This window comes from Arachis ipaensis, chromosome B4 (genome assembly GCF_059453495.1).
Source record: "Arachis ipaensis isolate K30076 ecotype BB chromosome B4, ASM5945349v1, whole genome shotgun sequence".
In the NCBI taxonomy this organism is placed as follows: domain Eukaryota; kingdom Viridiplantae; phylum Streptophyta; class Magnoliopsida; order Fabales; family Fabaceae; genus Arachis; species Arachis ipaensis.
In genome coordinates this window covers 103,507,831-103,568,778 of record NC_142439.1, presented here as the reverse complement: position 1 = coordinate 103,568,778, position 60,948 = coordinate 103,507,831, and the positions used below count along the sequence as shown (strand labels likewise).

Sequence of the window (60,948 nt, the reverse complement as noted above, 5' to 3'; positions counted from 1 at the left end):
GGTGTTGCTTCTGCAAGAGTTTGATATAGAAATAAGAGACAGAAAAGGGACAGAGAACCAGGTAGCTGATCACCTGTCCCGGATAGAACCAGTAGCAGGGGCATCCCTCCCTCCTACTGAGATATCTGAGACCTTTCCGGATGAGCAACTCTTTGCCATTCAAGAAGCACCATGGTTTGCAGACATTACAAATTGTAAAGCTGTGAGGTTCATACCCAAGGAGTACAGCAGGCAGCAAACGAAAAAACTAATTTCTGATGTAAAGTACTACTTATGGGATGAACCATATCTCTTTAAGAGATGTGCAGATGGAATGATCCGCAGATGCATGCCCAGAGAAGAGGCACAGAAGATCCTATGGCATTCCCATGGATCACAATATGGAGGACATTTCGGAGGTGAGCGAACAGCCACTAAGGTCCTCCAATGTGGGTTCTACTGGCCTACTCTCCATAGAGATGCCCGAGAGTTTGTGCGTAACTGTGACAGTTACCAGAGAGCTAGTAACTTACCTCATGGTTATGCCATGCCTCAACAAGGGATCTTAGAGATTGAGTTATTTGATGTATGGGGTATTGACTTCATGGGTCCTTTCCCACCATCATACTCAAACACTTACATTCTGGTGGCAGTAGACTACGTATCTAAATGGGTAAAAGCAATTATCACACCTACTAATGATACTAAGACAGTCCTGAAGTTCCTCCAGAAACATATCTTCAGCAGATTTGGTGTTCTTAGAGTACTAATCAGTGATGGGGGCACTCATTTCTACAATAAACAGCTTTACTCTGCTATGGTCCAATATGGAATTAGCCACAAAGTAGCAACTCCATATCATCCACAGACAAATGGGCAGGCTAAAGTCTCTAATAGAGAACTAAAAAGAATCTTGGAACGGACTGTAATTACCTGTAGAAAAGATTGGGCAAAAAGCTTGGATGATGCTCTGTGGGCATACAGAACAGCATTCAAGACTCCTATAGGAACCTCTCCATACCAGCTTGTGTATGGCAAGGCCTGTCATCTGCCCGTGGAACTGGAACATAAAGCCTACTGGGCAACCAGATTCCTAAACCTGGATGCCAAGTTAGCTGGAGAGAAAAGATTGCTCCAGCTGAATGAGCTAGAGGAATTCAGACTCAATGCTTTTGAAAATGCAAAGATTTATAAGGAGAAAGCAAAAAGGTGGCATGACAAGAAACTGTCATCTAGAGTCTTTGAATCAGGACAGAAGGTTCTGCTGTTTAACTCTAGGCTCAGACTATTCCCCGGGAAATTGAAATCCCGGTGGAGGGGACCATACGTGATTACAAGTGTGTCACCATATGGATATGTTGAGCTTTAGGATATTGACTCTGACAAAAAGTTCATTGTTAATGGACAGAGAATCAAACATTATCTTGAAAGCAATTTTGAGCAAGAATACTCAAAATTGAGACTAGAATAAAGCTCAGTCAAGGTCCAGCTAAAGACAATAAAGAAGCGCTTGCTGGGAGGCAACCCAGCCATTAGCAAGTTATTTGCTTTTTAATTAATACTTATAGAAGTTTGATATAAATTGTCTTTAAGATTAATCATCAAATTGTAGGAATTCACAGAGTTAGAAAAGGATTTAGCGCAAAAAGCAGAGAAAAGGAGCTCACTGGCAAGAAAACGCCAGTAAGGGGCATTTTGGGTGTTAAACGCCAGAATGGATACCATTCTGGGCGTTTAACACCAGTAAAGATACCATTTTAGGCGTTCAGAAAAACGCCCAGTAACAAAAGATTTCTGGCGTTTAACGCCAGCCAGGGTACCTGGCTGGGCGTTAAACGCCCACAATGGCCAATATATGGGCGTTAAACGCCAGAATGGATACCATTCTGGGCGTTTAACGCCAGAAAGGCAGGGGGAGAGGATTTTGTTTTCCACTTCAAAATTTTTTAAACTTTCATGTTTTGATTCATAATTTTCTGCATAAACATGTTACAAATTTTCTTCATTCACCTTCAATTTTCGAAAATTCAATAATTTTCTAAATCCCTTTTCAATTTTCTTTCAAATCCTTCCCAAATCTTCTTCAAAAACTCAAGTATTTTCTCAATTTCTTTCCAAATCTTTTCCAACTCAGCATATCATCTCTTAATTCTTAGATGCATCAACAAATTTTCAGATTTAACCCCTTTATATCTTTTCCATATAAAAATCTCATCTTTTTGATATCATGATTCTATTTTTTTCAACAATCATATCTTTATGTCATATCTTTTTCAAATTTTCGAAATCCCTCCCCTCCACTTATATAAACACATTCGGCCATCCCCACCTCTCCACCATTCGAATTTGCCTTTCCTCCTATCTCTCTTCTTTCCTTTCTTTTACTTGAGGGCAAGCAAACCTCTAAGTTTGGTGTATTTTTCTGTGATCACCGAGCTAAGACTCATTAAGATCATGGCCCCTAAGGGAAATCAAACCAATTCAAGAGGCAAGAAAGAGAATACTCCAAAGAGTCTTTGGAATCAAGAGAGGTTCTTAACCAAAGAACATGCAGACCATTACCACAAAATAATGGGTCTAAGGTCAGTGATCCCGAAAGTTAAATTCGATCTGAAAGAAGATGAATATCCGGAGATCCAAGAGCAAATTCGAAACAGAGGATGGGAAATTCTAGCTAATCCTGAGACAAAGGTTGGAAGAAACATGGTTCAGGAATTCTACTCAAATCTGTGGCTAACAGATAAGCAGAGAATAACTGGAACCACCTTTCATACCTTCCGAACTATGGTCAGAGGGAGGATTATTTACTTCTACCTGGACAAAAAAAGAGAGGTCTTCAAACTGCCTCAACTACAAGATGATCCAGAATCCTTTAATAGGAGAATGGTGATAGTAGATAAGGGGTTGGACCAAGTTCTAGAGGACATATGCCTCCCTGGAACTAAGTGGATAACCAACTCAAAAGGTGTCCCAAATCAACTCAAGAGAGGAGATCTCAAACCAGTCGTAAGAGGCTGGTTGGACTTCATTGGGCGTTCTATACTGCCCACTAGCAACCGCTCTGAGGTCACTGTCAAAAGAGCAGTGATGATTCATTATATTATGCTGGGAAACGAAGTGGAGATTCATCATCTGATTTCTTGTGAGATTTACACAATTGCAAACAAGAACTCCACTGAAGCTAAACTGGCTTACCCAAGCTTAATTTCTCTACTATGTAAAGATGCTGGGGTAAGGATAGGAGTAGATGAATTAATCCCAATCGAACACCCAATCACCAAGAAGTCAATGGAAGGACAACAAGTGCAAGATAACTCCATCAAAAGGAGGGCGCAGAAGTTCCTCCCAGAAATCCCTGAAATTGACTACTGGACCCGCCTAGAAGCATCTGTCACCAAGCTACAAGAAGCTATGGATAAACTTAAGGAATAACAGCAGAATCAAAACTGCAAGCTCTGCAAGCTGCTTAAGGAACAGGAGAAGCAAGGGCATAAGCTACAGGAGCTTAAGCGCCAGAAGCTGAAGCGCCAGAAGCTCTCCCTTGAGGGACCAGACACCCCACAGATTGAAGGAGCATCCACTTCTAAAGATCAAGGTTGTTGAGTCCTAACTCTGTGGTAACCTTTATTATTAGGAATCTATTTTAAGAGTCATTTATTTTTCTGTTTTTTTTTTTAATTTTCTGTCTTCTATTATTATTGGTCTGCTCTTATATTTATTTTTTAGTCTTATTTTTATTCCATGATTAATAAAATTTAAAGTTTATGTCTTAAAGCTATGAATGTCCTATGAATCCATCACCTTTCTTAAATGAAAAATGTTTTTAATCAAAAAAGAACAAGAAGTACATGAATTTCCAATTATATATTGAAATTAGTCTAATTATTTTGATGTGGTGGTAATATTTCTTTTCTTCTGAATGAATGCTTGAACAGTGCATATTTTTGAATTTGTTGTTTATGAATGTTAAAATTGTTGGCTCTTGAAAGAATAATGGAAGAGGAGAAATGTTATTGATGATCTGAAAAATCATAAAAATGATTCTTGAAGCAAGAAAAAGCAGTGAATAGAGAAAGCTTGAAAAAAAGGGGGGGGGGGGAGTGGCAAAAATTAAAAGAAAAAGAAAGAAAAAGAAAAAGCAAGCAGAAAAATTCAATAACCCTTTAAACCAAAAGGCAAGGGTAAAAAGGATCCAAGGCTTTGAGCATTAATGGATAGGAGGGCCAAAGGGAATAAAATTCTGGCCTGAGCGGCTAAATCAAGCTGTCCCTAACCATGTGCTTGTGGCGTGAAGGTGTCAAGTGAAAAGCTTGAGACTGAGTGGTTAAAGTCGTGATCCAAAGCAAAAAGAGTGTGCTTAAGAACTCTGGACACCTCTAATTGGGGACTTTTAGCTAAGTCACAATCTGAAAAGGTTCACCCAGTTATGTGTCTGTGGCATTTATGTATCCGGTGGTAATAATGGAAAACAAAGTGCTTAGGGCCACGGCCAAGACTCATAAAGTAACTGTGTTCAAGAATCAATATACTGTACTAGGAGAATCAATAACACTATCTGAATTCTGAGTTCCTATAGATGCCAATCATTCTGAACTTCAAAGGAAAAAGTGAGATGCCAAAACTATTCAGAGGCAAAAAGCTACTAGCCCCGCTCATCTAATTTGAACTAAGCTTCATTGATATTATGGGATTTATAGTATATTCTCTTTTTTTTTATCTTATTTTGTTTTCAGTTGCTTGGGGACAAGCAACAATTTAAGTTTGGTGTTGTGATGAGCGGATAATTTATACGCTTTTTGGCATTATTTTTAGTATGTTTTTAGTATATTTTAGTTAGTTTTTATTATGTTTTTACTAGTTTTTATTCAAAAATCACATTTCTGGACTTTACTATGAGTTTGTGTGTTTTTCTATGATTTTAGGTATTTTCTGGCTGAAATTGAGGGACCTGAGCAAAAATCTGATTCAGAGGCTGAAGAAGGACTGCAGATGCTGTTGAATTCTGACCCTCCTGCACTCGAAATGGATTTTCTCAAGCTACAGAAGCCCAATTGGTACGCTCTCAATTGCGTTGGAAATTAGACATCCTAGACTTTCCAGCAATATATAATAGTTCATACTTTGCCCGAGTTTTGATGATGAAAACTGGCGTTTGAACGCCAACTTTCTACCATATACTGGCGTTAAACGCTAGAACTGGCATAAAAGTTGGAGTTAAACGCCCAAACTGGTACAAAAGCTGGCATTTAACTCCAAGAAAAGTCTCTACATGTGAAAGCTTCAATGCTCAGCCCAAGCACACACCAAGTGGGCCCCGAAAGTGGATTTCTACACTAACTATTCTAGCTTACTCATTTTCTGTAACCCTAGGTCACTAGTTCATTATAAAAATCACTTTTAGAGATTCATTTTGTACCTCATGACAATTTACATTCGAACTTGTATCTTCTACGGCATGAGTCTCTAAACCCCATGGTTGGGGGTAAGGAGCTCTGCTGTGTTTTGATGAATTAATGCAATTACTACTATTTTCCATTCAATCACGCTTGTTTCTCTTCTAAGATATTCACTCGCACTTCAACTTGATGAATGTGATGATCTATGACACTCATCACCATTCTCAACCTATGAACGCGTGCCTGACAACCACCTCCATTCTACCTTAGACTGAGTGTATATCTCTTAGCCTCCTGATTCAGATCAGAGTCTTCGTGGTATAGACTAGAATTATTGCCAGCCATTCTTGAGATCCGGAAAGTTTAAACCTTGTCTGTGATATTTCGAGTAGGATCTGGGAAGGGATGACTGTGACGAGCTTCAAACTCGCGAGTGTTGGTCATAGTGACAGACGCAAAAAGATCAATGGATCCTATTCCAACATGAGTGAGAACCGAGAGATGATTAGTTGTGCGGTGACAGCGCATTTGGACCATTTTCACTGAGAGGACGAATGGTAGCCATTGACAACGGTGATCCACCAACATATAGCTTGCCATGGAAGGAGCCTTGTGTGCATGAAGAAGAAGACAGTAAGAAAGCAGAGATTCAGAAGACAAAGCATCTCCAAAACCTCAACCTATTCTCCATTACTGAATCACAAGTACTCTTTATTTCATGTTGTTTATTTTTCATAAATACAATCACTCTCGTCATTAATCTCCTGACTAAGATTTACAAAATAGCCATAGCTTGCTTCAAGCCGACAATCTCCGTGGGATCGACCCTTACTCACGTAAGGTATTACTTGGACGACCCAGTGCACTTGCTGGTTAGTTGTGCGGAATTGTGAAAAGTGTGAATCACAATTTCGTGCACCAACAGACCACCCTCTCAACTTACCAAGACACCTCTGGCAAGCCATAGGACACGTCTAAATTGCGGTCAACCTACCCTTTTCCGCCTTCATTTCAGATCTAGTCTCAGCCGCTGGAGTCTCCTACAGAGCTGGGGACACCAAGGCCATGATTTCGTGGAATGATCAGAAAGTCCCCAATAGAAAGTACATCAAACCCTCAGCAGCCACTATCAGCCGGACTGTAGACCCGGCCGGAGATATTTCTTCTCCTTCCACATCACAAGCACCTTCAACAAATCAGCTACTCCTTCAGATACTTCAGAGGTTGGATTGGCTAGACCGGCAGGCAAAGCAAATGGAGCGCCATAACAAGCGCCGATTTACATACCTCGAGGAGCTGATTGTTGGCAACCACCCACCTGAAGAAGAACCATACACTCCGGACTCCACTTCACCTACCGGCCCCCCTTTGTTCCTGACTGATGGCACCGAGGACGGTGCCAAGCTTTAAGTGTGCGGAGGTCGGTCAGTACCTGAATTCCAAAGGTAATTGCTCTTTATTAACACCAATAGTTTTCTCTTCTTCTGTTATATAGAATAGATTGCATAGTAATAAGTGTTTGCATGCATGTTCTACTTGGTTGAAAAATAATAAGTTTCTTTTCAAGACCCTATTTTTGAAAATTTCACTAATTCAAATTAAAATTCTATGTTAAACTTGTCTGAAGATTGTAATTTAGAACATGGTTAGAGCTAGAACACACAACCCAGTGAGATTTTGAACCTAATTGTATGGTTACATTATTTAACCATTATTTTTATTCTTGTGTGTTTTTTCTCCTCTATGATTGTAATATATGGTTTATTCTATTCTATATATCCATTGTTTAATGTACTCATGCATATGTATGATTGAGGCCATCATTTGTTATTAGCTCACTATTCCAAATGGCCTACCATTCTAATTACCTTTGTTCACCACTTTGAGCCGTTTCTATTCCCTTTTGTTCTTTATGTTACCATATCACTAGCCTTAAGCGGAAAAATAATGAACTACCCCAATTGAATCTTTGGCTAGCTTAAGATAGGGATTTTATGTCAAATTAAGTTAGGGAAACTATGAAAACTATGGTTAATAAGAATGTGTGTTACTTAATTAATAAATATGCAGAATTTGAATGCTACTCATGTGAAATTATTAAGAACCAAATGCATTGATGCTATAATGCTTTCAAAAGAGAGAGAGAGAGAGAGAGAGAGAGAAAATCCAAATTCAGGGGAATGAAAGCACCCCAATGTTAAGTTCTATGAAAAGATCAATGCATGTGAGTTAAAATGAAAGAACATTTAAATACATGAGTAGGTGAAAAAAACAAAAGTGAGACTATGGGTAGTTAGGCATGATTTTAGAAGCATAGGGAGTGTGTGTGCGTTAGGTGAGAACTTAAGTTAATCAAGGATTCAATTCTTAGCTCACTTGGTCATACATGTATCCTCACCCTTACCTAAGCCCCACTACAACCTTGAAAAAGACCTCATGATGTTTGCATGTGTGCACTGAATATTTGTTGATTGGTTATATGAAAAACAAATTTTAGAACGCATGAGTAGAAGAGACTAGAGTGGATTACCCTATACAGTTGAGTGATTAGAGTGCATATACACTTCCAGTGAGGGTTCAATGCTTGACTTTATGTTCCCTGCTTTCATGAGCTATCATCTCACAAGTTTACTTATCTTTTATTATGTGATTTGAGCTAGTGGAATCTGAATTTTATTTGTCTTGGAGGACTTGTTCATTCCTTAACCAAGTAGGTATAGACATTTCACCATATAGTTACATTCATATATAGGTTGCATTACATGAGTCTTAATTTCCCCATTCATTCTTTCTATCTCCTTGAGTTTAGCATGAGGACACGCTAATATTTAAATGTGGGGAGATTTGATGCACCACTATTCCGTGGTACATCTTGTGCTTAATTGAGTGGATTTTATCCACTATTCTCACACTTATTCATACAATTTGCATGATTTTACAATTCCTTCCCAATTTTGTTCTAGGATCAAAAAATTGCTTCCTAAGCTTTTAAATTGTGTATTCTTAATGTCCTTCTATGCCATTCGATGCCGTGATCCGTGTGTTAAGTGTTTTCAGGCTGTATAGGATAGGAATGGCTTAGAGGATGGAGAGGAAGCTTGCATAAATGGAAGGAGCACAAGAATTAAAGGAGATAACCAGCGAAGAGCGACGCGTGCGCATACCTGACGCGTGTGCGTGAATTGGAGATCTGCACAGCGACGCGTGCGCGTACCTAACGCGTACGTGTGACACGCGAAGAAGACCATCGACGCGTACGCGTGACTAACGCGTACGCATGACATGCGCTACCTGCAGAAATCGCAGAAAATGCTGGGGGTGATTTTGGGCCGAGTTTCGACCCAGTTTTTGGCCCAGAAACACAGATTAGAGCCAGGGGATAGCAGGGACTCAGGGGACACTCACACATTATCTCATTCATTACTTTTTAGTTTAGTTTTTAGGGAATCTTAGAGAAAATTACTACTTCCTCTAGGGTTTTTCACGTTCGTAATTTGAGAAGTTTTATGCTTTTGATTTGGATATTAAAGAGTTACTACCTCCATTGAACTTTCCATTATTCTAGTTTGTTTCCTTATTACTTTACTCTTTTAATTGCCCATTTATCCTGTTCAGATATGTATATTTATGATTTTGGGATCTATTAATGCAAAGAACTATTTTTACCTTTAATCAATTTTTAGTTGTTATACAATTTATCATGTCTTCTCTTTATTCCCCTTTTATGCTTATGAACGTAGTATTCATGTCAATGGAGTAGGCTCCCAACTTGACTTGGGAGTTGATTAAGAGGAGAACCTTGAGTTAGAAATACTCAAGTGTTAATTCTAATTGGAAGTTGTTGGCTGACTCTCTAGTCTCTAACTCTAATACTTCCTTAGGAGAGGATTAGGACTTGAGGATAGGGTTGATCAGTTAGTTACTTGACTTTCCTTTATTCAGTAAGGGATAACTAAGTAGAACAACAACCTATTACTATTACACTTGAGAATATCCAACAAGGATAGAACTTTCGATTAATCTTCTCCCAGTCAAGGCTTTTTATCATAGTTAGTTGAATCTCTTATTAATTTTCCCTGCTTTAATTCTATTCTCCAACTCCAAATTTCTCAGAACCCTCCTGATCATTAAAATAGCACTCTCTCTGCAACTCGTTGGGAGATGACCTGGGATTCATACTCCCAGTATTTTTATTCTAAAATTGTGACAACCCTTTCTAAATTGATAAGCGGATTTTCGTCGGTTAAGAACTGTACTTGCAACGCTATTTTCACTATAAATTCTTAATCGGCAATTTTCACTATAAATTCTTTATAAAATGTATTTCCCCAACTTAGTCAGGACGGCTTAGGAGCTTGAATTTATACAGTTGAAGCAGGGTCCAATATCGGTAGCCGAATACACAAGTAAATTTGAGGAATTGTGTCGATTTTCCAGGATTTGTTAGGGTGCTCTGAAGGACTTTGAGGAGTGAAAGTGTATCAAGTATGAAGGTTGACTCCAAAACAATATTTTGAGAATAGTAGGACCAATGGAGATCAGGACCTTCTCTAAACTGGTAAATAAGAGCAGAGTTACTGAAGATTATGTGAGAAAAGCAGCATTAGATAAAGGAGGTCACAGAGTACCCTTTTAGCGGAGTTAAGGAAGGAATTTTGCACCTAGAGGTCAGACTTTCAAGTGAGGAGGCTATGTTCCTTAACAATCTCAGGCTCACAACAACTTTCAGAGATTTAATAACAGCAACCATTAGGGAAGAAAGTTTAGGAAACAACCTCAAAACGAGTTGACTTGCAAGAGGTGCGAAAGCTACCATCCGTAAACTCTGTATGCGGCTGAATTGGGTTTATGCTATTTCTGTGGTGGAGCTGAGTATATGTCTTGGAATTGTCTGGGAAAGAAGAAGCAAGATGCCGGGAGAGTTCAGCAGTGAGAACGGGTATTTACTATGTCAGCTAATGGTACTGAGAGGTCTGACACGCTGATCAAAGGTAATTGTGAAATTGATAATACAACTTTAGTTGCTTTGTTCGATATTGGGGAATCATATTTATTTATATTTTTTGAGAATGCCAGTGAGTTAGAATTGAAGATAACCATGTTGGCCTATGATTTGCAAGTCCATACTCTTGCCTCTGAGGCTGTCGTAACTAGATTAGGTTGTCAACAAGTCCCGTTTTGAATTAAACATTGAAATTTTGTCCATGATCTAATTTGCTTGTTGATGACTGGACTTGATCTGATTATGGGTTTGGATTGGCTGTCAAAGCATCATGTACTGCTCAATTGTTCTGAACGGTCAGTGCAATTCATGTCTGAAGGGTCTGAAGGACTGGTGGTGGCAATGCGATACTATCTGAATTCTGTAGTGGTGAGATGTAGTCGAAGTGAATGTCATGGTTTCATGATATTAGCTACAAGTATGTCGGGAAATGAACAAAGTTTAAATCAGATTTCGGTTGTGAATCAATTCCCAGAAGTATTCCCTGATGACATACCTGAATTTTTTCCTTCCCAAGAAATCGAGTTTTTAATTGAGTTGGTTCCTAGAGCAGACCAATTTCAATAATGCCCTACCAAATGTCACCTTTGGAGCTGGCTGAACTTAAGGCTTAGCTGGAGGAATTAACGAGTAAGCATGTCATTCATCCCAGCGTTTCTCCATGGGGAGCACCGGTGTTGTTGGTGAAAAAGAAGGATGGAAGCATGCGGCTCTGCGTAGATTACAGACAATTAAAATAAAGTAACTGTGAAGAATAAATACCAATTGTCGAGAATTGATGATCTGATGGACTAATTACAGGGAGCTTGTGTCTTTTCCAAGATTGGTTTGAGGTCTGGTTACCACCAGATAAGGCTGAAAGATGAAGATATCTGGAAAACTGCTTTCAGAACTTGTTACGGCCATTACGACTATATTGTAATGTCCTTTGGATTAACCAATCCCCCGGCAATGTTTATGGATTATATGAGCCAGATATTCCGTCCTTTCTTGGACAAATTTGTCATCGTCTTCATTGATGACATTCTAAACTACTCTAAGACTGAGGAGGAACACGCGGAACACTTACGGATCGTGCTGCAGATTCTAAAGGAAAGGAAGTTGTACGCTAAACTTTCTAAGAATAAATTCTGGAAGAATGAGATAACATTTCTGGGCACGTAGTGAGTCAGCAAGGAATAGTTGTAGATCCTTCTAAAGTTGAGGCAGTAATGTATTGGGGACAACCAACATCAGTAACAGAAATCAGAAGCTTCTTATGTTTGGCGAGATATTATCAGAGGTTTATCAAGGGCTTTTTACAAATTGCGTTGCCTTTGACAAAGTGAACCCGGAAGGATGCGCCATTTGTTTGGACATCAGAATATAAGGAGAGCTTTCAAGCTTTGAAGCAGAAACTGACTACAACGTCCGTGCTTGTGTTATCCGAACCTAATGAACTTTTTTAGGTGTATTGCGATGCTTCATTGAAGGGATTGGGATGTGTGCTAATGCAACACCGCAATGTCGTAGCGTATTCTTCTTGACAGTTAAGACCAAATGAAGTAAATTACCCAATTCACGACCAGAAACTCATTGCGGTTATGTTTGCACTAAAGGTCTAGAGACATTACCTATATGGGGTTAAATTCCAAGTTTTCTCTAATCACAAGAGCTTGAGATATCTCTTTGATCAGAAAGAACTTAATATGCACCCACAAAGGTGAATGGAGCTGTTGAAGGACTATGGTTTCGAACTAAATTACCACCCAGGAAAAGATAATGTCGTGGCAGATGCGTTGAGTCGAAAATCATTATACGTTGCTCGGATGATAGTTAAGGAAGAGGAGATATTAAGAGAATTTGAGAACCTCAACTTGGGCGTCAGAGAAGTAGCAAGCAACATGTGTTTGAACTAGTTGCATGTCTCTAGTGATTTCAAGGCTAAAATTCAGAAGGCTTAGCAAAATGATCAGGAGCTGCAGAAAATGCTACAAGTAACTGAATAGAAGAAACAAGGAGTGGTTATCCAGGAAAAATAGGGAGTTTGAAGGTGCAAGAGAAGGATCTGTGTACCGAATTTAGGAGACGTAAGGTGAGATGTGTTAGTAGAAGCTCACCGGAGAAAGTTTTCAATTTATCCAGGAAGTAGTAAAATGTATCATAACTTGAAGACAATGTTTTGGTGACCGAGAATGAAGAACGATATGGCATTGCACGTTTGAAAGTTTTTAACTTGCCAGAAAGTAAAAATTGAGCACCAGAGACCGTCCGGGACCCTACAACCTTTGGAAGTTCCGCAATGAAAGTGGAAAGGTATTGTGATGGATTTTGTGTCTGGGTTGCCCAGGACTAGGACAGGATTTGAAGCAGTATGGGTGATTGTGGATAGGATAACGAAATCTACTCATTTCATGCCTATCCGAATGAATTATACTTTGGAAGAATTAGCACACTTATACATTAAGGAGATTGTGAGGCTGCATGGTGTGCCTACCACCAAAGTTTCTAATAGAGATCCTCGTTTCACTTTAAGATTTTAGGGAGCTTTCCAGAGAGCATTCAAAACTCAATTAAGCTAAAGCACTACGTACCATCCTCAAACCGATGGTCAATCGGAGAGGACAATACAAACCTTGGAAGATATATTGAGGGCTTGTGTGCTGGATCAACCGGCAAGTTGGGATCAGTATATGCCGCTAGTGGAGTTTGCGTACAACAATAATTACCATGGGTGCATCAGAATGGCTTCGTATGAGGCTCTATATGGAAAAAATTGCCAATCTCCAATGTGTTGGTTTGAAGCTGGAAAATCAAGTTTATTGGGACCTGAGTTAGTAGCTGAAACCACATAATAGATTAAGAAAATCTGAAATAGGATGCTTACTGCTCAAAGCCACCAAAAAAGTTTCACCGATCAGAGACGGAAATTTTTAGAATTCGATGAAGGAGATCATGTATTCCTAAGAGTTACTCCAACAGGAGTGGATAGAGCGATCAAAACAAAGAAGCTGAATCCTCGTTATATCGGTCCGTTTCAAATTCTAAAGAGAATTGAGCTGGTGGCATATCGGATATCTCTAGCGCTTTCGAACTTGCACGACATATTTCACATTTTACAGCTTTGGAAGTACACTTCAGATGCCAACCATGTTTTAGAACTTGAATCAGTTTGGCTGAGAGAGGATTTAACGCTTCAAGTGACGCCGGTCAGAATTGATGATCCCAGTGTTAAGCGACTGCACGGAAAAAAGGTTTTATTGATTAAAGTTGCTTGGAATTGGGCTGGAATTAAGGAACACACCTAGGAACTTGAATCCAAAATGAGAAAGGACTATCCGCACTTGTTTTTAGGTAACTGAATTTGAATTTTGGGACGAAATATCTAATTAGGTGGTTAGGATATAAATCTGGCGAAATTAATAAATAATTAGCCAATAAATTAATCATTATTCAAATAAATTAGGAAATTAAATTTTTATAATTTAGAGAGATAGAAATATTTAAAATATGAATTTCGACACTAGTTTTAAATATTTTGGCCTAAAAATGGGCCAACGGACCAAACCGATTGGATTGGGCCCAAGGTCCAACATATAAAAGGTAAAGTTCAGCTACTTCCTTCCCCAAAATCACATAGAGCATGCTGAACCTGGGGAAAGAAAGCTCCAGGAACCCTAGCCCTTGTCCCAAATTCAAACTTCCATATCTTTCAATTCGGAGTTCAGATCACCACACCATCTGCGGCCACGTGACCACCGCGTCGAGCTCTACAAATCTATCTAAACAAAGTGGTAAGAAAATTTTATTTCTCACACAGTTCTTCACCCACTTCAAATTTTAAATTTTGAATAATTGGTATTGAGATATTATGTAATTTTGATGGTTTAGGTGAACTCTAGCAACGAGAAATTATTGGGTTTTGCCCAATTATCCATGGGAAATGGTAAGAAATTCAAAACCCTTGTGAATTCTTTAATTATATGAGATTAGGTATTAAATTTGTAAATGTGTATGTAATGATGCGAAATTAGGTGGTATATATGTGAATTGGAAGGTGCATTCTGTTGGGGGCATTTGCACGCCTTGTTTGAGCGAACAAAATTAGAAAATTTTACACTTGTGCGTACGCACACCTCTATGCGTACGCATACATCTTGAAAATCTCCTGGGCGTGCGCACGCACACCCCTATGCGTACGCACATGCCCTGTTTTTCTACTAAAATCTTGTTTTTAACTATTTCACCTTCTTGGCAAGCTTGTAAACTTCTGTGACACTTATCTAAGGCTTTTTGGCTTGTTTTTGGATGTCAAAATATAGAGAAGGTCCTAGGTGAATTTATTTTGGTATTTCCGGTAAAAGTTAGAGAACGGAGGCTTAGGTTTCTGGTGTACTGAGGATGGATTTAGTTAAGGGAGAAGGAAGAATAATATATTGGTGATTATTGATAAAGAATTGTAAAAGTGGTGAACTGATGAGTTTTGAATGAATTGTGAAAGTGATGAACTAATGAGTTCAGAATGGAAATTATGAATTGGCAGTGGTTTGAGATGAGTCTGGGACTCGGAATGGAATGATGGATCCATGATATATTGAAAAATGATTTTTGAAAACCACTGAATCACTGTTTTATACTGATATTGTTGAGACGCTATGCGCCTGGCAAGAACGGTTTGGTTGGATCCCGCCTGTCGAGGTAGCGGCGGCGGCGTACTTTGAGAGAGAAATATTGTATAACCTGTTTTACTTTCAAAACTCTGTATGTCAGTGTTTAACTAGTCGGCCTAAACTCCACAGGCTTAGACTAGTATCTTATGATTATCATACTCTTATATAACTATGTATATCTTGTTATCTTACATAGTGGATCTTGTCTTTTACGCTTGTAGCTTCATGTGAATGTTTGCGCTTTATAATTTCGTATTTGAGCTTATTTTCTTCATGGGGCTTCTAGAATTATTATTTCTTTCTATATATTTTTATGTATAAGCTTTAGGATTGTCGTAACCTCTGATTAACCTTTGCTTTACGGCTAGAGGTAAGGCTTAGGGTAATTAGGGTGTTACATGATGCATGTCTGCCCTATGGCTGATGAGTCTCATATGTCGGTTATACAGCCAAACCTGATATGTCTGATAGCGAACCCTGGACAGAACACGAGAACACGGAGCAAGTGGGACCAAATCGCAATCCTTGCATCTTACCCGCGTAACTCGGAGTAAGGGAGACAATCTCATCCCTTGCCTCTTACCCAAGTGGTGTCACAATTCTCAATCTGGAGCAAGCGTGACAAAACTCAACCCTTGCATCTTACCTGGTGTCTCAAATCTTTACCCGAGGCAAGTGGACGATACCACTGCATCTTACTCGGTGCCTCAAATATTTTTCTGGAACAAGTGGACGACGTCATTGCATCTTACCCGGTAATATATCACAAGCAGATTCAATCTCATTTTTAATATCATTTCAATTTATTCAAAAATCAAAATTAAAATCAATCTTCATCATCTTCAATATCTCAATTATTCAACATTATCCATGCATTGTTAATTCAATTATTCACTTCACAACTCTTCCTCATTATCAAACTAACTTCCCCAATGGGTTTTCTCTTCTTCTACAACCTAACACTAGCTATCAGGCCTTAAATAGGGATCACAGATGTTTGGAAAGCTAGAAAAATGGTTGAAACCTCAGAAATTATAATTTTCAATAAAACAGGGGTCATGAATGTTGAAATTTACACTGTCGCATACGCATGTACTGTTCGCGTACACGAGATTTCAAACGCAACAGTGCTGCATATGGGAGACATGGTCCACATACGCGAGAATGCTAGGCAGAGCCTAGTACTCTCGTCGCATGGAGCATTTCGCGTACGCATGCATATCAAAACTCCAAAAAGCTGATAAGTTCAAAAATTAAATTTTCACATCAAGCATCAAACGCGCATAACATTTTTGTTAAAAGTCATTTTTTAGTTCGTTCTTCAAATGATATAAACTTCATGGACCCAATTTTCATTCAAAACAAGTTTCACCAAATTTGGGGGTCCAGAAGCTAAGTTATGGCCCGCCGAAGTTAGTCAAAAATCATTTTTTACCAAAAGTTACAAAATCCTCTAGTTTTCCAAAATTTTCAAATCAAAACCAATCAAACCACAACCAAAACAATACCAATTACTCGTAACCCATCATCACATACTTCTCCATCACTCCACAAACATAGCAACACTTAAATTCATTAATTCATTTAACCGATTCCACTCTTAATTTCCACCAATACCAACATTTAACATCAATAATTCACATCATATGCACATACCATATCTAACCAATTAAACCAACCAAATTCACATCATTCACACCTATCTTATGGCAATTAGCGTAAGGTTCACACAACATTATATATTAACTACAGAAAACCGAAACCATACCTTAGTCGATTTCTCTCCAAGCTACAAAACACCACAAAACATCGTGTCAGCAGGGTTTCAAGTTTCCAAATCAACTCAACAAGCTTCAACCACTAGAATTTTGTCCCAATTCACTAATTCGACTGCAAATCAACATGAAATTCAATCTAATTTCATATAATTTCACTATAATCAATACAAGAGTTCATTACTTCACTAATTAACAAAGATTTAGTGGTTTCTTACTATTACCCACTGAGCACTTGGATGAAACCCAGCTATATCGTACTAAAGTACTCCTAAACTATTAAAATCACAAAATCTTCAATATTCAATACTCAAAAATCACGAAATTGAAGAGGAGAATGGCTGGGTAAGAAATTCAAATTTCCTACTACTTTGTTTGGATGTATTTAAAGAGAATTTTAAGACAAACGTGTGACCACAGATAGCTCATCAATCGGAGTTACGGATTGAAAGTTATGATTGATTGAATTTTGGAAGTGATTAAGGTTAGGATTCCTTGAACTATCTTCTCTCTTCATTGTGTATCACCAAGAATGAAGAGGGAAGAGTGGCTGATTTTGCTTTTATATGTTGGGTCTTGGGCCAAATATGGGTCCAATCCAATCGGTTTGGTCTGTTGGCCTAATTTTAAGTCAAAATCTTTAAAATTGGAGTTTTAATTTTTATTCTAATTATTTTTTACTTCTTCAAATTATAAAATTTAATTTTCTAATTTCTTTTGCTCATAATTAATTTATTAATTAATTATTTATTAATTTATAGAATTATACAATTTTCATACCTGTTATGTTTTTTTTATCTATTGTTTTCATCTTGTGTAGAAAAGCTAAATAGAAAAATGACAAATGAAAACATTTTATATAAAAAATTCTAATTAATTTAACTATGTAAAGATTATATTACATTATTATCAATATCATTATACATTAGCAAATAATTGATAATTTTTGACATAAAAAATAATCTGTCTAACTGCTGCAACAACAATAGCTCCAACAGTTGACACATTAATAGAGTGCAACAACAATAATGGCTCCATTTTTTCATTTATTATATTTCATACTAATTGAAAAGATCCTTTTTTATTTTATTATTATGGAGATTTAAGGAAGAATAAAAAGAATAAAGAGGAGGAGGTTCTCAAAACAAAATGAAAATGGTGGTGGGTGAGAAGAGGCGGAGAAAAAAGATAGGAACATGTCTTATTATTTTGGGGATCTATTTGTACTCAAATTTTTTATTAATGGTCTAATTCAGTACCATTATGAATACGTGAAAAATTTGGCTTTTACATACGCCCATTTTAGGAAAATTCTAAGGTGCTGAGGGAAAGATTCTTCAACACCTGTGATTTGCACGTGTCATGGATGGGTATATTCTGCATGGATCAGTGGGAGCAAGAAGGAGCAGGTACGGGTCTCCGGAATGACAGGTGATGAAGATGACACTTGATATTAATTTAGTTGTTCTAATTAAAGTGATCACAATTTTAATTGAGTGTTTGCGTAATGGGGGTGAAATGACAAGGTTATCACGTTAGAGTAGTGTTTAATTGTTTAATTCTTTGGAATGTTTTATACCTTATGTGAGAGATGGAGGGTTCATATGTTTTAGGGTTTAGAGTTTATGTTCGGCGGTTTAGCGGTTGGAAAGGTGAATGGTTAGCTGAAGATTTAGGGCTTAATATGTGTGATGAAAGTCTGTTGGTTGTGTGTAGGGTCTAGGGTTTAGGGTTGACTAGTTGGAAATGAGAATAGCTACTTGAGGATTGAGGGTATAATATGTGTGATGAAAGTCATTTGCTTAGGAATATTGGTTAGGGTTTAGGTTTGTTTGCTTGGGAAGGTAAATGTATTCTATGTATTACATGTTACTAATAGGACAAGCAAAATATGTCACGTGTCAGTTTTTCATTGTGATCGAAATTGAATCTCTCCCTCCAAGATTAGAGAGTTCGACGCTACTCCCCGCTATTTTTTTAGCCAAGATGTGATACATGTCACTCTCTGTAGGTCTCGTTGTCCTTATGTCGGTATATGTAATTAATTCTGATGTCGGTATATGTAATTTAATTAGTGCTTATGCGTTATTATCTAATTTGATATTCAAGTTGTTCACAACACATTCTCAATTAAAATTGCGGAGAAAATATTTACCGCAAAAACTAATAAACTCCGTTCCTGAATATTCTCGTCGATCTCGGGACATTTTTCTATTTCTCTATACCCTTTCCACGAGATGTAGATGATTTATAATTTATTCTTTGTATTAGTAATTTCATAAATCAAAATGTGTCGTCCGATATTGTTTGTTATGAGTAAAATAAAGTTTTTTGTTGTAAAATGTACAAACTCCATTTCCAAGTTAAATTTGTAATTGATAATTGTATATTTTTTATACGCCATCATCTAATTATAATTTAAAAAATAGAGGAAAAAACATATTATTTTTAAATCTTAATGAATAAAAATTAATTAATTTTATTTGTGCAACCGGTTTGAGAAATTGATGAGTGGATAATTTATACGCTTTTTGGCATTGTTTTCAGTATGTTTTTAGTAGAATCTAGTTACTTTTAGGGATGTTTTCATTAGTTTTTATGTTAAATTCACATTTCTGGACTTTACTATGAGTTTGTGTGTTTTTCTATGATTTCAGGTATTTTTTGGCTGAAATTGAGGAACTTGAGGAAAAATCAGATTCAGAGGTTGAAGAAGGACTGCTGATGCTGTTGGATTCTGACCTCCCTGCACTCAAAGTGGATTTTCTGGAGCTACAGAACTCAAAATGGCGCGCTTCCAATTGCGTTGGAAAGTAGACATCCAGGGCTTTCCAGCAATATTAATAGTCCATATTTTGGCCGAGTTTAGATGACGTAAAAGGGCGTTGAACGCCAGTTCTATGCTGCTGTCTGGAGTTAAACGCCAGAAACACGTCACAAGCCAGAGTTGAACGCCAGAAATACGTTACAAACTGGCGTTCAACTCCAAGATTGACCTCTACACGTGTAACATTCAAGCTCAGCCCAAGCACACACCAAGTGGGCCCCGGAAGTGGATTTATGCATCAATTACTTACTTCTGTAAACCCTAGTAACTATTTTAGTATAAATAGGACTTTTTACTATTGTATTAGACATCTTCAGATCATCTTTGATCAGTTTTATGCTATCTTAGACTTTCATGGGGGCTGGCCATTCGGCCATGCCTGGACCATTGTCACTTGTGTATTTTCATACGGTAGAGTTTCTGCACTCCATAGATTAAGGTGTGGAGCTCTGCTGTTCCTCAAAGATTAATGCAAAGTGCTACTGTTTTTCTATTCAATTCAACTTATTCCGCTTCTAAGATATTCATTCGCACTTCAACCTGAATGTGATGAACATGACAATCATCATCATTCCCTATGAATGCGTGCCTGACAACCACTTCTGTTCTACCTTAGATTGAATGAGTATCTCTTGGATCTCTTAATCAGAATCTTTGTGGTATAAGCTAGATTGATGGCGGCATTCATGAGAGTCCAGAAAGTCTAAACCTTGTCTGTGGTATTCCGAGTAGGACTCTGGGATTGAATGACTGTGACGAACTTTAAACTCGCGAGTGCTGGGTGTAGTGACAGACGCAAAAGGAGGGTGAATCCTATTCCAGTATGATCAAGAACCTCAGATGATTAGCCGTGCTGTGACAGAGCATTTGGACCATTTTCACAAGAGGATAGGATGCAGCCATTGACAAGGGTGATGCCTCCAGACGATTAGCCATGCAGTGACAGCGCATCAGACCATTTTCCAGAGAGGATAAAAAGTAGCCATTGACAACGGTGATGTCCTTACATAAAGCTAGCCATGGAAAGGAGTAAGACTGATTGGATGAAGACAGCGGGAAAGCATAGATTCAGAGGAACGAAAGCATCTCTATACGCTTATTTGAAATTCTCACCAATGAATTACATAAGTGTTTCTATCCTTATCTTATGTTTACGTATTATTTAATTTCGAAAACTCCATAACCTTTTGATATCCGTCTGACTGAGATTTACAAGGTGACCGTAGCTTGCTTCATACCAACAATCTCCGTGGGATCGACCCTTACTCACGTAAGGTTTATTACTTGGACGACCCAGTGCACTTGCTGGTTAGTTGTATCGAAGTTGTGAATGAAAAACGAATTATTAAGACGCGCGTACAGAGTTTCTGGCGTCGTTGCCTGAGATCACAATTTCATGCACCAAGTTTTTGGCGCCGTTGCCGGGGATTGTTTGTGTTTGGACAACTGACGGTTCATCTTGTTGCTTAGATTGGGTAATTTTCTTCTTATTTTCAAAAAGTTTTCAAAAAAATTTTTCAAAAATCTTTCAAAATTTTTTCCTTTATTTTTGAAAAAAATAAATGTTTTCAAAAATATATTTTTCTTCAGAATTTTTAAGAATGAATTCTAGTGTTTCATGATGATTTGTTGAATCCTGGCTGGCTGTAAGCCATGTCTAATCTTTTGGACTGGGGTTTCAACTTATCATCACAAGAGCTTGCTTCTGAGTTGTAGATTTTCACACACTTAGTTGCTCTATACATGAAAAGTATAAATATCTTCTAAAGCTTGACTGGCTATTAAGCCATGTCTAACCCTCAGATCGGAGCTTTAGGTTAAGAATGCAAGATTCCTGGAATTCATATTAAAAATTTTGGAATCCTTATTTTTCCTTTTCACAAATAATTTTCAAAAAATACAAAAAAAATTAGAAAATCATAAAAATAAAAAAAAATCAAAAATATTTTGTGTTTTTTGTTTGAGTCTTGAGTCAATTTTTAAGTTTGGTGTCAATTGCATATTCATTGTGCATTTTTCGAAAAAATCATGCATTCATAGTGTTCTTCATGATCTTCAAGTTGTTCTTGGTAAGTCTTCTTGTTTGATCTTGATGTTTTCATGTTTTGTGTCTTTTCTTGTTTTTCATATGCATTCTTGCATTCATAGTGTCTATACATGAAAAATTTTTAAGTTTGGTGTCTTGCATGTTTTCTTTGCATTAAAAATTTTTCAAAAATAAGTTCTTGATGTTCATCTTGACATTCAAAGTGTTCTTGGTGTTCATCTTGACATTCATAGCATTCTTGCATGCATTCATTGTTTTGATCCAAAATTTTCATGCATTGAGTCTTTTTCATGTTTTTTCCCTCTTATCATTAAAAATTCAAAAAAAAAAAATCTTTCCCTTTTTCACTCATAAATTTCGAAAATTTGAGTTGACTTTTTCAAAACTTTTTAAAATCTAGTTGTTTTTATGAGTCAAATCAAATTTTCAATTTAAAAATCTTATCTTTTTCAAAATCTTTTTCAAAAATCAAATCTTTTTCATTTTTCTTAGTTATTTTCGAAAATTTTCAAAAAATATTTTTCAAAAATCTTTTTCTTATCTTTATCACATAATTTTCGAAAATAACATCATTAATTAATGTTTTGATTCAAAAATTTCAAGTTTGTTACTTACTTGTTAAGAAAGATTCAAACTTTAAGTTCTAGAATCATATCTTGTGATTTCTTGTGAATCTAGTCATTAATTGTGATTTTAAAATTCAAATCTTTTTCAAAACTAATTTCAATCATATCTTTTCAAAAATATCTTTTTATTTTAAAATATCCTTTCTAACTTCTTATCTTCTTATCTTTTCAAAATTGATTTTCAAATTTGTTTCAACTAACTAACTAACTTTTTGTTTGTTTCTTATCTTTTTCAAAACTACCTAACTAACTCTCTCTCTCTCTCTCTAATTTTCGAAAATATCTTCCCTCTTTTTCAAAATTTCTTTTTAATTAACTAATTATTTTAATTTTTGATTTTAATTTTCAAAAATTACTAACCTTTTTCAAAAATAATTTTTGAAAATCACTAACTCATTTTCAAAAATAATTTTCGAAAATTCTCTCTCTCTCTCTCTGAGTTCAGATTTTCTCTTCTTCTTTTCTTCTACTCACATAAGGGAACCTCTATACTGTGGTAAAAAGGACCCCTATTATTATTATTTTTTTCTGTCCCTCTTTTTCATATGAGCAGGAGCAAGGACAAGAACATTCTTGTTGAAGCAGATCCAAAACCTGAAAGGACTCTGAAGAGGAAACTAAGAGAAGCTAAATTACAACAATCCAGCAAGCACCTTTCAGAAATTTTCGAACAGGAAGAGGAGATGGCAGCCAAAAATAATAATAATGCAAGGAGGATGCTTGGTGACTTTACTGCACCTAATTCCAATTTACATGGAAGAAGCATCTCCATTCCTGCCATTGGAGCAAACAATTTTGAGCTGAAACCTCAATTAGTTTCTCTGATGCAGCAGAACTGCAAGTTTCATGGACTTCCATCTGAAGATCCTTTTCAGTTCTTAACTGAATTCTTGCAGATATGTGATACTGTTAAGACTAATGGAGTAGATCCTGAAGTCTACAGGCTCATGCTTTTCCCTTTTGCTGTAAGAGACAGAGCTAGAGTATGGTTGGACTCTCAACCTAAGGATAGCCTGAACTCTTGGGATAAGCTGGTCAAGGCTTTCTTAGCCAAGTTCTTTCCTCCTCAAAAGCTGAGTAAGCTTAGAGTGGATGTTCAGACCTTCAGACAGAAAGAAGGTGAATCCCTCTATGAAGCTTGGGAGAGATACAAAGGACTGACCAAAAAGTTTCCTTCTGACATGCTTTCAGAATGGACCATCCTGGATATATTCTATGATGGTCTATCTGAATTGGCTAAGATGTCATTGGATACTTCTGCAGGTGGATCCATTCACCTAAAGAAAATGCCTGCAGAAGCTCAAGAACTCATTGACATGGTTGCCAAAAACCAGTTCATGTACACTTCTGAGAGGAATCCTGTGAGTAATGGGACGCCTATGAAGAAGGGAGTTCTTGAAATTGATACTCTGAATGCCATATTGGCTCAGAATAAAATATTGACTCAGCAAGTCAATATGATTTCTCAGAGTCTGAATGGAATGCAAGCTGCATCCAACAGTACTCAAGAGGCATCTTCTGAAGAAGAAGCTTATGATCCTGAAAACCCTGCAATAGCAGAGGTGAATTACATGGGTGAACCTTATGGAAACACCTATAACCCCTCATGGAGAAATCACCTAAATCTCTCATTGAAGGATCAACAAAAGCCTCAACAAGGCTTTAATAATGGTGGAAGAAATATGTTTAACAATAGTAAACCTTTTCCATCATCCACTCAGCAACAGACAGAGAACTCTGAACAAAATACCTCTAATTTAGCAAACTTAGTCTCTGATCTATCTAAGGCCACTGTAAGTTTCATGAATGAAACAAGGTCCTCCATTAGAAATTTGGAGGCACAAGTGGGCCAGCTGAGTAAAAGGATCACTGAAATCCCTCCTAGTACTCTCCCAAGCAATACAGAAGAAAATCCAAAAGGAGAGTGCAAGGCCATTGACATACTCAACACGGCCGAACCTGGAGAGGAAGGGGAGGACGTAAATCCCAGTGAGGAAGACCTCCTGGGACGTCTAGTGATCAATAAGGAGTTTCCCTTTGAGGAACCAAAGGAATCTGAGACTCATCTAGAGACCATAGAGATTCCATTGAACCTCCTTATGCCCTTCATGAGCTCTGACGAGTATTCATCTTCTGAAGAGAATGAGGATGTTACTGAAGAGCAAGTTGCCAAGTACCTTGGTGCAATCATGAAGCTGAATGCCAATTTATTTGGTAATGAGACTTGGGAAGATGAACCTCCCCTGTTCACCAATGAACTGAGTGATCTGGATCAACTGACATTGCCTCAGAAGAAACAGGATCCTGGAAAGTTCCTAATACCTTGTACCATAGGCACCATGATCTTTGAAAAGGCTCTGTGTGACCTTGGTTCAGGGATAAACCTCATGCCCCTCTCTGTAATAGAGAAACTGGGAATCTTTGGGGTGCAAGCTACTAAAATCTCATTAGAGATGGCAGACAATTCAAGAAAACAGGCTTATGGACAAGTAGAGGACGTGTTAGTAAAGGTTGAAGGCCTTTACATCCCTACTGATTTCATAATCCTTGATACTGGGAAGGATGAGGATGAATCCATCATCCTTGGAAGACCTTTCCTAGCCACAGCAAGAGCTGTGATTGATGTTGATAGAGGTGAATTAGTCCTTCAATTGAATGAGGACTCCCTTGTGTTTACAACTCAAGGTTACCCTTCTGTAAACATGGAAAAGAGGCACAGTAAGCTTCTCTCAAAATAGAGTCAACCAGAGCCCCCACAGTCAAACTCTAAGTTTGGTGTTGGGAGGCCACAACCAAACTCTAAGTTTGGTGTTGGGAAGTCTCAACAATGCTCTGAACATCTGTGAGGCTCTATGAGAGCCCACTGTCAAGCTATTGACATTAAAGAAGCGCTTGTTGGGAGGCAACCCAATTTTTATTTATCTAATTTTATTTTTCTTGTTCTTTCATGTTTTATTAGGTTCATGATCATGTGGAGTCACAAAATAAATATAAAAATTGAAAACGGAATCAAAAACAGCAGAAGAAAAATCACACCCTGGAGGAGAATCTCCTTGGCGTTTAAACGCCAGTAAGAAGCATCTGGCTGGCGTTCAACGCCAGAACAGAGCATGGTTCTGGCGCTGAACGCCAGAATTGCACCCTGGAGAAGAGCTGGCGCTGAACGCCCAGAACAAGCCTGGTTCTGGCGTTCAACGCCAGAAATGGGCAACAAATGGGCGTTCAACGCCCAGAACAAGCACCAATCTGGCGCTGAACGCCCAGAGTTGTGTGCAAGGGCATTTTGCATGCCTAATTTGGTGCAAGGTTGTAAATCCTTGAACACCTCAGGATCTGTGGACCCCACAGGATCCTCACCTACCTCCACTCACTTCTTCTCACCCCTCTTTCACACAATCCCATAAACACTCTTCCCCAAAACTCTTCACCAATCACCTCAATCTCTCTTCCCTATCACCACTTCACCACTCACATCCATCCACTCTTCCCCATAAACCTACCTCATAAACTCCACCTACCTTCAAAATTCAAAATCAATTTCCCACCCAAAACCCACCCTTATGGCCGAAACTTACCCCCCTCCCTTCCCTATATAAAGCCCCCCATTCTTCTTCATTTTCACACAACACAACCCTCTCTTCCCCTTCTTGGCCGAATACACCCCTCCCCCCTCTCCTCCATATTTTCTTCTTCTTCTTCATCTATTCTTTCTTCTCTTGCTCGAGGGTGAGCAATATTCTAAGTTTGGTGTGGTAAAAGCATAAGCTTTTTGTTTTTCCATTACCATTGATGGCACCTAAGACTGGAGAATCTTCTAGAAAAGGGAAAGGGAAGACAAAAGCTTCCACCTCCGAGTCATGGGAGATGGAAAGGTTCATCTCCAAAGCCCATCAAGACCACTTCTATGATGTTGTGGCCAAGAAGAAGGTGATCCCCGAGGTCCCTTTCAAGCTCAAGAGAAATGAGTATCCGGAGATCCGACATGAAATCCAAAGAAGAGGTTGGGAAGTTCTAACAAACCCCATCCAACAAGTCAGCATCCTAATGGTTCAAGAGTTCTATGCCAATGCATGGATCACTAGGAACCATGATCAAAGTAAGAACCTAAACCCAAAGAATTATATTACAATGGTTCGGGAGAAATACTTAGATTTTAGTCCGGAAAATGTGAGGCTGGCGTTTAACTTGCCTATGATGCAAGAAGATGCACGCCCCTACACTAGAAGGGTCAACTTTAATCAAAGGTTGGACCAAGTCCTCATGGACATATGTGTGGAAGGAGCTCAATGGAAGATTGACTCCAAAGGCAAGCCGGTTCAATTAAGAAGACTGGACCTCAAGCCTGTGGCTAGAGGATGGTTGGAGTTCATCCAACGCTCCATCATCCCCACTAGCAACCGATCTGAAATTACTGTGGATCGGGCCATCATGATTCATAGCATCATGATTGGAGAGGAAGTAGAAGTTCATGAAGTCATCTCCATTGAATTCTACAAAATAGCCGAAAAGCCCTCTCCTGGGGCAAGGCTAGCTTTTCCTCATCTTATTTGCCATCTATGTTACTCAGCTGGAGCTTTCATAGAAGGAGACATTCCCATTGAGGAAGAGAAGCCCATCACTAAGAAAAGGATGGAGCAAGCAAGAGAGCCCATTCATGGATCTCAAGAGACGCATGAAGCTCATCACCATGAGATCCCGGAGATGCCTCAAATGCATTTTCTTCCACAAAACTATTGGGAGCAAATCAACACCTCCCTAGGAGAATTAAGTTCCAACATGGGACAATTAAGGGTGGAACATCAAGAGCACTCCATCATCCTTCATGAAATAAGAGAAGATCAAAAAGCAATGAGGGAGGAGCAACAAAGACAAGGAAGAAACATAGAAGAGCTCAAGGACATCATTGGTTCCTCAAGAAGGAAACGCCACCATCACTAAGGTGGATTCATTCCTTGTTCTTATTTCTTCTGTTTTTCGTTTTCTATGTTATGTGCTTATCTATGTTTGTGTCTTCATTACATGATCATTAGTAGTTAGTAACTTTGTCTTAAAGTTATGAATGTCCTATGAATCCATCACCTCTCTTAAATGAAAAATGTTTTAATTCAAAAGAACAAGAAGTACATGAGTTTCGAATTTATCCTTGAACTTAGTTTAATTATATTGATGTGGTGACAATGCTTCTTGTTTTCTGAATGTATGCTTGAACAGTGCATATGTCTTTTGAAGTTGTTGTTTAAGAATGTTAAATATGTTGGCGCTTGAAAGAATAATGACAAGGAGACATGTTATTTGATAAACTGAAAAATCATAAAAATGATTCTTGAAGCAAGAAAAAGCAGCAAAGAACAAAGCTTGCAGAAAAAAATAGCGAAAAAAAATTAGAGAGAAAAAGCAAGCAGAAAAAGCCAAAGCTCTTAAAACTAAGAGGGAAGAGCAAAAAGCCAATAGCCCTTAAAACCAAAAGGCAAGGGTAATAAAAAGGATCCCAAGGCTTTGAGCATCAGTGGATAGGAGGGCCTAAAGGAATAAAATCCTGGCCTAAGTGGCTAAACCAAGCTGTCCCTAACCATGTGCTTGTGGCGTGAAGGTGTCAAGTGAAAACTTGAGACTGAGCGGTTAAAGTCAAGGTCCAAAGCAAAAGAAGAGTGTGCTTAAGAACCCTGGATACCTCTAATTGGGGACTTTAGCAAAGCTGAGTCACAATCTGAAAAGGTTCACCCAATTATGTGTCTGTGGCATTTATGTATCCTGTAGTAATACTGGAAAACAAAGTGCTTAGGGCCACGGCCAAGACTCATAAAATAGCTGTGTTCAAGAATCATCATACTGAACTAGGAGAATCAATAACACTATCTGAACTCTGAGTTCCTATAGATGCCAATCATTCTAAACTTCAATGGATAAAGTGAGATGCCAAAACTATTCAAGAGGCAAAAAGCTACAAGTCCCGCTCATCTGATTGGAGCTATGTTTCATTGATAGTTTGGAATTTATAGTATATTCTCTTCTTTTTATCCTATTTGATTTTCGGTTGCCTGGGGACAAGCAACAATTTAAGTTTGGTGTTGTGATGAGCGGATAATTTATACGCTTTTTGGCATTGTTTTTAGTATGTTTTTAGTAGAATCTAGTTACTTTTAGGGATATTTTCGTTAGTTTTTATGTTAAATTCACATTTCTGGACTTTACTATGAGTTTGTGTGTTTTTCTATGATTTCAGGTATTTTCTGGCTGAAATTGAGGAACTTGAGCAAAAATCAGATTCAGAGGTTGAAGAAGGACTGCTGATGCTGTTGGATTCTGAACTTCCTGCACTCAAAGTGGATTTTCTGGAGCTACAGAACTCAAAATGGCGCGATTCCAATTGCTTGGAAAATAGACATCCAGGGCTTTCCAGAAATATATAATAGTTCATACTTTGGCCGAGTTTAGATGACGTAAAAGGGCGTTGAACGCTAGTTCTATGCTGCCGTCTAGAGTTAAACGCCAGAAACACGTCACAAGCCAGAGTTGAACGCCAGAAATACGTTACAAACTGGCGTTCAACTCCAAGATTGACCTCTACACGTGTAACATTCAAGCTCAGCCCAAGCACACACCAAGTGGGCCCCAGAAGTGGATTTATGCATCAATTACTTACTTCTGTAAACCCTAGTAACTAGTTTATTATAAATAGGACTTTTTACTATTGTATTAGACATCTTCGAATCATCTTTGATAAGTTTTATGCTATCTTAGACTTTCATGGGGGCTGGCCATTCAGCCATGCCTGGACCATTGTCACTTATGTATTTTCATACGGTAGAGTTTCTGCACTCCATAGATTAAGGTGTGGAGCTCTGCTGTTCCTCAAAGATTAATGCAAAGTACTACTATTTTTCTATTCAATTCAACTTATTCCGCTTCTAAGATATTCATTCGCACTTCAACCTGAATGTGATGAACGTGACAATCATCATCATTCCCTATAAACGCGTGCCTGACAACCACTTCCGTTCTACCTTAGATTGAATGAGTATCTCTTGGATCTCTTAATCAGAATCTTCGTGGTATAAGCTAGATTGATGGTGGCATTCATGAGAGTCCGGAAAGTCTAAACCTTGTCTGTGGTATTCCGAGTAGGACTCTGGGATTGAATGACTGTGACGAACTTCAAACTCGCGAGTGCTGGGCGTAGTAACAGACGCAAAAGGAGGGTGAATCCTATTCTAGTATGATCGAGAACCTCAGATGATTAGTCGTGCTGTGACAGAGCATTTGGACCATTTTCACAAGAGGATAGGATGCAGCCATTGACAAGGGTGATGCCTCCAGACGATTAGCCATGCAGTGACAGCGCATCGGACCATTTTCCAGAGAGGATAAAAAGTAGCCATTGACAACGGTGATGTCCTTACATAATGCCAGCCATGGAAAGGAGTAAGACTGATTGGATTAAGACAGTGGGAAAGCAGAGATTCAGAGGAACGAAAGCATCTCTATACGCTTATCTGAAATTCTCACCAATGAATTACATAAGTGTTTCTATCCTTATCTTATGTTTACTTATTATTTAATTTCGAAAACTCCATAACCTTTTGATATCCGCCTGACTGAGATTTACAAGGTGACCGTAGCTTGCTTCATACCAACAATCTCCGTGGGATCGACCCTTACTCACATAAGGTTTATTACTTGGACGACCCAATGCACTTGCTGGTTAGTTGTATCGAAGTTGTGAATGAAAAACGAATTATTAAGACGTGCGTACAGAGTTTCTGGCGCCGTTGCCTGAGATCACAATTTCGTGCACTAGAAATGATTAAACATAATGGTCTGTACGGTCCGCAACGGACTCAGGGGGGGCAAGCAGTAGCCTTGGCCTCCCCGACAAATTTTAAACTCATATGATGAGGTTGTAATAGATGCATTATATAGAGTAAAAATTTAATAGCGTAATAATAACAGAAAGAGTTATTATTCATCATGTATTAGAGTTTAAAATTCTCTACATACGTTAATATTATTTGTATTTTCTTATTTAATTTAGAGTTCTTTTTACATTTATTTTATAAAAATAAATTTAAACATGTATAATCATATTAAAAATACGTTAATATTATTTCTAGTGATAGTATTCTTTATTTAATTGGCATTTTAGTTGTTTCTCTTTTATTATTTTTCTATTAATTTTAACCCTTACTATTATATAAAAATACTTTAGTATATTTTAAAAAACATGTTTTAAGGAAAATAAAGGTAATTGGTATTTGAATTTTCGTTTGTTGTATTTTTAATAGTCAGTAACGAAATAAAATGGGAAGAATTTATAATAAAAGGAGATTGAAATTTTTAGAAGGTGTTGTAAAGGAGGGTTTTCCATGAGAAAACTATTTCGATTTACTAAAATGCATTATTATTATTGTTAATATTTGACTGGGGACATAGATTAATACACATGGACATGAATGGGTGCACAGCATAAGTACTTATATGGTGTAACTCATTATATGCGAAAAACTTTAAGTTCCAAGAAATTACATGCATTGAATCAAATTGAATGTAGTTATTATCATAATGAATGGTTCAAACGGAGGGGCTGTGACGGTTCAGTAGAGTGGGAAGTTGAGGAGGCTTCCTTTATAAGGGAGTTCCTTTCACATTGGGTGTGCTTGAAACGAAACCCACTTAAGGTATTGCATACATGGATACTAGACGGTTCCGTTCCTACGTTGTGAGGAAAGGAAGAAAGCCAGGCATTTACACCTCGTGGGAAGAATACAATCAACAAGTGTATGGCTTCAAGGGGAGTCAGTACAAGGGCTTCATGGTAAGGCGCAAGGTGGAGTCGTGGTGGAGTTTGCCAAGACAAGACCCCAACGGTGATAACACTGTACCTGAGGCTCAAGAGTTGGCGATAAGCTTCGGAGATCTCAAGGTTGGAGAGTATGTCAGTGTTACGGGAGACGGGAGCAGCAGATCTGGCACCGCTGCGACCGACTTGCTGCTTCATGAGCCAAGTGCGTGTAGGTCGTGTTTGTGGTTTTTTTTTTTTGTCATGTTACCATCGATCTTGATGTGGAGGTTATCTGTTTTGCACATGTGCTCGTAGATATGGTACCAAAGTTTGACCCCACCTCGTTCGTGATTATGGAAGACATGAAACAACTGCTGTTAAGGGTTTATGTTCAGCTTCAGGTTGGTCCGCCAGTCTTTTTCCTGTGTGACAACTTCCGCAGCGAAGGAAAGAAGTATCATGGATTTGGGATTTCTTTGCAAAGCACCGTGAAGGGGATTAACTTCCTTGTGTTTGGGAGGTTGTCGACTGATGAGCGATTGGCAAGTCAGGATGCCGCCTTCATCACTTTGGAGAGGCTCCTAGAGGAGGCAGAGGTGAAAATATTTGAATTTAATTTCCAAGTCGTTCTTTGATACAAGGAAGAGCTTGTCGAGGCACAGCGCGTGGCAAGGTTGTCAGTTACGGAGCGTGTAATGATGCTGGAGAAAGAGAACGCTGAGCTGAAGCAAAGGTTGGGACTCTACAACCATATGTTCATATAGGCAGGTAGGATGGCTTTCGCCATTAAATATGGTTCGTCGTGTCAGTTTTGTTATGTATGTGTTATGTGCTTTTCACTAGTTTAGTGTTTCAGGATTTATGAACATCAATAACTTTAATGTTGCCAGTTATTATATGTATGTCAGATTCAAACTAGATTCTATGCCTGACAACGTGTTTTTCATGTAGAGCCTTTATTTATGCCCTGAAAATTAGCTTCTATGAGGTTGGCGAAGTTCTTTGTTCCAGGAGTATCTTTATGTTGAATTCTTAATTACTAGTCTTCATTGTAATGTATGCGTTTTTTACCGTTTCCATGTTAGCTTAATTTTTTTTGCCGATGAAGCAAAGTTTGATTTAGATGGTAATATTCCAGTGGTACGCAGGTTAACTAGTTATGAAGTCATAAATGTCGTAGTATTTCAAGCTCTGGAAGAAAAAAAATTAATGCTTATAGTCCAGCGACGAAAATAGGTTCCAGGAAGAACAAGTTGTCATTGCTGGTAGTATGCGGCTACAGGCGGCTGAATGGCAGGGATTAGAAGGAAGGGTTATCATCGGGATACGACGGATAAGTTATGAAAACATAATCGAACTCGCGTATTTGTAAAAAAAGTTATTGTTTGGGAGTAGGCGTGTTGAAGGGGATAGAGGTCAGTTACCATCTCATCACAACGCAGATAATGGTCAATCCTAAAGCCCGTACACTGGTAACGGTCACATCCAAAGACTGCATTGGTTCATGTATTGCTTCCTTGAGGAGTTATAGCGGATTTTAGTTATATCTATAACCGAGAAAATAAAACAAAGCTTCCGATGCACGTTTGTGACTAAGTTCATCCTTTCAGTTTGATGTCGACTAGCCTTTTCCATGGCAACAGAAAACAACAGTAGAAAAGAATGGGTGAATTTCCAAGAGGATGACCTTATTTTTGCGGTCCGCGTGTATAGGGTTTACAGTTCAAGAATGATGATTTTTTAATTTAATTCCCTTTTGTGCGGATACTGTTTGTTAGGAATAACATGCTCCAAAAATCACAGTTAAATACTCTAATCAACGCATTATGAAACCATACAAAATAAACTGCTACAGAACCGTGCAACAAGGATTTTATCTTAGTGGATTTGAACTTCTTGAAAATTTTTAATGTGGTTCGTGGAAAAGAAAAAGATATTTCCACAAGAATTTGGTCATCCTAGCACATCTGATTAGCATGATTACCCTAAATCTCTAGAGTATGCACGTCACATCTAATGTAACCATCGATTAGACATGGACTTTGGTGTAGCAGGTTTCTTTCTCTCTCAATATGTATTATAATTTTTTGTTGGCGTGAGAAGCTAATTTCCTGCAACTTTTGTTTTAATAAAAAGTTGCCATCATTTCTAAAGCCCATTTTTTTATTTTTAAAGGGATGTTAATTTTATGAGGGATTTAATTTATCTTTGGGTTCCGACTATACACAAAGCACTTTGGGAAGTCATGGGTATTGGAAATGGTTCTTTTCATATTGGGCCTATATATACCCAATGGGTTTCACTTCGACCCAACATGGTGTAACTTAGCAAAATATAAGTGGAACTTTTCTTCCTTGTTATTCTTGCTAACATCATTTTAACTGAGATACAGGAAATGAAGTATCCGACTTCGGAGGAGAAGGAAAAGAGCTCCATGAAGGATAAGAGTACTCTGCTCGACAAAGCGGCGGAAGCCACCGATGTCGACGTCTCTCTTGCTATGTATGAATAGAGCCTTTTATATTTACACTAACTAAATGAAGTTAGGACCTCGTTTCCGACTAACAAGGTTGGCATTCATTTTTTTGTCGTAGCAGCGTGGTGGCAAAAGGGGTGGATGATGGGAGTAGGTCACTGGAGGAGAAGATGTTGAGCGTGTTGAACACGGTTCAGGAGGTAACGAGAAACTATTCATGTGGTTTTCTTTGTCATCATTTAAACTTCAAAGGCGGGTGTTTGACACGTCAACCATTGTAACTATTTGAACACAACATGTTTTGGCTGACAGGGATGTGACGAAGACGATTCTGAAGACTCACAACGACCAGATGCGGACCATGACGGAGCTACTGGCAGATCACGGTAAAGCCATTCAAGCGTTGATAACCATTGTTAATACCACCAAGGATGACCACGGAGGGGACGAAGACTCCAAATCAACGCTTGCTGCGTCTTTGAGGACTGGGAGAAGAAAGCCAGGTAAAGTCGATCGAAAACTGAAAACTCCACGGAAAAACAAATCCTCCACGGGCCAAAAGGTGCCTCCTCGAAGACAGCGTGCCAAAGAGACCTTGGGTTCCTCCTCTGAAAGGAAGTCTCCCCGCTGCATGGTTAAGCATGAGGGTCCACCTCATCAAGCAGCAGCAGCGGAGACCAAGGTCATGTCGATAAAGGTAACGCTTTATTTATTTACCGTTACGTTAAAGAATTTTTTTCTCCGGTAAGTTGACTTTATATGTGTACGAAATTATCTTTGTTGCTTTTGTCTGTAGCGGAAGCTTACTTTTGAGGACCTGGATTCAACATCATCACCTGGGTCCGACCTGAGGCAAACTGAGCCGAGGACTCCCTTCACCTGCCACACTCACCACGGTCATCATGGTGCTGAAGACATGCCTCGGGTAAGAATATCGACTACGATATGTTTATGTTTTACTCGTTGTTCATTTGTGGAATAGTGCTATGTTGTACTGATCGTGATGTATTTTGTTCCACTAGTGCTTGAACCTGTCGTTCCGTCCACTGGAGGGTATGCGCTTCGTTGGGAAGGAACTCGCCATTGTGGCATACATATTCTCGTCGGATCTGGACAACAGGTATGTATGAGGATAAGGTTTACCAAAAATGTGTCTCAGTTGTCCTGAGGCCACAAGCCATTAGTTAACAATTCACACTCTTCGGTATAGGGAGGTCCTTGTGGAGGATGAAAACTCCTATGGAGACCGAGGTGCACTGCTGACACTGTGGCTGGGCTAGATGGTTGTTGAGGATGTAAGTACAACGTAGCCGTGTCAAACCTAATGCATCGGTTAGGCATACATGTACCATGATAAAGGAAAAAAGCTTTTTCCTCTTGATGCAGGTTATTAACTTGTCTACACCATGTTAACGCATGCAAATAGGAAGGAGTCATGGTTGCTGCCGACGACCTTTTCGGTACCTATAACCCCCCTCACCTATGTTTTGATACATTTCTCCACCTTTCACTAGTATGACTGATTTTTATTTTGTTACTAATCCTCTTACAGCAAGTGGCTCTTAGCCCGGTAAACCACAGCATCGACACATTCGAGTATATCCGTAGTAGGTTCATGGGATATGCAGATGATTTATGGATGGTGAGTATATTGATCCCATTAAAGGTCTTATGTGATATGTGTTTATGTCGATGGTATTACGTTACATTTGTTCATGTTGCGCTGTAGATATATGTCCCCATGCATAGAGACAACCATTGGTATCTAATGGTGGTCGACCTTGTCAACTGCAAACTGCTGTATCTCGATTCCGCCAAAGACAGCGACCACCGGGAGTCAAGGGTCTCACAAATGAAGTTTGTGGTAAGAGTAATCAGTTTTCTCAAATGTTGGCCCTTTCCGTATGTTGATGTTGAATTTTACATTTTATACTTTTTGGAGATGCTACTGTGTGGGAATATCTTACAAGAGCTATAACTGGTGCCAGGCCTTCTTTGTTGAAAACATGCTGGAGGACAAGAGATTTTGGAAGAAGGAAGATCATTACAAGCCCCACCCATCAACTTTTGATGTTATAGAGCCCCCAATAGGCCAGCAAGCGGCCCAATCGTAAGATTCCTTATATTCCTAGCCCCTGACTATTCATTTGTCTCAAATAGGCATTAGGCTAGTCGATTCCAATTTGGGGAGTTCTCCAATTGCTTACTTACTTATCGTTAATTAACACGTAGGAATGACTGCGGGGTTTGGGTTTGCCAATGGATGATGCTGAATTGGGTTTGGGGGAACGTTGATTTGGAGGTAAGTTATGGATGTACACACTCTCATAACCCTTGTCCAGTCACAGCCACATCCCTATCGAGTTGTTGTTTTGTAGGATGTCAATGATCACACACGAATGAGGCTTGCATTGGACTTGGTCATGAGAGCTTATAATCCAATTGCTCGTGACGTAGGGCACAGAGCAGTTCGTAACTGGGATAGTCAGATGCAACGGTCCACGAATATGGCAAAAAAAGGGCGAAAGAAAGTAGCTAAGCCAGTAGCTTCTCCCAGCCAGAGCATCACAAGATGACGTGTGCTATTATCGCCTAGTGCCATTTGTTTTGTTTACAATTAACTCCTGTTTCCATGAAACTGGTGTTATTTTGACAGCGTATTAGGGACCCTAATATGCAACTCGTTTGTGATATTAGGCACCATAATATGCTTATTTTGTGTAAACCCTTTAACGACTATATTTTGGTATAAGTCTAACAACCTACTGGTTGAAAGAAGGCACTGTTCCTATGTCTACTTCCAGTAACAAATTTCCTCTTGTAAAGAATTCAATTGTTAACTAAGGCGAAAGTTTTATCTTGTTACTTCAGCGTTTCCTATCTAACTTTGCGACTCAAATTTCGCAGTTTTTACCCAAAACCCCTTGACCTAACTATTTCATGTTCATGGACTATTGTGACATTAAATGTCTTTTGTGACCAACAAAAAAAAATTCAACGACACTCACATATGGCCTGGTCTCCATGTCTGGCCATTCAATAAGGATCCATCTAGTTGGTAAACATCATAACATATAGAGTAGGAAAATAAAGAATGCCAATCCACCGGGCAGTAAACAACCAAACCGTTAAAAATTAATAAAGTAATAACTTCGGGCTATTTTTTTCCCTTGCCCATTTACAAAGAAAATTAATCCAGACTCCTTTTTGAGCCACACGTCTTCGCATCCTCCCCCGACCTATTTCAAAGCTTGGCATTGGGGTTAAATGCTTCCTCGTGTCGCCTTCTAAATACTGCATCACATCTGCAACGGAATAAATGTCTATTCATATGAAATAGAAGGATGATACGTCACTCAACAGATGCATGACATAAAGAGTTTATGATTTATAAAGCTTCACGAGTCATAATGCATGGAATACATAAGGCTAACTTAACTCATATCCTACCCTGGTACGTACAGTTGACCAAAATTAATTCAAATAGTGATGAGTGCACCATATTAACCACACAAACATAACTGATTTTATACTATACTGATGATTTTAGTCCAACATTAATGCAACCAGCCATCATCACAGTATATTTGGCCATAATCCAGTAAGTCATGCTATACTCCAATTATAAGTGCTTATTAGTTCTAAAATCATACCTTAACAATCGAATTAACTCATACTCTATCAAACTAGTCCGCATTCTCTTTGCCCCCCGGGATCGACACATAGGTTATCACCCACGATCGACTCCCAGTCATCGTTGGACATTAAGCCGGTGGCATTAAAACCCCCATATTCGCCGACTTGTGACCAAAAATTAATAGTAAACATAAGGATGCTGTAGGTAGATACATAGTTTAATGAAACTTACAAATAAAATAACTAACCCGATCCAACCTGTATACACTGTCCCCCTCAAATGCATGGTAACGTAAATTCGGTTGTTGATGCTTTTCATCCTTCTCTGGGCAGTTTCTCTTTGTATGTCCCGTCCCCTTACAGCCAGTGCAAAGCCTCCTTTTACCAAGTGCCTTCTTCTTTAGAAGTTTTGGGGCCCCCTTTGCCTTAGCAACAACTAGATCCCTTACCACGGGATTACCTTCACCAACGTGTTCGTCTCTCTGTCACACCCTAGTACGAAATGCCCTATAGTCCAACTCGCGGTCTTTACATAACGATTCAATTCCACGCATTATCTTCTAGAACATGGACAAAATTTGTGCCACCAAGAAAACCATCCACTACGAGGCGGAATGGAGTGCCCTGGTGCACGGAAATTGTAATTCACACTTTTCATAACTCTGCACAACTAACCAGCAAGTGCACTGGGTCGTCCAAGTAATACACCTTACGTGAGTAAGGGTCGATCCCATGGAGATTGTCGGCTTGAAGTAAGCTATGCTCATCTTGTAAATCTCAGTCAGGCGGATTCAAATGGTTATGAGGTTTTGATAATTAAAAGATAAATAAAACATAAAATAAAATAAAGTTACTTATGTAATTCATTGGTGGGAATTTCAGATAAGCGTCTAGAGATGCTTTGTTGCTTTGTTCCTATTACCTTCTTCCAACCATGCGTGCTCCCTTGCATGGCAAGCTGTAAGATCCTCTCAGTGAAAATGGTCCTCTACGGTTTCTGCATGGCTAATCAACTGTCGGTTTTCTTGTCTCGGATGAAAAATACTAGGTACAGCTACCGCATGGCTAATCATCTGTCGGTTCCTGCTAGCGTCAGAATAGAATCCATTGATCCTTTTGCACACTGTCACTGCGCCCAACATTCGCAGGTTTGAAGCTCGTCACAGTCATCCCTTCCCATATCCTACTCGGAATACCACAGACAAGGTTTAAACTTTCTGGATCCCAGGAATGCTGCTAATGATTCTAGCCTATACCACGAAGATACTAATCTCACGGACTCGGTCTGTGTATTAGATATCCAAGAGAATATACTCCAGCTGTCGTCCAATGACTATGTTGAACATCATGTAGACCGCTTTGTGGTTGTCAGGCACGCGGATCTTGGCTAAGCGAGTAACAAAGATTGGGTGATTGTCACGGGTCACCCCTTCATTTTGACTTAACTGAATTAAGTACAAGAGTATATCTTGGAGAAGAAGTAGGTGTGAATTGAAAGAAAAATAATAGTACTTGCATTAATTCATGAAGAACAGCAAAGCTCCACACCTTAATCTATGGGGTGTAGAAACTCCACCGTAGAAAATACATAAGTGAAAAGAGGTCTAGGCATGGCCGTGAGGCCAGCCTCCAAACGTGAACAATGGTCTATGATAGCCTAAGACTGTCTAAGCTCTGAACACAATAGTAAAAAGTGCTATTTATATTAAACTAGTAACTTAGGTTTACAGAAAATGAATAACTAAGTGCAGATAGTGCAGAAATCCACTTCTAGGGTCCACTTGGTGTGTGCTTGGGCTGAGCATTAAAGCTTTCATGTGCATAGGCTGTTCCTGGAGTTAAACGCCAGCTTTGATGCCAGTTTGGGCGTTTAACTCCAATTCTGGTGCCAGTTTGGGCATTTTACGCCAAGATGTTTTACGCTGGATTTGGATGCCAGTTTAGGCCATCAAATCTCGGGCAAAGTATAGACTATTACATATTGCTAGAAAGCCCAGGATGTCTACTTTCCAACGCAATTGAGAGCGCTCCAATTGAGCTTCTGTGGCTCCAGAAAATCCACTTCGAGTTCACGAGGGTCAGAATCCAACAGCATCTGCAGTCCTTTTTCGGCCTCTGAATCAGATTTTTGCTTAGGTCCCTCAATTTCAGCCAGAAAATACCTGAAATCACAGAAAAATACACAAACTCATAGTAAAGTCTGGAAATGTGATTTTTGCATAAAAAATAATAAAAATATAATAAAAGTAACTAAAATATACTAAAAACTATGTAAAAATAATGCCAAAAAGGGTATAAATTATCCGCTAATCACAACACCAAACTTAAATTGTTGTTTGTCCCCAAGCAACTAAAAAACAAAATAGGATAAAAAGAAGAGAAAATACAATAAATCCCAAACTTATCAATGAAGATTAGTTTTAATTAGATGAGCGGGACTTGTAGCCTTTTTGCTTCTGAACAGTTTTGGCATCTCGTTTTATCCTTTGAAGTTCAGAATGATTGGCATCCATAGGAACTCAGAATTCAGATAGTGTTATTGATTCTCTTAGTTCAGTATGTTGATTCTTGAACACAGCTACTTTATGAGTCTTGGCCGTGACCCTAAGCATTTTGTTTTTCAGTATTACCACCGGATACATAAATGCCACAGACACATAACTGGGTGAACCTTTTTAGATTGTAACTCAGCTTTGCTAGAGTCCCCAGTTAGAGGTGCCCAGAGCTCTTAAGCACACTCTTTTTGTTTTGGACCACGACTTTAACCGCTCAGTCTCAAGCTTTTCACTTGACACCTTCACACCACAAGCACATGGTTAGGGACAGCTTGATTTAGCCGCTTAGGCCAGGATTTTATTCCTTTGGGCCCTCCTATCCATTAATGCTCAAAGCCTTGGATCCATTTTACCCTTGCCTTTTGGTTTAAAGGGATATTGGCTTTTTCTGCTTGATTTTTCTTTTTCTTTCTTTTTCTTTCTATTTGTTTGCCATTTTTTTTTTTTGCAAGCTTTTGCTATTCACTGCTTTTTCTTGCTTCAATAATCAATTTTATGATTTTTCAGATTATTGATGAGCGGATAATTTATACGCTTTTTGGCATTGTTTTTAGTATGTTTTTAGTAGGATCTAGTTACTTTTAGGGATGTTTTCATTAGTTTTTATGTTAAATTCATATTTCTGGACTTTACTATGAGTTTGTGTGTTTTTCTGTGATTTCAGGTATTTTTTGGCTGAAATTGAGGGAATTGAGCAAAAATCAGATTCAGAGGTTGAAGAAGGACTGCTGATGCTGTTGGATTCTGACCTCCCTGCACGCAAAATGGATTTTCTGGAGCTACAGAACTCGAAATGGCGCGCTTCCAATTGCGTTGGAAAGTAGACATCCAGGGCTTTCCAGAAATGTATAATAGTCCATACTTTGCCCAAGTTTAGATGACGCAAACTGGCGTTCAACGCCAGTTCTCTGCCCAATTCTGGCGTCCAGCGCCAGAAACAAGCTGCAAAGTGGAGTTCAACGCCCAAACTGGCACAAAAGCTGGCGTTCAACTCCAGGAATGACCTCTACACGTGTAACATTCAAGCTCAGCCCAAGCACACACCAAGGGGGCCCCGGAAGTGGATTTATGCATCAATTACTTACTTCTGTAAACCCTAGTAGCTAGTTTATTATAAATAGGACCTTTTACTATTGTATTAGACATCTTTGGATTATCTTTTGATCTATTGATCACGTTTTGAGGGCTGGCCTCTCGGCCATGCCTGGACCTTCACTTATGTATTTTCAACGGTAGAGCTTTTACACTCCATAGATTAAGGTGTGGAGCTCTACTGTTCCTCAAAGATTAATGCAAAGTACTACTGTTTTCTATTCAATTCAACTTATTCCACTTCTAAGATATTCATTCGCACTTCAACCTGAATGTGGTGAACGTGACAATCATCATCATTCCCTATGAATGCGTGCCTGACAACCACTCCCGTTCTACCTTCGATTGAACGAGTATCTCTTAGATTACTAATACAGGGGACCGAGTCCGAGATATTGGGATCTTCGTGGTATAAGCTAGATTGATGGTGGCATTCATGAGAATCCGGAAAGTCTAAACCTTGTCCGTGATATTCCGAGTAGGATTCTGGGATTGAATGACTGTGACGAGTTTCAAACTCGCGAGTGCTGGGTGTAGTGACAGACGCAAAAGGATAGTAAATCCTATTCCAGTATGATCGAGAACCTCTAGATGATTAGCCATGCAGTGACAGCGCATCGGAACATTTTCACAGGGAGGAATAGGATGCAACCAACGACAAAGGTGATGCCTCCAGACGATTAGCCGTGCTGTGACAGAGCATTTGGATCATTTTCCCGAGAGAGATCGAAAGTAGCCATTGGCACCGGTGACATCTTTACATAAAGCTAGCCATAGAAAGGATTAAGATTGATTGGATGAAGACAGCAGGAAAGCAGAAGTTCAGAGGAACGAATGCATCTCCATACGTTTATCTGAAATTCTCACCAATGAGTTACATAAGTATTTCTATCCTTATTTTATTAATTAATTTCGAAAACCCCATTACTATTTTATATCCGCCTGACTGAGATTTACAAGGTGACCATAGCTTGCTTCATACCAACAATCTCCGTGGGATTCGACCCTTACTCACGTAAGGTATTACTTGGACGACCCAGTGCACTTGCTGGTTAGTTGTGCGAAGTTGTGAACCATGGTATTGGCATCATGTTTTTGGCGCCATTACCAGGGAAAGAAAGAGCAATGAATTTTACATAATCAAAGTGTAATCACAATTTCGTCCACCAAGTTTTTGGCGCCGTTGCCGGGGATTGTTCGAGTTTGGACAACTAACGGTTCATCCTGTTGCTCAGATTAGGTAATTTTCTTCTTATTTTGTTTTCAAAAAGTTTTCAAAAATCTTTCAAAAATTTTTCTTTTGTTTTCGAAAAAAATAAAAATGTTTTTAAAAAAATATATTCTTCTTCAGAATTTTTAAGAATGAATTCTAGTGTTTCATAAAGCATGTTGAAGCCTGGCTGGCTGTAAAGCCATGTCCAAATTCTTTTGGACTGAGGTTTCACTTATACTCAAGAGAAGAGCTTCTTTGTCTTTCTTAGCAAATTAGCTAATGCAAGTAATAGCATACTAAAGCTTGGCTGGCTATTAAGCCATGCCTGACCCTTTGATTGGAGCTTTAGATTAAAGAGCATAAGATTCCTGGAATTCATATTAAAAATTTTGGAATCCTTATTTTTCTTTTTCACACTAATTTTCGAAAAAATACAAAAAAATTAGAAAAACATAAAATCAAAAATATTTTTGTGATTCTTGTTTGAGTCTTGAGTCATGTTATAAGTTTGGTGTCAATTGCATGTGCATCTTGTATTTTTTTTCGAAAATTTCATGCATTCATGGTGTTCTTCATGATCTTCAAGTTGTTCTTGGTAAGTCTTCTTGTTTGATCTTTGCATTTGCATGTTTTGTGTCTTTTCTTGTTTTTCATATGCATTCTTGAATTCTTAGTGCCTAAGCATTAAAGAATTCTAAGTTTGGTGTCTTGCATGTTTTCTTTGCATTAAAAATTTTTCAAAAATGTGTTCTTGATGTTCATCATGATCTTCATAGTGTTCTTGGTGTTCATCTTGACATTCATAGCATTCTTGCATTCATTGTTTTGATCCATAACTTTCATACATTGCATCATTTTTCTTGTTTTTCTCTCTCTTCATTAAAAATTCAAAAATCAAAAAAATATCTTTCCCTTTTTCTCTCTCAAAATTTCGAAAATTAGATTTGACTTTTTCAAAAAATTTTAAAATCTAGTTGTTTTTATGAGTCAAATCACATTTTCAATTTAAAAATCTTATCTTTTTCAAAAATCAAATCTTTTTCATTTTTCTTAGTTATTTTTGAAAATTATAAAAACATTTTTCAAAAATCTTTTTCTTATTTTTATACCAAATTTTCGAAAATAACAATAACAATTAATGTTTTGATTCAAAAATTTCAAGTTTGTTACTTACTTGTTAAGAAAGATTCAAACTTTAAGTTCTAGAATCATATCTTGTGATTTCTTGTGAATCAAGTCATTAATTGTGATTTTAAAAATCAAATCTTTTTCAAAAAAACTAATTTCTATCATATCTTTTCAAAAATATCTTCTTATCTTAACTTTTTCAAAAATTTGATTTCAAAATATCTTTTCTAACTTCCTAACTTCTTATCTTTTCAAAATTTGTTTCAACTAACTAACTAACTTTTTGTTTGTTTCTTATCTTTTTCAAAACCACCTAACTAACTCTCTCTCTCTAATTTTCGAAAATATCTTCCCTCTTTTACAAAATTTCTTTTTAATTAACTAATTATTTAATTTTTTTAAAATCTTTATTTTCGAAAATCCTCTCCCTCTCTCATCTTATTCTATTTATTTATTCATCTACTAACATCTCTTCCTCACATCACTCACCAAATTCGAACCCCCCTCTTCTATCTGTGTTCGAATTTTTTTCTTCTTCTTCTACTAACAATAAGAAACCTCTTTACTGTGACATAGAGGATTCCTCTTCTTTTCTTTTTCTCTTCTCTTTCTTATGAGCAGGGACAAAGAAAAATGCATTCTTGTTGAAGCTGATCCAGAACCTGAAAGGACTCTGAAGAGGAAACTAAGAGAAGCTAAATTACAACAATCCAGAGACAACCTTATTGAAAATTTCGAACAAGTAAAGGAGATGGCAGCCGAACCCAACAACAATAATGCAAGGAGAATGCTTGGTGACTTTACTGCACCTAATTCCAATTTACATGGAAGAAGCATCTCCATTCCTGCCATTGGAACAAATAACTTTGAGCTGAAACCTTAGCTGGTTTCTCTGATGCAGCAGAACTGCAAGTTTTATGGACTTCCATCTGAAGATCCTTTTCAGTTCTTAACTGAATTCTTGCAGATATGTGATACTGTTAAGACTAATGGAGTAGATCCTGAAGTCTACAGGCTCATGCTTTTCCCGTTTACTGTAAGAGACAGAGCTAGAGTATGGTTGGACTCTCAACCTAAGGATAGCCTGAACTCTTGGGATAAGCTGGTCAAGGCTTTCTTAGCCAAGTTCTTTCCTCCTCAAAAGCTGAGCAAGCTTAGAGTGGATATTCAAACCTTCAGACAGAAAGAAGGTGAATCCCTCTATGAAGCTTGGGAGAGATACAAAGGACTGACCAAAAAGTGTCCTTCTGACATGCTTTCTGAATGGACCATCCTGGATATATTCTATGATGGTCTGTCTGAGTTATCTAAGATGTCATTGGATACCTCTGCAGGTGGATCCATTCACCTAAAGAAAACGCCTGCAGAAGCTCAAGAACTCATTGACATGGTTACAAATAACCAGTTCATGTACACTTCTGAAGGGAATCCTGTGAATAATGGGACGCCTATGAAGAAGGGAGTTCTTGAAGTTGATACTCTGAATGCCATATTGGCTCAGAACAAAATATTGACTCAGCAAGTCAATATGATTTCTCAGAGTCTGAATGGAGTGCAAGCTGCATCCAACAGTACTCAAAAGGCTTCTTATGAAGAAGAAGCTTATGATCCTGAAAACCCTGCAATAGCAGAGGTGAATTACATAGGTGAACCTTATAGAAACACCTATAATCCATCATGGAAAAATCATCCAAATCTGTCATGGAAGGATCAAAGGCCTCAACAAGGCTTTAGTAATGGTGGAAGAAACAGGTTTAACAATACTAAGCCTTTTCCATCATCCACTCAGCAACAGACAGAGAATTCTGAGCAGAATCCATCTAGCTTAGCAAACTTAGTCTCTGATCTATCTAAGGCCACTGTGAGTTTCATGAATGAAACAAGGTCTTCCATTAGAAATTTGGAAGCACAAGTAGGCCAGCTGAGTAAAAAGATCACTGAAATCCCTCCTAGTACTCTCCCAAGCAATACAGAAGAGAATCCAAAAGGAGAGTGCAAGGCCATTGACATAAGCACAATGGCCAAACCCAAAGAGGGAGAGGAGGACGTGAATCCCAAGGAGGAAGACCTCCTGGGACTCCCAGTGATCAATAAGGAGTTTCCCTCTGAGGAACCAAAGGACTCTGAGGCTCATATAGAGACCATAGAGATTCCATTGAACCTTCTTATGCCATTCATGAGCTCTAATGAGTATTCCTCTTCTGAAGAGAATGTGGATGTTACTGAAGAGCAAGCTGCCAAGTTCCTTGGTGCAATCATGAAGCTGAACACCAAATTATTTGGTATTAAGACTTGGGAAGATGAACCTCCCTTGTTCACCAATGAACTAAGTGATCTGGATCAACTGACATTGCCTCAGAAGAGACAGGATCCTGGAAAGTTCATAATACCTTGTACCATAGGCACCATGATCTTTAAGGCTCTGTGTGACCTTGGTTCAGGGATAAATCTCATGCCCCTCTCTGTAATAGAGAAACTGGGAATCTATGGGGTGCAAGCTGCTAAAATCTCATTAGAGATGGCAGATAATTCAAGAAAACAGGCTTATGGACAAGTAGAAGACGTGTTAGTAAAGGTTGAAGGCCTTTACATCCCTGCTGATTTCATAGTCTTAGATACTGGAAAGGAAGAGGATGAATCCATCATCCTAAGAAGACCTTTCCTAGCCACAGCAAGAGCTGTGATTGATGTGGACAGAGGAGAATTGATTCTTCAATTAAATGAGGATAACCTTGTGTTTACAACTCAAGGGTCTCTCTCTGCATCCATGGAGAGGAAGCATAAAAAGCTTCTCTCAAAGCAAAGTCAAACAAATCCCCCACAGTCAAACTCTAAGTTTGGTGTTGGGAGGCCACAACCAAACTCTAAGTTTGGTGTTGAACTCCCATATCCAAACTCTAAGTTTGGTGTTGGAGAGTCTCAACAATGCTCTGAACATCTGTGACGCTCCATGAGAGCCCACTGTCATGCTATTGACATTAAAGAAGCGCTTGTTGGGAGGCAACCCAATTTTTATCTAACCATATTTTTCTTAGTTATATGTCTTTATAGGTTCATGATCATGTGGAGTCACAAAATAAATATAAAAATTGAAAACGGAATCAAAAACAACAAAAGAAAAATCACACCCTGGAGGAAGCACCTGTCTGGCGTTCAACACCAGAACAGAGCATGGTTCTGGCGCTGAACGCCCAAAATGGGCAGTGTCTGGTGCTGAATGCCCAGAACAAGCATGGTTCTGGTGTTCAACGCCAGAAATGGGCAACAAATGGGCGTTGAACGCCCAAAATGGGCACCAACCTGGCGCTGAACGCCCAGAGTTGTGTGCAAGGGCATTTTACATGCCTAATGGGTGCAGGGATGTAAATCCTTGACACCTCAGGATCTGTGAACACCTCAGGATCTGTGGACACCACAGGATCATCTCAGGATCTGTGAATCTCACAGGATCCCCATCCACCTCACCCTCTCTCTCTCCATTCATGATCATCCCTTCTGTTTTCCATTCACCACTCACATCCATACACACACCCTTCTATCTCCTCCATATCTTCTTCTTCTTCATCTATTCTTTCTTCTTTTGCTCGAGGGCGAGCAACATTCTAAGTTTGGTGTGGTAAAAGCATAAGCTTTTTGTTTTTCCATTACCATTTATGGCACCTAAGACCGGAGAAACCTCTAGAAAAGGGAAAGGGAAGACAAAAGCTTCCACCTCCGAGTCATGGGAGATGGAAAGATTCATCTCGAGGGTCTATAGCTCAGTGGTAGAACATTTGACTGCAAATCCAGAGATCACTAAGATATCTCAGGGGATACATCTTTCTCCACACAACTATTGGGAGCAAATCAACACCTCCCTAGGAGAATTAAATTCCAACATGGGACAACTAAGGGTGGAACATCAAGAGCACTCCATCATCCTTCATGAAATAAGAGAAGATCAAAAAGCAATGAGGGAGGAGCAACAAAGACAAGGAAGAGACATAGAAGAGCTCAAGGACATCATTGGTTCCTCAAGATGGAAACGCCACCATCACTAAGGTGGATTCATTCCTTGTTCTTATTTCTTCTATTTTTCGTTTTCTATGTTATGTGCTTATCTATGTTTGTGTCTTCATTACATGATCATTAGTAGTTAGTAACTTTGTCTTAAAGTTATGAATGTCCTATGAATCCATCACCTCTCTTAAATGAAAAATGTTTTAATTCAAAAGAACAAGAAGTACATGAGTTTCGAATTTATCCTTGAACTTAGTTTAATTATATTGATGTGGTGACAATGCTTCTTGTTTTCTGAATGTATGCTTGAACAGTGCATATGTCTTTTGAAGTTGTTGTTTAAGAATGTTAAATATGTTGGCTCTTGAAAGAATGATGACTAGGAGACATGTTATTTGATAATCTGAAAAATCATAAAAATGATTCTTGAAGCAAGAAAAAGCAGCAAAGAACAAAGCTTGCAGAAAAAAATAAAAAAAAATAAATATAGGCGAAAAAAAATTAGAAAGAAAAAGAAAAAGCAAGCAGAAAAAGCCAAAGCTCTTAAAACCAAGAGGCAAGAGCAAAAAGCCAATAACCCTTAAAACCAAAAGACAAGGGCAAATAAAAAGGATCCCAAGGTTTTGAGCATCAGTGGATAGGAGGGCCTAAAGGAATAAAATCCTGGTCTAAGCGGCTAAACCAAGCTGTCCCTAACCATGTGCTTGTGGCGTGTAGGTGTCAAGTGAAAACTTGAGACTGAGCGGTTAAATTCAAGGTCCAAAGCAAAAAAAGAGTGTGCTTAAGAACCCTGGACACCTCTAATTGGGGACTTTAGCAAAGCTGAGTCACAATCTGAAAAGGTTCACCCAATTATGTGTCTGTGGCATTTATGTATCCGGTGGTAATACTGGAAAACAAAGTGCTTAGGGCCACGGCCAAGACTCATAAAATAGATGTGTTCAAGAATCATCATACTGAACTAGGAGAATCAATAACACTATCTGAACTCTGAGTTCCTATAGATGCCAATCATTCTGAACCTCAATGGATAAAGTGAGATGCCAAAACTATTCAAGAGGCAAAAAGCTATAAGTCCCGCTCATTTGATTGGAGCTATGTTTCATTGATAATTTGGAATTTATAGTATATTCTCTTCTTTTTATCCTATTTGATTTTCAGTTGCTTGGGGACAAGCAACAATTTAAGTTTGGTGTTGTGATGAGTGGATAATTTATACGCTTTTTGGCATTGTTTTTAGTATATTTTTAGTAGGATCTAGTTACTTTTAGGGATGTTTTCATTAGTTTTTATGTTAAATTCACATTTCTGGACTTTACTATGAGTTTGTGTGTTTTTCTGTGATTTCAGGTATTTTCAGGCTGAAATTGAGGGAATTGAGCAAAAATCAGATTCAGAGGTTGAAGAAGGACTGCTGATGCTGTTGGATTCTGACCTCCCTGCATTCAAAATGGATTTTCTGGAGCTACAGAACTCGAAATGGCGCGCTTTCAAGAAAGTACACATCCAGGGCTTTCCAGCAATGTATAAAAGTCCATACTTTGCCCAAGTTTAGACGACGCAAACTGGCGTTCAACGCCAGTTCTCTGCCCAATTCTGGCGTCCAGCGCCAGAAACAAGCTGCAAAGTGGAGTTCAACGCCCAAACTGGCACAAAAGCTGGCGTTTAACTCCAGGAATGACCTCTACATGTGTAACACTCAAGCTCAGCCCAAGCACACACCAAGGGGGCGCCGGAAGTGGATTTATGCATCAATTACTTACTTCTGTAAACCCTAATAGCTAGTTTATTATAAATAGGACCTTTTACTATTGTATTAGACATCTTTGGATTATCTTTTGATCTATTGATCACGTTTTGAGGGCTGGCCTCTCGGCCATGCCTGGACCTTCACTTATGTATTTTCAATGGTAGAGCTTCTACACTCCATAGATTAAGGTGTGGAGCTCTGCTGTTCCTCAAAGATTAATGCAAAGTACTACTGTTTTCTATTCAATTCAACTTATTCCACTTCTAAGATATTCATTCGCACTTCAACCTGAATGTGATGAACGTGACAATCATCATCATTCCCTATGAACGCGTGCCTGACAACCACTCCCATTCTACCTTCGATTGAACGAGTATCTCTTAGATTACTAATACAGGGGACCGAGTCCGAGATATTGGGATCTTCGTGGTATAAGCTAGATTGATGGCGGCATTCATGAGAATCTGGAAAGTCTAAACCTTGTCCATGGTATTCCGAGTAGGATTCTGGGATTGAATGACTGTGACGAGCTTCAAACTCGCGAGTGCTGGGCGTAGTGACAGACGCAAAAGGATAGTAAATCCTATTCCAGTATGATCGAGAACCTCCAGATGATTAGCCATGCAGTGACAGCGCATCGGAACATTTTCACAGGGAGGAATAGGATGCAACCAACGACAAAGGTGATGCCTCCAGACGATTAGCCGTGCTGTGACAGAGCATTTGGATCATTTTCTTGAGAGAGATCGAAAGTAGCCATTGGCACCGGTGACATCCTTACATAAAGCTAGCCATAGAAAGGAGTAAGATTGATTGGATGAAGACAGCAGGAAAGCAGAGGTTCAGAGGAACGAATGCATCTCCATACGCTTATCTGAAATTCTCACCAATGAGTTACATAAGTATTTCTATCTTTATTTTATTAATTAATTTCGAAAACCCCATTACTATTTTATATCCGCCTGACTGAGATTTACAAGGTGACCATAGCTTGCTTCATACCAACAATCTTCGTGGGATTCGACCCTTACTCACGTAAGGTATTACTTGGACGACCCAGTGCACTTGTTGGTTAGTTGTGCGAAGTTGTGAACCATGGTATTGGCATCATGTTTTTGGCGCCATTACCAGGGAAAGAAAGAGCAATGAATTTTACATAATCAAAGTGTAATCACAATTTCGTCCACCAATTATCAATAACATTTCTCCTTTTTCATTATTCTTTCAAGAGCCAACAATTTTAACATTCATGAACAGCAAATTCAAAAATATGCACTGTTCAAGCGTTCATTCAGAAAACAAAAGGTATTGCCACCACATCAAAATAATTAAACTAATTTCAAGATAGAATTCGAAATCATGCACTTCTTGTTCTTTTGCAATTAAAAACATTTTTCATTTAAGAAAGGTGATGGATTCATAGGACATTCATAACTTTAAGACATAGACACTTAAACACTAATGATCATGTAATAAAGACACAAACATAGACAAAACATAAAGCATAGATTTCGAAAAACAGAAAAATAAGACCAAGGAAATTAAAGAACGGGTCCACCTTAGTGATGGCGGCTAGTTCTTCCTCTTGAAGATCTTATGGAGTGCTTGAGCTCCTCTATGTCTCTTCCTTGCCTTTGTTGCTCCTCCCTCATAGCTCTTTGATCTTCTCTAATCTCATGGAGAATGATGGAGTGCTCTTGGTGCTCCACCCTTAGTTGTCCCATGTTGGAACTTAATTCTCCTAGGAAGGTGTTGATTTGCTCCCAATAGTTTTGTGGAGGAAAGTACATCCCTTGAGGTATCTCAGGGATTTCTTGATGAGGAATTTCATCATGCTCTTGTTGAGGTCCATGAGTGGGCTCTCTTGTTTGCTCCATCCTTTTCTTAGTGATGGGCTTGTCCTCATCAATGAGGATGTCTTCCTCTATGACAATTCCAGCTGAATTGCATAGGTTACAAATGAGATGAGGGAAGGCTAGCCTTGCCATAGTGGAGGGCTTGTCCGCCACCTTGTAGAGTTCTAGAGGTATGATCTCATGAACTTCTACTTCCTCTCCATTCATGATGTTATGGATCATGATAGACCGGCCTATTGTAACTTTAGACCGGTTGCTAGTAGGAATGATAGAGCGTTGGATGAACTCCAACCATCCCCTAGCCACGGGCTTGAGGTCAAGCCTTCTTAGTTGAACCGGCTTGCCTCTTGAGTCTCTCTTCCATTGAACTCCTTCCACACAAATGTCCCTAAGGACTTGGTCCAACCTTTGATCAAAGTTGACCTTTCTAGTGAAAGGATAAGGATCTCCTCTCATCATTGGCAAGTTAAATGCCAACCTCACATTTTCTGGACTGAAATCCAAGTAATACTCCCGAACCATTGTGAGCCAATTCTTTGGATTCGGGTTCATACTTTGATCATGGTTCCTAGTGATCCATGCATTAGCATAGAACTCTTGAACCATTAAGATTCCGACTTGTTGGATTGGGTTGGTGAGATCTTTCCAACCTCTTCTTTGAATCTCACGTTGGATCTCCGGATATTCACCCTTTTTTAGCATGAAGGGGACCTCGGGGATCACCTTTTTCTTGGCCACAACTTCATAGAAGTGGTCTTGATGGACCTTTGAGATGAATCTCTCCATCTCCCATGACTCGGACGTGGAAGCAATTGCCTTCCCTTTCCTCTTTCTAGAGGTTTCTCCGGCCTTAGGTGCCATTGATGGTTATGGAAAAATAGAAAAGCAGAGCTTTTTCCACACCAAACTTAAAAGGTTTGCTCATCCTCGAGCAAAAGAGGAAAGAAAGAAGTAGAAGAATGATAAATGGAAGAGATAGAGGGGGTAGTGGTTCAGCCAAAGGGAAAAGAAGTGTTTGTGATGTGTGAAAGTGAAGGTAGTGAGGAGGGGTATTTATAGGGTAGGAGAGAGAGAGAATTTGGTCATGAATGGTGGGTTTGGGAGGGAAGTGGTTTGAATTTGAATGGTGAGGTAGGTGGAGTTTATGATGCATGGATGTGAGTGGTGAAGAGAATATGGGGAAGAGGGTAGGATTTGATAGGTGAAGGGTATTTGGGGAAGAGTTATTGATGGGATTGGTCAAGGGTATTTGGGGAAGAGTGTTATGAAAAGGTGTGAAGAGGAGAGAAGAAGATGTGGGGTGAGTGGGGATCCTGTGGGGTCCACAGATCCTGAGGTGTTAAGAAATTCTGCTCTCTGCACCATTCTGGCATTCAAACGCCCTCAGTGTGCCAATTCTGGCGTTAAACGCCAGTTCTGCTACCTTTCCTGGCGTTAAACGCCAGTCTGCTGCCCCTTTCTGGCGTTAAACGCCCAGAGTGCTGCCCATTCTGGCGTTTAACGCCCAGAATGCTGCCAAGCTGGGCGTTAAACGCCCATTCTGCTATCCTTATTGGCGTTTAAACGCCAGTAAGCCTGTTTTCCAGAGTGTTCTATTTTTTGATGCTGTTTTTGATTTTTGCTTTAGTTCTGCAGTTGTTTTTATGGCTTCACATGATCATTGGTGCACGAAATTGTGATCATCAATGGCGCCAACAACTTGGTACGCACAATTGTAATCTCAACTCTTTATCACAACTCTGCACAACTAACCAGCAAGTGCACTAGGTTGTCCAAGTAATAAACCTTACGTGAGTAAGGGTCGATCCCACGGAGATTGTCGGCTTGAAGCAAGCTATGGTCATCTTGTAAATCTTAGTCAGGCGGATTCAAATGGTTATGGAGAATTGATAATTAAAAGATGAATAAAATATAAAATAAGATAGAGATAATTATGTAATTCATTGGTGAGAATTTCAGATAAGCGTATGAAGATGCTTTGTTCCTCCTGAACTTCTGCTTTCCTATTATCTTCATCCAATCATTCATACTCCCTTCCATGGCAAGCTTATGTTGGGTTTCACCATTGTCAATGGCTACCTCCCGTCCTCTCAGTGAAAATGGTCCAAATGCGCTGTCACCGCACGGCTAATCAGTTGTTGGTTCTCGATCATGTTGGAATAGGATCCATTGATCCTTTTGCGTCTGTCACTACGCCCAACACTCACGAGTTTGAAGCTCGTCACAGTCATTCCTTCCCAGATCCTACTCAGAATACCACAGACAAGGTTTAGACTTTCCGGATCTCAGGAATGCTGCCAATTGATTCTAGCCTATACCACGAAGACTCTGATCTCACGGAATGGAAGGCTCGGTTGTCAGGCGAGACAACCATGCGTCATAAACCAGGAGGCTAAGAGATACGCACTCAAGCTATTGCAAGTAGAACGGAAGTGGTTGTCAGGCACGCATTCATAGGTGAGAATGATGATGAGTGTCACGGATCATCACCTTCTTCAGGTTGAAGAACGAGTGTATATCTGATTAGCGGATATTTTATACGCTTTTTGGGGTTAATTTCATATAGTATTGAGTATGTTTTAGTTAGTTTTTAGTCTATTTTCATTAGTTTTTAGGAAAAATTCATATTTCTGGACTTTACTATGAGTTGTGTGTTTTTCTGTAATTTCAGATATTTTTCTGGCTGAAATTGAAGGAGCTGAGTAAAAATCTGATTCAGGCTGAAAAAGGACTGCTGATGTTGTTGGATTCTGACCTCTCTGCACTCAAAGTGGATTTTCTGGAGCTAGAGAACTCGAAATGGCATGCTTCCATTTGCGTTGGAAAGTAGACATCCAGGGCTTTCCAGCAATATATAATAGTCCATACTTTTCACAAGGATAGATGACGTAAACTGGCGTTCAACGCCAGTTCTCTGCCCAATTCTGGCGTCCAGTGCCAGAAAAGGATCAAAAGCTGGAGTTGAACGCCCAAACTGGCGTTCAACTCCACAAATGGCCTCTACATGTGGATTGCTTAATTCTCAGCCCCAGCACACACCAAGTGGGCCCCAGAAGTGGATCTCTGCATCATCCATCATAGTTTACTCATTTTTTGTAAACCTAGGCTACTAGTTTAGTATTTAAACAACTTTTAGAGACTTATTTTATATCTCATGACATTTTTAGATCTGAACTTTGTATTCTTTGACGGCATGAGTCTCTAACCCCATTGTTGGGGGTGAGGAGCTCTGCTGTGTCTCGATGAATTAATGCAAGTATTTCTGTTTTCCATTCAAACACGCTTGTTCCTATCTAAGATGTTCATTCGCGCTTAACTGTGATGAAGGTGATGATCCGTGACATTCATCACCTTCCTTAAACCATGAACGTGTGCCTGACAACCACCTCCGTTCTATATCCGATTGAATGAGTATCTCTTAGATCTCTTAATCAGAATCTTCGTGGTATAAGCTAGAACTGATGGCGGCATTCATGAGAATCCGGAAAGTCTAAACCTTGTCTGTGGTATTCCGAGTAGGATTCAATGATTGAGTGACTGTGATGAACCTCAAACTCACGAGTGCTGGGCGTAGTGACAGACGCAAAAGGATAGCAGATCCTATTCCGGCATGATTGATAACCTGCAGATGATTAGCCGTGCGGTGACAGCGCATTGGGAATCTTTTCACTGGAAGGATGGATGGTAGCCATTGACAACGGTGATCCACCTACACACAGCTTGCCATAGGAGGACGTGCGTGCGTGAATCAGAAGACAGAGGAAAGCAGAGATTCAGAAGACAAAGCATCTCCAAAACTCCAACATATTCTCCATTACTGCATAACAAGTAACTTTTAATTCATGCTCTCTTGGTTATTCGCAATTCAAATGATAAACATAATTGACTTCCTGACTTAGATTTACAAGATAACCATAGATTGCTTCAAACCAACAATCTCCGTGGGATTCGACCCTTACTCACGTAAGGTATTACTTGGACGACCCAGTGCACTTGCTGGTTAGTGGTACGAGTTGTGAAAAGTGTGATTCATAATTCGTGCACCAAGTTTTTGGCGCCGTTGCCGGGGATTGTTCGAGTTTGGACAACTAACGGTTTATTTTGTTGCTTAGATTAGGAAAAATTTCTCTTTTTTTGTTTAGAGTCTCTTTTTATTGTTGCGTTAGAATCTTAGAATCCTTATTTTCTTTTTAAAAATATTTTTTAAAAAAATAATTTTTCTATTAAATCCTGTGTCAAACTTTTAAGTTTGGTGTTTTCTTGTTGATTTTTCTGAGTTTTTCAAAAATTTATTTTGGTTTTCTAAAAATTTTAAGTTTGGTGTTCTTCCTTAGTGTTCTTAAGTTTTCCTTGTGTCTTGATCTTAAAATTTTTAAGTTTGGTGTTCCTTGATGTTTTTCCCCCAAAATTTTCGAAAATAAGGAACCTCAGATCTAAAAATTTTAAATCCTGTGTTATCTTGTTGTTTTTCTCTCTCCTTTAAAAATTCAGATTTTTATTTCAAAATTTAAAACCTTTTTCAAAAATCATCATATCTTTTTCAAAATCTCCTAACCACTCTCTTTCTCCTCACTTTTTCGAAAATCTTCCACTCATTTTTTTTATTTTATTTTATTTTGATTTATTTTCTTTTCGAAATAAACTAATAAATAAATAAATAAAAATATTTTTTCTATTTTACATCATCTCCCTTTCTCCATCATGGACCTAAGCGGAAATGAACAGTCCAGGAGGACTCTGGGGTCATATTCTAACCCCTCTACTGCTTCATATGGGAGTAGTATCTGCATACCCTCCATTGGAGTCAGTAGCTTTGAGTTGAATCCTCAGCTCATTATCATGGTGCAGCAAAGCTGCCAGTATTCCAGTCTTCCACAGGAAGAACCTACAGAGTTTCTGGCACAATTTTTACAAATTGCTGACACAGTACATGATAAGAAAATAGATCAGGATGTCTACAGACTATTACTGTTTCCATTTGCTGTAAAAGATCAAGCTAAGAGGTGGTTAAATAACCAACCTAAAGCCAGCATAATGACATGGAAACAGCTGACGGAAAAATTCCTGAATCAGTATTTTCCTCCAAAAAGGATGACACAGCTAAGGCTGGACATCCAAGGCTTTAAACAAGGAGATAATGAATCTCTTTATGATGCCTGGGAGAGATACAGAGAGATGCTACGAAAATGCCCCTCTGAAATGTTTTCAGAGTAGGTTCAGTTAGACATCTTCTACTATGGGCTTGCAGAAGGAGCTCAGATGTCTCTAGATTACTCAGCTGGTGGATCTATCCACATGAGAAAGACAATTGAAGAGGCTCAAGAGCTCATTGATACAGTTGCCAGGAATCAGCATCTGTACCTAAGCAGCAACCCTTCCATGAATGAAGAGGTTAAAACAGTAACTGCTGAACTCAGTCCTGTAAAATAAGCTGCTGAATTCAATCAGCAATTGGACTTTCTAACAAAGCAGCTAGCCGAATTTAAAGACAGGTTACAAGAGACAAGGATGGCCAATATACATATGGACGAACAGTTTAAGCAAACAAAGCAGCAGCTGTCAAGGCAAATAGCAGAAGAATGCCAAGCAGTTCAACTAAGAAGTGGGAGAACATTAAATACCCCACCTCAAGGCAGCAAAAAGCTAAGAAATGAGCAAACCACCCAAAATTCACTTGAGGACAGTAAGAGCCCAGGGAAAAATAATTCTGGCGCTAAAACGCCAGAAAATTGGTGGAAGGCTGGCGCTGAATGCCCAGACCATGGCCAAAATTGGCGTTCAACGCCAGAAACAAAGCAGGACTGGCGTTTAACGCCAGAAATGGGCAAGAATCTGGCGTTGAACGCCCAAAAGGGGCAGGATCTGGCGTTGAACGCCCAAGATGGGCACAATTCTGGCGTTCAAACGCCAGGAACAGACAAGGAGTTGGCTTCTCACGTCACTCCAGCTTCTAACTCTGGCACTCAATTGCCAGTGAGGGATCAGACACACACAAATGCTGATAACAACCCCTCTAAAAAGTCTTCTTCAACCACTTCTGTAGGTAATAAACCTGCAGCAACTAAGGTTGAAGAATATAAAGCCAAGATACCTTATCCTCAAAAACTCCGGAAAGAGGAGCAGGATAAGCAATTTGCTCGCTTTGCAGATTATCTCAGGACTCTTGAAATAAAGATTCCATTTGCAGAAGCACTTGAGCAAATACCCTCTTATGCCAAGTTCATGAAAGAGATCTTGGGTCATAAGAAGGATTGGAGAGAAACAGAAAGAGTTCTCCTCACTGAAGAATGCAGTGCAATCATTCTGAAGAGCTTTCCTGAAAAGCTTAAAGACCCTGGGAGCTTTCTGATACCATGCATATTAGAAGGTAATTGCACCAAGACAGCTTTATGCGATCTTGGGGCAAGCATCAACCTAATACCTGCATCCACTATCAGGAAGCTTGGCTTAACTGAAGAAGTTAAACCAACCCGGATATGTCTCCAACTTGCTGATGGTTCCACTAAATACCCATCAGGCGTGATTGAAGACATGATTGTCAGAGTTGGGCCATTCGCCTTTCCCACTGACTTTGTTGTGCTGGAAATGGAGGAGCACAAGAGTGCTACTCTCATTCTAGGAAGACCCTTCCTAGCAACTGGAAGATCCCTCATTGATGTCCAACAGGGGGAAATAACCCTGAGAGTCAATGATGATGAATTCAAGTTGAACGCTGTCAAAGCCATGCAGCATCCAGACACATCAAAAGACTGCATGAAAGTTGATCCTATTGATTCTTTGGTAGAAGAGATCAACATGGCTGAGAGTCTTGAATCAGAGTTGGAAAACATCTTTAAAGATGTTCAGTCTGATTTAGAGGATTCAGAGGATATGAAAGAGCCTCTAAAATTTCTTCTGGAAGAGGAAAAACCTCCTAAACCCGAGCTCAAGCCATTACCACCATCCTTGAAATATGCGTTTCTGGGAGAAGGTGACACTTTTCTAGTGATCATAAGCTCTACTTTAAATTCACAGGAAGAGGAGGCACTTATTCAAGTGCTAAGGACACACAAGACAGCTCTAGGGTGGTCCATAGGTGACCTTAAGGGCATAAGCCCAGCTAGATGCATGCACAAAATCTTATTGGAGGATAATGCCAAACCAGTGGTTCAACCACAGAGGCGGCTAAATCCAGCCATGAAAGAAGTGGTGCAGAAAGAGGTCACCAAATTACTGGAGGCTGGGATTATTTATCCTATTTCTGATAGCCCCTGGGTGAGCCCTGTTCAAGTCGTCCCAAAAAAGGGAAGCATGACAGTGATTCATAATGAAAAAAATGAACTGGTTCCTATAAGAACAGTTACAAGGTGGCGCATGTGTATTGATTATAGAAGGCTCAATACAGCCACCAGAAAGGATCATTTTCCTTTACCATTCATAGACCAGATGCTAGAAAGACTAGCAGGTCATGATTATTACTGCTTTTTGGATGGCTACTCAGGCTATAACCAGATTGCAGTAGATCCCCAGGATCAAGAGAAAATAGCATTCACATGTCCATCCGGAGTGTTTGCTTATAGAAGGATGCCATTTGGGCTATGTAATGCGCCTGCAACCTTCCAGAGATGCATGCTCTCTATTTTCTCTGATATGGTGGAAAAATTTCTGGAAGTCTTCATGGACGACTTCTCAGTATACGGAGACTCATTCAGCTCCTGCCTTGATCACCTGAAACTTGTTCTGAAAAGATGCCAAGAGACCAACCTAGTTTTAAACTGGGAAAAGTGTCACTTCATGGTGACTGAAGGAATTGTTCTTGGGCATAAAATCTCAAACAAGGGAATAGAGGTGGATCAAGCAAAAATAAAGGTAATTGAAAAATTACCACCACCTGCCAATGTTAAGGCAATCAGAAGCTTTCTGGGGCATGCAGGATTCTATAGGAGGTTTATAAAGGATTTTTCAAAAATCGCAAAACCTCTAAGCAATCTGCTTGCTGCTGACACGCGATTTGTGTTTGACACAGAGTGCCTGCAGGCGTTTGAAACGCTGAAAGCTAAGCTGGTCACAGCACCAGTCATTTCTGCACCAGACTAGACATTACCATTTGAGCTAATGTGTGATGCCAGTGATCATGCCATTGGTGCAGCATTGGGACAGAGGCACGACAAGCTTCTGCATGTCATTTATTATGCCAGTCGCGTTCTAAATGATGCCCAGAAAAATTACACAACCACAGAAAAAGAACTACTTGCAGTGGTTTACGCCATTGACAAGTTCAGATCATACTTAGTAGGATCAAAAGTGATTGTGTATACTGACCATGCTGCTCTTAAATATCTACTCACAAAGCAGGATTCAAAACCCAGACTCATCAGATGGGTATTGCTTCTGTAAGAGTTTGATATAGAAATAAGAGATAGAAAAGGGACAGAGAACCAAGTGGCTGATCATCTGTCCCGGATAGAACCAGTGGAAGGGACGTCCCTCCCCTTTCTTGAGATCTCTGAGACGTTTCCTGATGAGCATTTATTTGCCATTCAGGAAGCACCATGGTTTGCCGATATTACAAACTATAAAGCTGCAAGGTTCATACCCAAGGAGTACAACAGGATACAAAAGAAGAAATTAATTACTGATGCAAAGTACTACTTGTGGGATGAACCTTATCTCTTTAAGAGATGTGCAGACGGAATTATCCGTAGGTGTGTACCTAGAGAAGAAGCACAGAGGATCCCGTGGCATTGCCACAGATCTCAATATGGAGGCCATTTCGGAGGTGAGCGAACAGCCACCAAGGTCCTCCAATGTGGCTTCTATTGGCCCACACTCTATAAAGATTCCCAAGAGTTTGTACGTAATTGTGACAGTTGCCAAAGAGCTGGTAATCTGCCTCATGGTTACGCCATGCCTCAACAAGGAATCTTGGAAATTGAGTTGTTTGACGTATGGGGAATTGACTTCATGGGACCTTTCCCACCATCATACTCAAACACTTATATTCTGGTGGCAGTTGACTATGTATCAAAATGGGTTGAGGCTATTGCCACACCCACCAATGATACTAAAACAGTGCTGAAGTTCCTCCAGAAACATATCTTTAGCAGGTTTGGTGTCCCTAGAGTACTAATCAGTGATGGGGGCACTCACTTCTGCAATAAACAGCTTTACTCTGCCATGGTTCGGTATGGAATTCGCCACAAGGTGGCCACTCCATATCATCCACAAACCAATGGGCAAGCTGAAGTCTCTAACAGAGAATTAAAGAGAATCCTGGAACGAACAGTAAATACCCGTAGAAAGGATTGGGCACGGAGCTTGGATGATGCTCTGTGGGCTTACAGGACAGCATTCAAGACCCCCATAGGGACATCTCCATACCAACTCGTGTATGGTAAGGCATGTCACCTGCCCGTGGAACTGGAACATAAGGCCTACTGGGCAACCAGATTCCTAAACTTTGATGCCAAATTAGCAGGAGAAAAATGATTGCTCCAGCTAAATGAGCTAGAGGAATTCAGATTCACAGCTTTCAAAAATGCCAAGCTTTATAAAGAAAAATAAAAAAAATGGCATGACAGAAAGCTGTCATCTAGAATCCTTGAACCAGGACAGAAGGTCCTGTTGTTTAACTCTAGACTCAGGCTATTCCCCAGAAAACTGAAATCCCGGTGGAGGGGACTATACGTGATTACAAGTGTATCACCATATGGTTATATGGAGCTTCAAGATATTGATTCTGATAAGAAGTTCATTGTCAATGGACAGAGAATCAAGCATTATCTTGAAGGCAACATTGAGCAAGAATGCTCAAGGCTGAAGCTAGATTAAAAGCTCAGCAAGGTCCAGCTAAAGACAATAAAGAAGCGCTTGCTGGGAGGCAACCCAACCATGGGGCAACAATCCTCTAAGCATTTTGCCCTATTTCTATTTTTTATTTTTATATAGAGTTCATTGACAACAAGGTAAATAATCATTTACAGAAGACCTCGGCACACAAAACAGAGAAAAAGAGCTCACTGGCAAGAAAACGCCAGTAAAAGTATATTTTGGGCGTTCAACGCCCAAAATGGGCATCCACTGGGCGTTGAACGCCAGTAATGGTAGCAATCTGGGCGTTCAACGCCAGAAAGGGGCACCCACTGGGCGTTGAACGCCAGTAATGGCAGCAGCTGGGCGTTGAA

The 60,948-nt window shown here is 39.2% G+C and overlaps 1 protein-coding gene and 2 non-coding genes across 3 annotated transcripts; 1 reads left to right on the top strand and 2 right to left on the bottom strand.

Annotated features, from left to right (window-relative positions):
• The first annotated feature begins 13,235 nt into the window (after positions 1 to 13,235).
• On the top strand, positions 13,236 to 14,464 carry LOC107636736 (uncharacterized). The gene is made up of 3 exons (XM_016340229.1): positions 13,236 to 13,610; positions 14,248 to 14,302; positions 14,391 to 14,464. The coding sequence occupies exons 1-3, from the start codon at positions 13,236 to 13,238 to the stop codon at positions 14,462 to 14,464; spliced, it is 504 nt and encodes a 167-aa protein (XP_016195715.1).
• Positions 14,465 to 23,380: 8,916 nt separating this feature from the next.
• LOC148568628 (small nucleolar RNA R71) lies at positions 23,381 to 23,488 on the bottom strand. Its single transcript, XR_015881681.1, has one exon. It is a non-coding gene; the product is annotated as a small nucleolar RNA R71 (small nucleolar RNA).
• A 20,842-nt stretch (positions 23,489 to 44,330) lies between these two features.
• LOC148568627 (small nucleolar RNA R71) lies at positions 44,331 to 44,438 on the bottom strand. Its single transcript, XR_015881579.1, has one exon. It is a non-coding gene; the product is annotated as a small nucleolar RNA R71 (small nucleolar RNA).
• Between the last annotated feature and the right edge of the window lie 16,510 nt (positions 44,439 to 60,948).

Excerpts from the sequence above, each read along its gene's own strand:
- LOC107636736 (XM_016340229.1), top strand. The coding sequence starts at position 13,236 with ATGCTTACTGCTCAAAGCCACCAAAAAAGTTTCACCGATCAGAGACGG. Across the intron at positions 13,611-14,247 it reads AGCGACTGCACGGAAAAAAG|GTGAACTCTAGCAACGAGAA; the intron begins GTTTTATTGATT and ends TTGATGGTTTAG. Across the intron at positions 14,303-14,390 it reads CCAATTATCCATGGGAAATG|GTGGTATATATGTGAATTGG; the intron begins GTAAGAAATTCA and ends ATGCGAAATTAG.